Source organism: Adiantum capillus-veneris, chromosome 9 (assembly GCF_014529385.1).
Source record: "Adiantum capillus-veneris isolate H3 chromosome 9, ASM1452938v2, whole genome shotgun sequence".
Lineage (NCBI taxonomy): Eukaryota > Viridiplantae > Streptophyta > Polypodiopsida > Polypodiales > Pteridaceae > Adiantum > Adiantum capillus-veneris.
The window spans coordinates 164,112,027-164,184,115 of record NC_140939.1 but is presented as its reverse complement, the minus strand read 5'-3'; the positions used below and the strand labels follow the sequence as shown (position 1 = coordinate 164,184,115).

Below are 72,089 nucleotides of genomic sequence, written 5' to 3'. Positions count from 1 at the left end.
TTAGCATTAGTAGGCCTAGGTAGGTCTACTATGACTTTGCCTTTGTCTAGGTCAGGTTATGCCATTTCTTGAGACAATGTGTCCTAAGATGCGGCCCTGCCTAACCATAAAAATACACTTTTTCGGGTTAAGACAGATTCGATATGTCCTGCATTTTTCAAATACCTTTTGCAAATGGTCAATATGTTCCTCTCGTAGAAGAGAGTGTACACAAAGGTCATCCATGTATAGTTCTAAGAATATTCTCAGGTATTCTTTGAACGTGTGCATCATTAACCTTTGGAAGGTAGTTGGGGCATTAGTTAAGACAAATGGCATAACTCGATACGCATAAATTTCTCATTTTGTGGCAAACGTTGTTTTGTGTTGATCCTCCATTGCAATTGCCAGTTGGTTATATCCTGAAAACCCGTCTAGAAAGGAATAAGCCCGTTTTCCGGCCACCCACTCAACTACATGTTCTGTGATGGGCAAGGGATAATTATCCCATATGATGGCTGCATTTACCTTTTTGAGATTGACACACACTCGCAGTTTTTCATTCTTTTTGGGAACTACCACAATGGGTGACACCCAATCTGTATGTTCGATTTCATAGATGAATTAAGCTTCTATCAGCTTATCGATCTCTTCTTTGATTCGTTTAGCAAATGTATCATTATATGTATAAGGACGTTGTTTGCTAGGTTTTGCATCCGATTTCAAAGGAATTGTATGTTGGCATATCAATGGATCAACTCCTTTGAGGTCTTTATAGGACCATACAAACACATCTTTATATTTCTTGAGAAGTTGTGTTAGCCGTTCTTCTTCTTCAGGCTCTAAATCATTTGCTATATAGACCGGCTGAGGCTTTTCACCTGGTTCCGCGAGGTCTATCCTTTTTGCATTTTCAGGCCCATCGTAAGATTCTTGGTTGGTGCTTTCCCTGATTGGTGGCGTCATGATAATTTTTCTGTCCTAGATGGTAAATTTTTGATAGTGTGATGGTACATTCATGTTTACCTTCTCTGACTCCCCTTTACCATCACTCTCTTCTTCCGTAGTCCATATCTCACGTAAAGACCGTTTCAGTTCTTGGTATTTCTATTTACGCTCCAGTTTGGTCCACTCTTGGTCTTCTGTTGTTTCTTTTTTTGGTTTTTAAGATTTTTGTGATTTTGTTTTTGTTTTAGCTTTTTGTACTTGTTTTATTTCTTCTCGCGTTCTTTCCTGTCGATCTTTTGAGAATCTTCCTGATATTTGATCTTTTACACAATCCTCTGCTTTTACAAGCATCAAATAGTGAGTTTTATTTTTTATCCTGAGCATCAGGTTCTCTCTCGCTTTGTTTCCTGCTCGTTTCCTCCTATAGCGCTCCTGGCGTCTAGGGTGTTGATTAGCAAAATCATAAAACTTGCTATTCTCTGTTTCCCTTCCACGCTCACTTGAGGTGTCTGAACACTCATTATCTGCATCATTGTTCACTTCCAGATGCTCAGGGGAGTTACAAAACTCTTCTTGTTCTGGTGGTTCTATCGTCTCATCTTCTCCGTATATAATGCTTATCATGTAGTAGGATAGTACATCATAGCCATCTTGCCATCTCTATCGTAAAATTTTGTTGTTGGACTATCTGTAATGGTACAGATATCCAATGTTGCTAGTATGTGTTCCCATTCTAGAGGTTCCAAGGCATCTTCAGGGAAAGGTTCCGGAATATACTCCTTGTCCTCAATCTCTCTTTCTAAGACGCATTCCTCCCTTCTTAAGCTTCCACAATGTGAAGCTCCGCACATCCATAGCTCTTTTTGTTGCCCTAACCATGTTGGGAGTTCCGATCCTGCTACTGTAGCTGAATAAAACTCTTCGATAGGTATTTGGTTCACATCTTTGTAACTATGGTCTTTCAGGTGTATTTTAGTTGTTGTCTCGCCATGTCTGAGGTATATGTGGTCATAACCCCAATCTTGGACCATCTTCAATTGTCGCATGAATGGTCTTCCCAAGATGATCTCATAATTTTTCTTTTTGTCAAAATCGACTATCGCAAATGTATGCTCATACTCGATCCCGCACGAAGTGACAATCACTTTTTCTAAGAGTCCTAGAGGCTTCTCCATGAACCCATCTGCCAATTGCAATTTCATTCTGGTAGCTCTTAAAGCTGCTTTCCCCATTTCTTCCAGATTTCCTTGGTGGCGATAGAAACTCCCGCTCCGTTGTCAAGAATAGCTTTGGAAACTACTCCTTGGAATTCTACTGGTAGCGTGGTGTTTCCATCTTCTCCCTCGTAATACTCTCCAACCTTGTTTAATGGTACTAGCCTAGTGTTTAGTTGAGGCCTGTCCAACTCTCTGATCCCTTCCTGTAGCCTCAAGGTGGGGTCTTTCACTCCAAATTTTTCTAGGCATTTACCTACTGTGGTCCACATGTTTGGTCGTAACCTTAGGAGTTCGGCTAATGTGATTGTGCATGCCACCGGGGTGGACAATAACTCAATCAATCCTTGTGAATCCATCACTTTGTTAGAAGAAAGTCTTTGAGATGGGATTGCTCTTACTTCAGACTTGGCTTCATACTCTCCTAGGTAAGAGGGTAGACTTTTCAGCGAGTCTGGTTGGCTGTGCCCCGAACTAATTGATCCCTGGTCTCTCCCTTGTGAACGTATCTCAAAGTTCATTTGTGACCTTGCCTCAAATTCTTCAATAGGAGGTGCAGTCACATTCTTCTCTTTTCTCGTGCTATTCATGTGGTTACTCACCCTGTTAGCCTCGTTAGCCTCACGGATTTGCTTCCACAGATCGTCTAGACCATTACAGTCCTTACCCATTTCTGTCAATGTTTTAGGCTGGAACCAGTCACTTGCCTCATCTGTTGTATTTGGCACTATGATAGGCTCTCCTCTGGACTCATAGGCATTACTGAGTCTTTCCTTTGTTTCTACTTGTTCCTCTAAAGTTGGTTGGATAGGGGTTGGAGCTGGTGCCTCATGCCAATTTGTAGGTTTACCCAGCGGGTCTTCCATCAATGATTGAGCTGTTTCAATCATCTTTTTACACATTTCCAACCTTTGTTTTTCTATTTTCGCATATGGATAAGTCATCCACCTTTGCTCCTGGGTTTGGTTCTTTTTGAGTATGGCTTTATAAGCTTTTAGAAGCGCATCCAACTGCCCATTTACCTTGTCTGCCAGTACAGATCCTCCTGGTCTTGCACTTTTGGGGTCTGCTATTTCCTTGGGTGCTATGGTTGCCGTGGTGTGTGAGCTTAAACTAGCTAGATCCTCTAACTGCTCTAATCTATCCTTTGTATGTTTTAACTCCTCGGATAGAGCTATTTGCTCTCGTTCTTTCCTGGCGTTCATACGCGCCTTTCTAGCTTTCCAAGTGCTTCTCTGATTTTTCGTTTCTGAACTTTGGGCATCGAGTTTTGGCTCTTCAACTATGGGTTCGTTCGTCATTCTTTCAGCTCATGTCACCGCCTGAATAGGTATGATTGTTTCATTTTCCGACCCTCCATTGGAAGGTACTGTTTCTAGCATGTTCAAGGTGGTTTTTGCTCCTTTGCTCTGGTTTTTAGGGCAATCGGGAATCAAATGAGTAACTCCACACTCGGTGCAATATGCGTTGACTCTAATGATTTCATCATGAGGACAGTCTCTTAGCCAATGGTCTCCACCACACTTGTAGTAGGGTCCCTTGGGTTGTTGAGGTGCTTCGTGAGCTCCTCATTTTTGGTATGCATGTCTCTATCCGCCCATGCCTCCGTTGGCTATGAACAACAATGTTCGTTCATCTAAGCTATATCTTCCTTCTCCTGCTGCCTGTGCAGCTGTTGGTGGTCATGTACTTCCTATCATGCTCCATGGTTCTGGTGTCGAGGGTTCTTCCGATGGATAATAGACAGAGTTTGCCGCATATCTGTTGGGATCTTCATAATATGCATGCATAGGCACCAAAGCCTTATCTTCTGATTCGGTTACTGTTGGTGTGTATCTTATACCAACTGGGCGTAATCCTGGAAGGGGTGGCTATTGCCCCAACACCGGTTGTGGTCTTTCTACACCTACAGGTCCTGATAGGTTGCCTGCTTGATACCTAGGCATCGGTGGAACTTGAGGAGAAGCTACCTGAGCTTGGGGAGCGTAAGGTCTCTCTCTTACATATCCTTTGTTATAATAAGATTCCTCTGTCCCATGGTTCGTCCATTTTTGTTCAATAGCACACCACTTGGGCTGTTTAGCCTAGGGTTTGGCGTACAAGTTAATTTTTTTTAGCACTTCATCTACAAGCTGCTCTTGGTTTACAGCTACTTCTCCTTTCGGTGCTATCTTAGAAGAGTTGCTTCCACTTTGTTGTGAGGAGGAATCATCGTCGAGATTTTTGAACTCACCCTCTTTGTAGACCACACAATTGTCCACAAGGTAAAGAGCCTCCTTGGTCAATTCATTCAACGTCATGCTCCTCTTCATATGTAAGTCTTTCTAGAGATCCGCACTCCTTAGTCCTTGGATGAATATAAGCATAAGTCTGGACTGAGTTGGCAATTCTTCCACAGGACAGAACTTAACATATCTTTTTAGTCTTAGGGCTGCTGATAGCCGACTTTTGAAAATCAAAGAAAAAGAAGAAGAAAAAACTTATTTTTTCTCTATTGAAGCCTTGGCAACATTGTTGGAAGGCTCGGCACCTCCTGATCAATCCTCCCAACACCCCTACGGGCATGACACACACCCCCCCCCCTTCGGTTTGCCGGCCTTATCACCCTCAGCCCCGTTGGTCCATACCCCAGCCCAGCCGGCCGCCCTCGGTTTCAGATACCCTTTCTTACACCCCCCCCCCCCCCCCCCCGCCCCCGACGGGCATTGGATGAAATAACACCCCCCCCCCCCCTCTCTCTCTCTCTCTCTCTCTCTCTCTCTCTCTCTCTCTCTCTCTCATTTTCCCTACATACCTCTCTCTAATATCCTCTCTCCCAAATTTACCACCCCCCCCCCCCGGGGACAGGCGCAAGCTTTGAGCACTCACCCCCGACCCCTCTATCATGCTCCCTCTATGTGAGCCGCATGGAAACCCCCCCCCTCTGCTCTCCCGTATTCTTACACTCACCCTTTACACACACCCCCCCCACCCCCCTCACACTTTTTCCCCCCCACTCTCATTACCCCCCCCCCCCTTGGCCCGCTAATATTCTTTCCCTAACCCCTCCCCCCTCTTCCACCCGCTCGCCTCACCCTCCCCTCGGCCTCATTCCCTCCCTTGGCTTGCTAATATTCTCCCTCACTCCCACCCATTGACTTGCTCCCCTCCTCTCGTCTTTAAGCTACCATGCAAGACAGTAGATACTATTTCCTCTCTCTCTCACCCACACATTCCCCCTACCCCACTCCATTGCAAAACCCCCCCTTCCCTCACTCTCTTGTCCGGCGGCCCGTGAAGGTGCGGACCTCACCCTATCTCTCCCTCACACTCTCTCTCTCTCTCTCTCTCTCTCTCTCACGAGCCTGTGAAGACGCAGAAAATACTCTCTCTCTCTCTCTCTCTCTCTCTCTCTCTCTCTCTCTCTCTCTCTCTCTCTCATCCACACACACTCCCTCCCTTACACACCCTCTCTACCCACACACCACACACCCTATCCCTCCCTCTCCCTCACCCCATATCTCTCTCCTTTTTCTCAGCCCAAAAGCGCAGATCGTTTCCCTCTCTCTCTCTCTCTCTCTCTCTCTCTCTCTCTCTCTCTCTAGATGCACACACCCTCTATGCACACACACCCACAGCCCGCCATCTTCCCCCCCCCCATTCACCCCATCTCTCTCACTCTCTACTGCACAGGCGTAGGCCTCTCTCTCTCTCTCTCTCTCTCTCTCTCTCTCTCTCTCTCTCTCTCTCTCTCTCTCTCTCTCTCTCTCTCTCTCTCTCTCTCTCTCTCTCTCTCTCTCTCTCTCTAGATGCACACACCCTCTATGCACACACACCCACAGCCCGCCACCTTCTCACGGGCATGTACAGGCGTATAAACTCTCTCTCTCTCTCTCTCTCTCTCTCTCTCTCTCTCTCTCTCTCTCTCTCTCTCTCTCTCTCTCTCTCTCTCTCTCTCTCTCTCTCTCTCTCTCTAGATGCACACACCCTCTATGCACACACACCCACAGCCCGCCATCTTCCCCCCCCCCATTCACCCCATCTCTCTCACTCTCTACTGCACAGGCGTAGGCCTCTCTCTCTCTCTCTCCCTCTCGGGCGCTCAGGCCGCGTATAACTTCTCTCTCTCTCTCTCTCTCTCTCTCTCTCTCTCTCTCTCTCTCTCTCTCTCTCTCTCTCTCTCTCTACACACACCACACACACACACCGCCCACACTCACACTCTCTCGCTGACCCCATCTCCCCCCCATCCGCCTCGCGTAGTGTAGCAGGCAACGGGCCATGAACCAACAGAGAAAACAAAAAAATATATATATAATGTACATATTGATTACATAGTAATGTTAGGCCCCCCTTTCCACCCACGCTTACGTGCACACACATACATATACAAATACATACACACACACACACGCATGTACGCACCGCACCACAAATACAAAAAAACCCAAAGGTTTACGACTACGACATCGATGAAAAAGAAGAAGGGTCCAAAGCACACGCCGCCAACAACAAAAAGAGAAAATGCGTCAAAGGCATGCCTTGGCCGACCCCGAAAAGAAGTACGCTCGACACCGACGCACCGGCAACACGCAACCGCAACGCCATTCCAGTAATTTATAGGTTATTTTCATCATTATCTTCAGTTTTCACCCGAGCCATCATAAATTCCTATTTTTTTGTAAATATCCTCTCTCTAGGTGATGGTCACAAAGGCCCACCTAGAGATTCCCATCTTTTAATAAACCTCCCAAAACAAAGCAAGGGTCAACCACACCGGGCCCACCACTTGCTTTGTCTTCCCGATTAAGCTTACCCTAATGACACTGGGATTACCATAATCCAAGCAGCCAACACCTATAAATTGGCACTGAGAGGTCACTATCGGGGGGGGGGAATTCATGAGGAGCCAAGCATTTGGTAGAGTGTAGTGGGAAGGATTGACACTATCACCATCACGGGGAGGGGGCTTGTGTGTTGGGTTTGCCTTGGGAATTGCACCATGCGAAGGGAACCACATCCATCTCTCGACTCCAATGGTCGATGCACACACGTATACACGCTCTTGGTAGCAAGTATTCACAATCATTGAGTCGTCTTAGAGAACGCACCAAGTAGGTTGCACCACCTCCTCTCCCTACCTCTCTACCACCACGGCGTGCCACTTTGTAAATATTGGAGAAATAATTCCCCCTCACACCCCCGAGGGTTTTCATCATTTGCAAATCTCCCTCTCTCTCTCTCTCTCTCTCTCTCTCTCTCTCTCTCTCTCTCTCTCTCTCTCTCTCTCTCTCTCTCTCTCTCGGTGTGTAATTTTGCGGTGTTCATATCATCGTGGTTTGCGTCCTAGCCACTCAAAGCTAGGTGGTGCCCCTGTTCACTTTACCGTGGCAGGCTCAAGGCGCGCCATTCGACTTCCGGCGTTTTAGAGATCGTCAAGGTTCGGGGTTCGCTTCGCATCCATCACTGCCTTTTGTACAGATTCCCCATCTTTCTATTTGAATTTATGGATTTGTGAGACGGTATTATGAGCTATCCCCTGTGATAATTCCTCGATAAATTCGTCAAACACTTCCTCCATAAACTCAAAGTCTTTACGCTCTACAGAGTCGAACCAAGTAGCAGCGTCATCCTCTAGGGTTAGTCCAAACCCTGCAAATTGGGTAGGGAAGTCTAAAACCTCTTCAGCTCTAATTACACGCACAAAGGCTGCTACATGATCTCTTGGGTCTCCGTTTCCTGTGTATTTCTTGTTTACCCATTTTTAAACTTGAGAAGGTCTAATTCTACGATGATCTACAAACCTCATCATTGGATCTCCACATCCTAATCGAAATACCTCCTCAGGTCTTCTGTTATAGGCTGGTTCCTCTCTCAGGGGTGCTCCTAAGCCATAATTTCTAACAGTTTGTGCTAGAGATGGTTCATCTCTTCGAACTCGTTCTATGGGTAGCCCTCCAGGCTCTGTTGACCCTTGAGTCTCTTTGGCTTACTCTCTCCTTGATACCTTGAATAGAGTGGTGGTTCTTGCAAATCCCTTAGTCCTCGTGCGGCTTGATAACCATCTCGGTTTTGATCTTGCTCCATTGTTGCACTCTGTCGAATCCATGCCTGCAATGATGGATGGTTTGTTGGTTGGTTTTGGCTGTTGAATGCCTGCGGTCAGGTGGAATGTGAGGTAGCGTCATACTCCTCTGAAAAGGGATTCATTGACTTGCTTGGGGTGTAGGTGGCTCTTGGCACTTCCTAAGGGGCATATGCTGATGCTCTTGGAACTGTCGCCTTTTCTACCTCTTCTAGGAGAATACGTTGGTATTCTCGCCCGTATCTATCAACAAAAATTATACCCTTCCCCATAGCAGTTTCATAAGAGAATAAGTAAAGAACCTTGTCTTTGCTTAATTCGTAGAAGTATGGTTCCTTGCTGCGAAAGTAAGCGACTATACCCTCACTCTCATGCTTGTAGATTCCCACATTCTCATTATAAGTTGAAACCCTGGTTGTTTTCTTATCATACATGAAAATTGCTCCAGGTTTATCAATGTTTGGTGGTGGTTCTTGAGATTCTGAAACCATGTTCCCTTTCGCCACGTTATCTCCATATATGTTGTAATCTTCAGGGTTACTAACTATCAGATAGTGGTTTCCCTTTTCATCTTGGAGTCTATCTCCATCATCATAGACTCGAATTATCTCCAATCTCTGAGCCGGCCTTTCTTCAATACAAATGCACTTGCGTCCTCGATGGTCAGAATAGACTAGGGCTCCCCTTGAGTTTGTTCCCTCGAAGAAGATCACAGTGAGCCTGGAATCATTCAAAGGATTTAGGGAGGTGCTTCCTCCTGGCATTGGTCCATCATAGGTGAAACCTCCTGGTTGTTGACTACCCATCATGAAGAAAGATTTGTCTGACGAAGTGTCAGTATCACTACCTTCCTCAATAATCGGCGCTAGTGGATCTAGCCTTGCCTGAGTTACACTCTCCTCGGTGGACACTAAGCTACCTTGGTTACCTGCCACCTTCTGGTCTCTAAAAATGTATCTTCCTGATCTTAAATTCATCAAACTTATCAATGCAATTTATCACAAATCCAACCACTCACCTGGCAAAGGATCTATCTCCGCACAACTTCTTGCTTTGCTGCTGAATATACATGTACACAAGCGTTTAATTTCGGCAATCGAATCAAAGCATTTATCTGCTAGAGGTTATCTTAGTAATGATTGGTATAACTGGAGAGTTAATCTCAACCACTACTGTATTTTATATACTGCTGATGTTCTGGATTAGGTCTGCTATTTTGGAACTGTACTTCCCTCCGATGTTGGTCAATTTACGTGAAAAAGTCTGAATTCAATCTTTGCTCCATCAAATGGACAAACAAGGTTCAGATTCACTTCTGAAAGAAGTTCTGGAACCCTTAAGCCAAATGGAATCTCACTGTCTAAGCCCAGTCAAATTATTTCTTCAGTAGGCCCCAATAGACATCCTACGCGTAGGATGTCTCCTGCTCTGTTTTGCCTGGATTTTTGCACTATGGATTCCCCTTGATGTGCTGAGTCCACAGTTGTTTTTACTTTTTGATTTGGACACCTATAAGCTGGTCAATGGATCAGAAATCTGTTCCGACGGCCTGTTGCTGGTCTTGATCAGTCTAATCAACTCCAAATTGGACCAAAATTGACTAGGAGGCTTGTCTCAAGCTATACAACACCTTGCTATGCCCACAGTCAGTATCTGGCTTCAATTTCTTGCATTAGACATCCTACACGTAGGATGTCTTTTTCATCAGAATGGCTTCAAATTCAAAACACAGGTTCCCCTTGAGTTGCTGATCACTTTGATATGCTCAAAATTAGGTTTGGAGTGTAAAATCACATAGAAGACATCCTACGTGTAGGATGTCTTTTTTGGCCTGTTTGACTCCAGACTTGACCCACAGCTTCCCCTTGATGTCAGCAACCCAATGGTATGCTTAGATTTTGGTTTGGATTTCAAAAGTCCCCAATTTTAGCTGTTCTTGCCTTTTTCAGTCAAAAGTGCTAAAGTCTGCTTTGAACCCAATTTTCTCACCCAAATGAGGTGAAACCCCTCTCAGTCACTCAATATATCATGCAGGTCATCCTCATGCAGCCATCTTATGGTTTTGGTCTTAAAATAATGCTTTGGCACAATTTGGGTAGGATGTCTGGCAATTACAGTCTATCTGACCTTATCCTGTCAAGATATGGTCAAATTTTCACTTTCCAGTTGAAAAAAGGGTAAACCCCACCTTCTGAACACACTGGTCAACTCAAAATCCCAAAATTCCCACCAGATTATCCTGTAGACATCCTACGTGTAGGATGTCTCCTAGCTTGAAATTAATTTTTTTCCTGACAGAAATGATCCTGATGCTCTGCAGCTCTACCAGAAGCACTCACAGTAGCTTTTGGACTTCACTTAAGCTTTCAAACACCCTTTTGCGTCTTTTTGCATCTTTTACAAACTTGTGATGCATTTACCAAGCAAGTATACATGCATGAAGTGCTCTAGATCCTGAATCATGATGTCCTAGTTACTCTACTCCTACTCGTCATGTGAAATGGTGATAATGGTGTTTTGGTTGCTTTCTGGCCTCTCCGGACTCTCAAGCTCTCCTCTCACCGCTTCTCCCACTCCGACTCCTACTCAAGAACTCAACTAGTACCTAAAACTATCTTAGTCTACCTAAATCTACCTAAGTCGAAGGATCTAGGCCAGACACACGCTTCCTAGACTCCCTCTAAGACCTAGAGAGTCCTCCACCCTCTGATTCTATCTAAATGTAAAACAAGACTCTTGGCAAGCCAAAAATCCCTATCCTCAAGGACTACTCTCCGTCACCTACCTAAGGTTTTCGTCCCCGGCAGCGGCGCCAATGTTGGACGGATACGCCGCGACGGATGTCAGCACAGTGAGAACTCACCTAGCAAGATTTGTCAGCTAAGGACGAATCTCGACCTGCAGGCGCGTGGAAGCAAGCATAAGGTGTCAACCTACACTCGACCGACTCCTAACTAATTCCCACAGAGGTCTCTACCAATTGTCTAAGTCACAGTCTTCAAGAGTGCATAAGAGGAAACTTTCTACAACGCTGTCTAGAGTCGAACACCCATCAAACATTCTCGAAACACCACAGAACTTGTAGGAGACCCTACTAACACCAATAGGTCGCTCTCCCTAAGGTCTATGAACCAAAACCCCAACCCAAAACATCCGGTGCAAAATCACGTAGGATGTCTGGCAGAAATTTGCAAGTCTTCGTTTCCGAATTCTAAAGTGCCTAATGTGTAGCTCTACTCAATGTGAATGCGTGGATATGCTGCAATGCAAAATTGGATAACTTATGCTCACCAAATCACCAGATGAAGCTCGTAGAAGGAGCTCGCAAAACCGGACCGTACGCGCGCAATGTAGGTATCGGCGCGTAGCTCTCGTCGGGGGCAATATGTTGCACTTCTCCGCACTTGATTCCGACCACTGGTGCACACATAGCGTCAAGATGAAGCTCACACTCTCTCTCGTATGCAGTACGCTCACTCACAGACCTCAAAACTTGTTTTTTTTTTTAATGACAAAAGGTTTTTCATTAAGGTCAAAAAGTCGTATAAATACCTTACAATTCTCAAACCCTAAAGTTCCAAATTATAAAACTACTCAAAATAACTACCAAACTTGGGATATAATCTGGGAACTTCTGTAAGCCCCAATATTTATAAGGTGAAAAATCGGGTTTCCTCAATAAATGAATAATTACAAAAAAATGATAATCTTTCAGGTAGTCGGTTTCCATGGGGTGTGTCCAGCTTCTAACAGCTTGTGATTGTTACTCGCATCAACGGGCCACAAGATTAGTACAAGCAAGCTTCAAGACCCTGAATTATGCGGAAAGGGAGTTTGTTTCAAGGGATGTTTGTCAAGGACAAATGTCACAGTGTTTGTCAAGGACAAATGGCATGTAAGGAAAACATTATTAGGCAAGTCGATGCAAGTACTTTAGCAGATATGTATGCTACCTGAAATTTGCTTTTCCATGCTTGTACAATTTCAACCCTTACGGCATCAGCAAGGCTCATGAGCATTCCCAAAAGCATGCTATTTTTTTTTCTGAAGACATGATGAGCAACTACAACTCACACTCAAGCACGGCTTGAGTGAGCAATGTTCTCATTTAAACCCAATGCTTCTTCTCATGCATGGCAAAGGTCAAGGCATGGTCGTGCTTGAGAATCTCATGGAGATCGGCACGGCCTATTGCTAATCTTGATGAAGGAGGCAGCAGGTGCTTGACGGGACCACCATTCACGACCATTTCAAGAAGCGGTCTAGCAAATTGTTAGGGCTTGTTTTCTAGACATCACTGGAGCAAGGCTTCGTCTCCGTAATCAAGCCAAGCAGGTGTGAGGTACATATTTTGCAAGAAATTTTTATGTTTTGTTTTTCAATACATTGTACAATTCGACAAGGTCGATTGTTTGTGACTGCTCAACAAGGTCGACTTTCTTTTAGTAGGACATTTGTCTATGAGCAAGAGTATTTGTAGCTCTAAGACATGGTAGCATCCAAAGTGGGTCTACTGAAAAGTATCATGCAAAGACAAGACTTCCATGTTTGGCCTCTGCTATCAGCATACAAACTTGGGACGGACTCGACAATATGCCAGCGGGTTATTTCATGAGAAACAGACGGGCGTATCTGATACACGGGACATATCTGTGCATACGACAGACCCCACACTCGTGCAACAGGTATGGCTATGCGCCATTTTTTAAGTGAGTTTTCTTCCATGGAATATCGGGCCTACTGGTTACAGCAACAACCAGGTTAGCCAAGTTTAAGTTTTTCTTGTTTTCCCCTGTTTACACCTTACTTGGCACTTACTATCATTGTGCAAAGCAAAGTGCTTTGGCAATTTTATAGGAAGCAAGGCTTCGAGTAAATGGAAAAATAGGGAATATCATCTCACCGAATCCCTACCAGCCTAAACTGTGCAAGGCACTTATGGTTTTGGTTCTCACGGTTGAGGCCATCACTCTCCGCAAGGGCTTACAATTCTGCATGCAAGGCATGCTAGTGCGGTGGATTCACTTCTACCGCTTCATGCATTATGCTTCCGCTATCACACTTGCAACTCTGTCTCACGGACAGAATAACACAGGAATTGTTTTAATATGATTGTTGGTTGCTATCAAAACACAAAAACATTAGAAGGAACCTACTTTACGGGCAAAGTCCCGATGCTAAGTCCTCCTCATACAATCACGACCCCTGCATGGTAGGTGGGTTAAAATAAGTTTTTTGTTTTTCTGTTACCTCTCTCGATGAGAGCGTCATACCTGAAAACTATGGACTGCTCATACGATAGGCTGCAATTTAGACATAAGATGCGTAAGAGCACACAGCTTGCATACACCCTCTAAAACCTTAAGGAAAGTTCCTTAGCCCAGCATGCTCTTGTTCTCTCTCTCTCTTTACGGGAATAATGAAAATCATCGATGAAACTTTTGAACATGTTTTGCTGGTGAGTCAGCCTGAGCCAAGGTGCTCTACCTCTCAGCTAACATCTGACTAAGATGTTATTCAAATTAGTATTCATCGATTTGTTTGAACACTAATTTGCATCATGGCTATGAGCTACATTGGCTAAGAGCCATTGTCAAGCCAAGGGTAAGACAAAACTACTGGCATTCTTTGGGTGACTATTTTCAAGATCAAACAGCTCTACCCAGGGAAGTACACATTGACATTATTGGACAAGTAAGATTCTTGACAGTAAGGAGGTCTAGGGTGTCATTTTTGCACTTTATGTTTCTAGTGCGACGCTCAAGTTGAATTCTTAATACTCTTTCACTCTATATCATGGGGTCTAGAGTCAGCAAACAGTTGAGACAGCATGGCTGTTGATACGAGGTTTGGCATCTCACTTGTGTGGATTTCTTGCTCTCTCTGTCGCACTACGAGTGTCTATGGCATCCCACTTTTGGGGTACAACCCTGTGGGTGCTTACTAAATCATCACATGGTCATGGAGGATTACAATTTGATCTAGTCCCGTTATAATTTCAAGGAAAGACTTCCGCAATCTACCACGTGGTAGCAAAACAATTCAACTTTTCATATTGACTCTCATATTCTGCACACGGTTAACTATGTTGGTTACGGTTACCTACTAATCGAGCAGTCTCTACAAAGGGTCTTACCGAACGGTTTGACTACGTAGAGCCTAATCGAAGGGTTTGGATGGCAAAGGCAACACCCAGGGTTTCCAGTGCAATGTTGCTTGTTTTTTCACAGATGGACAACGTGTACCTCTGTATTTGAATATGGGGTAAGTGAACAATCAGTTCAATATCCAGGTACGCATGATTTGGTGTTATCCAGTTTTTAGTATGCATTGCTTAGGTGTTTCAAGTCGTTTAAATACACTTGAATATTTTAGGGCCTTGCCAAGGGCAGGTCGGAACAAGTATTTTTGGGCCGTAGTTTCAATATAAATATGATGATGAATCCACTTGTCGGATCCGATTTGGCACATGTTGTCACATGGGATACAACATGGTCTAGGGACTCAAGGAGTTCAGTTTAGCCAATGTGGAGCAAGGATAATGAGGGTCCCTCTCACTCCCATCGTAGAGTGTTTATGTTAACCTTCACACACAAGTACATCTTGTACTTGAAGAATGTTCTTTTTTCATACATTCTTACAAAAGACATATTCCACATGTGGAGGATATGAGTCTCTGGGACCGACACTGGCGCCCACTATATCAAGTATGTGTTACGACAAAGTCCCTAAGTGCTGGTCCGATCAGTTTTCTAGACCATTTGTACCACGACTTATCAGGAGCAATTTCAGTGGCTAGAAATTGTCGAATACTTAGCATGACTTGTTCACGTACAAGTACTACTAAACAACATTACAGATGGTTGTTTATACATATAGCAAGGCTCTAAGTTGTTACTGAAAAAGTTTCATTGTTTGAACCTAGAAGTGATCAATGTTTCACCTTCTATTATGGTTCAAATGTTTCAACAAGGCTTGCACAAGATTGCAACTGAAAGTATTTATTTTATTTTTAGAACTATGTACATTCCTTTTTAATATGTGCTAGACGCATCACATTTGCCATAAGTATTGGCAAGGATCACCATGGATATCCAGGTTCGGATCTGTTTTCTGCTAAATGAACGCACACTAGGTGTTATGGGCCCTAATGTTTAGCAAAGGCTAATTTGCAACGGCAGGCATATTCCTCAAGTTGTTGCTTATGAAGCATTTTTTGCACTCTATGTGCACTATCTCCATGAGTTTACTTTTCGGTCTACCAATCACCAATAGAGGTCATGGCTCGGTTTGGATGCTGGTAGATCTTTCAAGTTAACCACAATGGTTATGCATCCAATTGTTGATTCCTTAGCAATGTGGTATGATATTGTCATTCCCGTTTACCAGCCATCTCGAAAGACTGGCTGTAAACCGTGGGGGAAACGCACCGCAATACTGTCACTTATCCAAGGGGATATGCAGGTTACAAAGTGTAATCTTGTGCTAAAGGATATGCAAGTGCGTACGTTAACACCACACGATCCAATTAGTAAGCATTTATTGCTTTACTTGGAGTTTTCTTACCATAAGTTAAAGCATGTTAGCAAGTTACTTTCATGGAAAGTGAAAAGAGGTACTCTTTCGGGTACATCTTTGTGTGATAACTCGTTTTGAATACTCATGTGTGTTCTAAATGGAGTCTACACACAATGATAGGATAGGAATCAATAACACAAGCTGGTTGCAAATGGACAACAATGCAGAAAATCAAGATGTTACTCTTGGTTTCATTGAACCTCCTGCAGAACCGTGTTCCGGTCAACCAAACAGTTGGATCCATGAAGGATGCCACTTGGGAAAACGTTAGTGTTCTTAAGAAGAAATTCCCCACTTTTATTTTCGAGGACAAAAACTCTTCTTTAAGGGGGGAATAATGTCAGGACACCGGCAAGGCCAGACTAGACAAGGGCAGCGCCCGGGCTAGGCGGTGTGGAACGGGGAGTCCAACTAGGGCAAAGGGCCAAGGGCTTGCCCATATAAAGGGTGGTTGGGTGGTGGACTCTCAGGCTCTAGCTTCCCTTGTCTTACATTCAATTGAGTACCAATTGAATCATCCAAAGTCAATCAATCTCATATACACTGATCTTTTAGGTCAAATTAATCATCATAATTGGTAAAAAATTACCAATTATTCATTCATCCATTGAATTGCGCATGCCATTGATTAGGCACACACTCAAATTTAGGCCAAAATTTTATGCAACTATTCCATCAATTTCACATTGCAATGCTCAATTTTCAAACTCAATCAAGCATAAATAATGCATGCATGCTTAATTTTCAAAAAATTAGCACTATTCTTACCCAATCAAGCAATGCACACACTCAAAAATTAAGCACAAATGATCAAATTTGGCTCAATTGGCAACGCATTTAAGCTTAGATCTAATGATTGCACACTTTTTTTATGAACATTTCACAATCAAAAAGCATTTTGGTGCTCCAATTGACCATCAATCATTGAAAATCAAGTGGCCTTGGATGGGCACACACACTCAATTTTCGCCCAAATTTTTGTCAATTAGACTTATCCAATGATTGAATTAGCCTAGCATACATATCAATTACATGATTGCATACTCATGTACCATCAATTCCATCACTTTCTATGCATGCACACACTCAAGATTAGGTGCACACGCACTTGAATTTTATGAAAGTTTTTCCCCTCTTTGGTGCATTACACACACAATGATTTATGCACACACATGAAATCTTGATGAGAATTAAGCATTATTTGGATACACACAAAGTTCATTAGTCACAATTTGACCATCAATTTCATTCCAAGTGTATCAAATTAGGTGCAAAGTGTAGGTCAATTTGTGTTACACACCTAATTTTAGCAAATAATTAGCAACATTGAACCTCATTAATCAATCAAGATAACACATGAGTGCACTTACATCATAATTACACTCCAAGCTATTCTTTTGCTCCTTGCGAAGACGCATCATTGCACACACGTGTGTGCACCATCAAATTGGCTCCAAAATTGACTATTGTAGGTCAAAAAATCAAACACTCAAATCATCAAATTAGGCATACATTAGCACAATTAACTTGATTAGAGTGATGATTCCACCTCTTAAAAGGGGATTTAACATACTTTACACTTCAAATGTTAGTGGTTAGGTTAGCAAGGTTAGTCAAAATTAGTAGAAATTAGCATGAAATTAGTACAATTAGCATGGAAATGAAGTGAAATTAGCAAGGGTTAGTATGAAATTAGGGAAATTGGGGATGGAATTGGGGGTTTGGGGTATTCATAACTCAACATTAGCATCAATTTCTTGCACAAACATCATCAAATCACACCAAAAATTGAGTTACACACACTCAAAAACCAACAAAATTAGTAGTGAAATTACTCTGTTCTACACATCCTAAACTCACTAGCTTAGGTTATCGATCCCCGACAATGGCGCCAAATGTAGGGCACGTGTCTAACCTCACCATCCTATCTTATTGCAGTATTGGCGAGAACCGTGATTAAATTGTCAATCCATGGGATGAAGCTAACTGACTAGTGCATAGAGGCTACAAGAGGTTGCAATCTCTTAGAAAACAATTAACAACTCGCATCTAACTCAAGCTACACTCAAGTGACTGAAATCACCAAAAGCCAATCGCTCATCGGCAAACAAATCACATCCGTTACAGCATCAAATGACATCCAAACGTAACGAAACTTCTAGGACATGTTTATAAAACCTAAGCACACATGCTTATGGTCTCAACCCCCACTTTAGGTCAATTCCAAAATCGTGATTATTAACAGTAGTGGATTTTTGACCTAGTTGTTTTCGGTCCAGAATGCATCTGAATGCTTAGCAATGATGTCCCAATACCCCTCCTATGCTTAGTTTTTTTTTGAAAGTGTAAATTCCTAGTTACGATGAAATTAGGCCACGGGTTGGCGACGCAAAAATCTATGAAATACTATGATGTGTTTACGTCAATGCGTAGAGCTCTTACCTGAGGTTGCAATGCAACAAACGCGACTGCGTTTTTCCTGTTTTCTTCACCTGTTTCTGTTACTGATACATAGGGGAGTGGGAATAACAATTAAATTAACCATAAAAGCAAGTGTCTGTGGACTATGTGTGGTCATCATTATAGGATCCTAGCCATGCCATGGCGAATATGGAAATCCAATTATCAAGGAATATTGGGTGTTATATGTGTCCCTATAAATCCTATTGTGAGGATCTCCAACAAGATATACCATAATTCATGTGGCTGGCTCAAAATGTCTTGTGTTTGCTTTGGTCAATTTCTACATCCACACTCATTAACATAGGTCAATGTATGCTCTAATATATGTAACTACACTATCCTACAATGTACCTGGGTGTCTAAACAATCATCAGGATGTGCTCTGTCCAGAACATCATATAGGTTGATAGGCAGGGACATGTACGTGCCTGTGAGCTCATTAATAAAGAACTCAATTAAACCAAGGTGGTGTCTCTGAACTCTGACTACATGTCATATTGAAGGGTCAATGTCATTTGAGAAGGTGCCTTTGGTGTAGGAATGTCCATCAAGGTCAACAAACCAAGGCATGACTCCTCTGAAGCCTAAGAAATGCAGCACAAGCTCAGTATGGTGCTCTCTGCTCATCATGGAAACTCTATCATCAAATGGTACCTGCATGGTGTTGTAGGTGGTGATTTATGATGCATCATTGTATCCGATGCATGTGATCTAGTAAGCTCAATGTCTGGTGTTCTTGTGGTCTTAGGTGTGGTCTGTACAGCCTCTCTAGCATGTGTACTAGTCATAGTGGCAATCAAAACATATGATGTGGCTATCTCTACACATGATAACTCTAGTTGTATTAGATGGTATGGATTATTTGAATCTTAAAGTTGATCTAAGTCGTGTTGGTTGTGTAGGTGGTGTGGTCATAGGGTCTATTGTGGACTCAACTACACTACACAGAGAACAAAAATAGAGTTGTCCACATAACAACGCATATGTAGCCCCATCAAAAATTATCATATAGATACCTCGTGAGGAACTTAGTGGGATAGAACTAACTGTATCATAGGGTGTGTACTCTCCAAATCTAGCTCTATTACTCGTGTACATCCTTCAATGCTTATCAACATAAAAGTGTCCACTATTAAACAATTATAAAGATATAGTATGTGGTAGCTCAAGGGTGTCTAGACAGTCCTCACCAAGGGCTGGCATGAAACTTGTTGGAATATCCTCCATCATATGTGTGGTGGATACAGTGGATACATGCGTATGCACACCAAACCCTGTAAACACTACTTCACTTTTTGAAGAAAGCCATGTAATTCAGCCTATGATGATTTGTAATTATGATGTAATCTGACAATACCCTCTCAACCTCTCTGAGTCTACACCCTTGTAAGTGGTCAGATGGCCGTGGAAAGCTTCCTTGACTTTTAAGTCAAAACCCTTAGTTTGGACTAAAGAGATATCATTAGCTTGGAAGATTTGAAAATGTGCACTAGAGCCTCTTACTACTACAAATTGTAATCCTCTTTTCTCCTCGACTGGTAATCAGAATTCATTTTCAAATAGCACATTGTGTTCCTTGTCTCTTGCTCTACAATCTTCTTTTCTCCTGGACTGGTAATCAGAATTCATTTCCAAATAGCACATTGTGTTTCTTGTCTCTTGCTCTACAATCTAAGTGTAATCATCTTCAATTCTGATGTGGTTTGTGACACTTTGCTTGTGAGCTAAATACATTGATTTGGAGGTTAAAATGGTTGTTTTTTGATGTTTTGACCATGGATAAGTGTTTCTATGCTTAAGGAGGACCTTTTTGAGTACTTCTATTTCAGTTTTCTACACATTTTTTGTGATGGATCGTGATTTATGTGCCTTCCCAAATGGTGACAAAACTTGGTAGGATTGTGCCCTTGGTGTTGTGATACCTCTCCTTAAGTTTCGTGGATTCTAGACTCTATTTGGTATTTTTCCCACAAAAAATGCATGTCGAGGGTCACAACTAGCAAAAACTGGCCCTAAAAAGGTCAAAATTAGTGTGAAATGGCTAAAAATTGCCACATCACTCCCTGTTGCGTGAGTGTTCAAGTTGAGGGAGAGTGTGTGGAGTTCATAATCAACACTTTCCCCTCTCTGTGTGAAGGAGGAAGCAGGGTTTCTATAGGTGGTTCTATGTAATCCTTGTTCATTCGCGTCCTGTTTTTGAGTGTGTGGAGGAGTGAATGAGAGTTTATTCTCTTCAATTTTGCACGTAGGAGAGTCTATATAAGTTCTAAGGTTTTCGTGGATGTGTGTGCGCAAGGAATTGAAGGAAGAAGGTGTGGCTTTCTGCAAGACTATGTGAGGTGCCATTAGGGTTAAAGCTACACCAAAGAGCCCAATAGAGTGGAGTTTGGTAAAGATTTTGCAATGGTTTAAGAGAGGCCTTTTGTGTTGGAGTTTTTGAGTTTTTGAGTTTTTGATAATTTTTCTTGTGTCTTTTGGTCACCATCGTGGGATTTCAAGCATCAATCAGCTCGCCTCACCTCATAGTGTCTGCAAGCAGGCAAGGGCTTGTAGTTCGAGATGATTGGAGCTTGAATTGAGCTTGTGGGGAGGATTTTCATTGATCTCTTGAGTGGTTGTGTGTGAGGTGATGGGATTAAGTGAATTTCTCGTGTTGTGTTAGGGTGTGAGGGCATGTGAGTGTGCACACGCTGTCTTTTGCTCCATCAATGTCACTTTTGCCCTACAATGCCAAAGACTTTGTTGGCACTATCGTTAATGCAGGGTCTATGGGGAGTAATTTTTCTAGCATGGCCATAGGGTCTTTGGCCAATTGAGATTTGTAGTGCAAGCGTGTTTTGTTTGAGGTGGATTACATGCACTACATTGCTATTTTTGTTGGTCCCATTGGGTAGATTTTGAGCTTGTAAACTTCGAAGTGTGTTTGCATACTTAAGGTCTTTTTCTATGTGGCAATGTTCCGGGTGACAGGGAGAGTAGGGAGAGTAATTGCACTAAAGAAAATATGTGGAGGTTGTTGATAGTGAGGATGTGTAATCTCTCTCTCTCTCTCTCTCATCATCTGCGCTGAAAGAGAGAAACTTACAATGATCAAAGCAAATTATTTTTTTAATGTTCCTAACTTTTATGAAGTGGGGGAGGAGGTTTAAGCAATTCACCCAAAAACATTCGTAGGAAAAAGTGATGCAATGGGAGTAGTACCTCCAATCCAAGTTAGTGATCCTCCAATCAATAACAGCTCAAGGCATTAGCCAAGGAGGAGGAGGATCTAGGTTGGGAGGTTCATGAAGATGTGGAAGAATCCAACAGTAACGATGGAAAAATGTCATCAAACAGTAAGGCAAGCTAGCAGGTGCCTAATGTTCCTACTAGAGAGGAGATAAGAAAAAGGCTTGTCTCACAAGATGATGAGGAGGACGTTCTTGGTTGGGATGTCAATGGTTAATGACACAAAGTGAGAGTAATGCAGGAATCAAGGCTTGCTTGCTTTATTTTTGAAAATACTTTAGCAATGATTGTTGATGACCCCCCTCGTTCAAACAAGATAACTCATTTCATACCTTTGAATCGTCAGTGTATTGAATTTTTGTTGTAGTGTGCATAATGTATTTGTGGTGTGCCTTGTAACAAGCTGCCCTACTGTTTTTCTCTTTTGTATTTTATGTGAGTGGAGTAAGCATCCAACATCAACACTTTATTTATTGTGATAGTTTCCATGAACAACTGTTTGAACATGCCTAATAGAGAGTTCTGAGCAGGTATTGAAAATAGATGGGGTGATTATGCATCATTGAAGGGATCTTTTCCATCACTTTTTAAACGCATGCCCTATTGCTCAATAACAATGGTGAAGTCTACACTTTTTGACATTAATCTTCTCAATCTTATAGCTATGTACTTTGTGCTTCATGAAGATTAGGATTTACTTGGGTAGCAATGTCTCAACATCCAATGTATGAGGCCAAGTGTAGGCCTTGGCAGGTTATGAAAGTCTATGTGAGGGAAGGTGTAAGCCATGTCAGGTTCTTAAGTCTTATGGGTTTTGAATTTGTGTGGCTAGGTACGTGTTGGCAATGCTATGGGAAGCCTTATCTGCTCCATGAAGATTGTGATGTACTTTCTAGAAAGGTACAAAGCGTCAAGTGTAAGGACAAGTGTATGCCATGTTTTGAATTTTAATGTCTTCATGGAATTTTGGGAATTGAGAATGCTGAGTTGAAGCTAGTTAGTTGACAACCAAATGGTTATTGTCACAATGTAGCATGTGTGACTTGTTGATTATTATTATGAATAACTTACCTTGCATTGAAGTTTCTATTTGGATGGATATAGTCGTTCTTGGGTGCGTAATGATTAATAAACAAGCTAAGGGATGATTTTTTTTCCAAATTCCGTCCCTATCACTGAAGCTTGATATTTTGAAATCCAGTTTGAGATGGAATCACTTTGTGCTTGAAGAAATGGAATATTTTCTCTCAATTGACTATTTTGGGCATCTATATGGATGTCATCATTGGAAAGGGATTATGCAAGAAACCTTCGTAAGAATTCCTCAAAAAAAAGGAAAGTTCAGTTGAGTGTGTAAGAAACCCATGCAATGTGAACATTATAAAGGAGTGAATATTCACAGTTTTAAAGGGGCAATAAACAATAACTCAAAGTAATTCATTTAAAATATAAATCATAGCATATTTTCTTTAATATTATGAGAAATTTGTCATACTATATATCCGTATATTTTTTACTATGTTATGAGTTTTATTTTTGACTAATATAAACTTAATATAAAAATTTAATAAAAACCAAGTTATTATATTTTAGAATATATACTTCTTTACAAAAATATGCATAAGACATGACTTTTTTGAATATTATTTATACATAATTATTGTGCATACCTGGTAAAAAAAAAAAAAAACTCTAGCACACAAATATTATATTCAGTGACACACTTTAAAAAATAGTAAGATTCACTCATACTCACTATAGTCAAAAGAACAAATGCATTACATTTATATATATAAATATAATTTGTTTTTTACATTAAAAATTAGTAACTACTTCATTCTTCACTTTTGTACAGTTTTAAATCAACATCCACTAGTACATGTTTTTCTCCTTGTTCTAATTCACTTGTAGATGTCTCAAAAAAAATTGTTTTGTTGCAAATCATAATCAAACTATGAACAACCATGCATATGAGTTTACTTGATCACATACAACATCCCTGTGAGAACAAGAGATCCTAATACATACCAAACTGACAAACTTACAACAATATGTACTGCAACACATTATCACAAAAAAGAAAGCAGGATCTTAAACCATCTCACCAACGAATAAACTTACAGTAATACAACGTCCGTGTGAGAACAAGAGATCCTAATACATACCATAATTACAAACTTACAACAATATGTACTGCAACACATTATAAAAAAAAAGAAAGCAAGATCTTAAAACATCTCACCAGTGAATAAACTTACAAGAACTTATGAACAAAAATAAATTGCAAATCTCAAATAAACTACCAACGATCACGTACATGAGTTTACTTGATCACATATGGACTAAAAAAACACAAAGAATACGCGAAACAAATAACTACCTTGTATATTGGTTAGATCATGATGATGTTGTTGGAATTAGGGTTGAAGAGAAACACACACAGCTTGGAGAAGACGAAGGAAGCTCAAGGCACACAATAGAGAGTGTATTACCTAGTGTGCAATGGAAAGATAGATATCCCTAGAGTGATGGGCGTATATACATTGCACGGGGGACAAAACCTCCTAAAGAGGGAAAAAATGCCCTGGTGGTCCTAGTGTGTTCACACACATCACTACCACATGTATATGGTAACAAACCCCCCTGGAGTGATGCGGTGAACGAGAGCTGGCACATGAGTAAAGGGAAGTTCCATGCCCTGAGGACATGATTAGTCCACAAAGGGGAGTAAGCCCAAAGATTTGTGGAAAGCTTCAAGCTTCTCACGAGACAATGCCTTTGTGAAAAAATTTGCAAGGTTGTCCTGTGTTGGCACATAAGCCAAGCTGATCTCTCCTGTTGAAAGCCTCTCCCTGACATAGTGGTAATGCACCTCAATGTGCTTTGTGCGAGCAAGAAAAACTGGGTTCCTTGCAACTGCCAATGCGCTTTGACTGTCATTATAGATAGTGTTGGCAGTGTCCCGTCCAACACCCAAATCAGCCATAAGGCGTCTCAGCCATACACACTCAATTGTAGCTGTGAAGACTGTCCTGTACTCAGCCTCACAACTCGAAGCGGCCACAGTAGGTTGCTTCTTGCTCAACCATGATATACATGAACTACCAAGCATGAAACAAAAACCACTTGTGGACACTCGCGTGTCAAAACAACCAGCCCAATCTGGGTCCGAAAAAAACATGTAAGTCTGGTGGAAATGATCCCCCCCTTGGGATAAAACAAGCCAAGATGTAAAGTGCCACTAAGGTAGCGGAAAATCCTCTTGACAGCCTACCAATGCTTAGACCCTGGGCTATGCATAAATCTGTTGACCTGTGAGACTGCAAACTGAATATCCAACCTTGTCTTGCGTACATAAATGAGGCAGCCAATAGCAGTTTGGTAAAGAGTGACATCAGCAGGATCGCCAGCATCACGTAGACTCGACTTCAAACCTGTTTCCATGGGAGTGGCAATAGTTTTGCAATCTTCAAGTCCAAACTTACATAGCAATGTCTCTATGTAGCTTTTTTGACACAAGGCAATACCACCATCACACTGCTTAAACTGTATACCCAAGTAATGATGCAGCATCCCCAAATCTTTCATCTTGAAAGTAGCATTCAAATCAGCCTTAAATTCAGCAATATGTCTCTCATTTGGTCCAGTGATCAGCAAATCATCTACATAAAGAACCACAATGAGAAGTATATCACCCTCATGCTTTACATACAATGTGCTTTCTGTTGGACTATTACAAAAGCCTCGTTTGACCAAATGAGTGTCAGCTTTCTAATACCAAGCACAAGGAGATTGCTTCAACCCATACAAAGCCTTCTTACATCTGCACACTTTGTCCTCTTGTCCTTTTATGACAAAATCGTGAGGCTGCGTTACATAAACTTCCTCAAATATGTCACCATTCAAGAAAGCAGTAACAATGTCACATCCCAACCAAAATGAGCTGCCAATGCACATAGAAAACGCACAGTAGTCATACGACAAGTGGGAGAAAAAGTCTCTTCATAATCTATGCCTTTTTGCTGTGCATAACCCTTTGCAACAAGTCGAGCCTTATGGCGATCGATCTCACCATCCGGCTTGTGTTTCAACTTGTAAACCCACTTTGTACCAATGGCCTTTTTGCCAGGAGACAATTCACATAAAGTCCATGTGTCATTTTCTATAAGTGCATCATATTTTGATTGCATGGTAGCCATCCAATTTTTTGAATTCTGTGCTTCATCAAAAGATAGGGGTTCCTCAACATCATGTACACTAGACACAGCCAAATCATAACAATCTGATGCATAAGATGCATGGCCAGAGCCTGAACGAGTACAACTAGACAAAGGTGCATCCAATTTACTGTCATGCAATGTATGCACCAGTCATTTTGGCATACCTCTAGCTTGCTCATTTTCAGCCCTTTCCTCATCAAGTACATGTACATCTGCATCAGTAATAGGATGATCTGTAACATTTTTGGAAACCCCCATAGGCTGTACATTTGCCTCATTGGAATTTACATTCGGACTTCCACCACTAAAAAGAGGCAACAAAGTGTCATAAATATCTTGTGAGCTTACATTACTATCTCTAGTACATGACAACAAGGGCTGAACAGAATCTTCCACAAACACTACATACTATGAAACCAGAATACACTTTGTTTGCGGATGATACAACATGTAGCCTTTACTTTCAGCACTATAACCAACAAAAATACATTTGATAGCCTTATCATCCAATTTTCTGCGCTGTGTTTGTGGCACCAAAGCATATGCCAAATAGCCAAAAACATGCATGTGCTCAATAGAAGGCTTTCTATCATGCCATGCTCATATGGAGTAATAGACTACAAAGCTTTTGTAGGACACCTGTTTAGTACATAAGTGGCACACATGATGGCCTCAAGCCAAAAAGAATGCGACAAAGCTTAACTTTTGACCATACATGTGCCATTTCCGTAAGTGACCTGTTTTTCCTCTCAGCAACACCATTTCGATGAGGTGTATAAGGCACTGTACGTTGGTGTTTTATCCCACGACTAGCTAGAAATGCATTAAATTCATGAGACATAAACTCCCCCCCTCGATCGGAACGGAGGGTGCCCATAGTACATTTTGAGACATTTTCGGCCATAGACAAAAATTGTTTGAAGCACATAAAAAACTTCGGACTTCGCTTTAAGCGGAAATACCCATGCATGCCTAGAGTAATCATCAATGAAAGTCATGAAGTACAGGTAATTGCCCAAGGACGGAGTTTGCATGGGCCCACAAACATCAATATGCACAAGCTGCAACCTGCATGTGGCCCTAACTGAACCATCCTTTGGAAACTTTGAACGCTGCATCTTACCCAAAATACAGCCTTTACAAACATGTTTGATAGGTGCTTCAAGAGACGACAAAGAAGCAACCATATCAAATTTCTGCAAACGCAGCAAACTGGCAAAATTCAGATGCTCAAAACGTGCATGCCACAATTTTGCATCTGAAACAACCCTTGAATCTGCAACTGCATTTGCAAAATTTTGTCCACACTTGTCATACAAAGTGAGCTTATAAAGCCCACGACACAAAAGGCCAGATGCAAAAATTTCATCACCAAAACTGAGATCATAAACTGTACATCTGTTATCCACAAATTTGACTACAAGTCCAAGTCTAGCAAGTGCAGATACTGACAAAAGATTCTTCTTGATCCCAGGTACATAAAGTGGATCAACAAGTGTGAAAGAACTGCCATTTGCAGCAGTCAGCACAATCTTTCCAACTCCCTGAACCGGATAAGAGGCATTGTTGGCACAAGTGACAGAATTCCCATGAGGGACAGACTCGAGAGAGGTGAACAATTCACGATGTGAGGTAATGTGCTTTGTAGCATCACTGTCAAAATACCAACATGTGAATCTGCAGCAACTGACATGCATGCATCATGGACAACAGGATTATAGGTACACTCTGCACTAAAAGCCCATTTTACATCAATATCAGCATCACAATCTCCTTTCACAGAAGACTCAACAATGGCTGCATTCGTAGTGGAACCAGCATTTGCAGTGGAACCACCCTCTTTCTTCTTAGCCTCTTTGGCCTTCAACTTAGGACACTGCTTGATCAAGTGAGACCCTAATAAATACCTAAATCACAAACTTACAACAATGCACATTGCAACCCATAATTATAAAAAAGAAGAAAGTAGGATCTTGCCCAATTCAAACAAAGTTTGTTCTTTGAGTATCCAAAGCAAAAGCTTCTACTATATACCTTACTTTCTTAACTAATCATGTCACAACTAGTAATATATTTTATTTAACCTTTTCTAAAACAATATAATAGTAATACACATTTATTTGATCGTGTAAACATGTGAAGCCTTCAAAAGACTTTAAACAAGTCTTCCAAATATAATGTGAATTAAGGCAAGCAACAATAATATTCTTATGGACTACTCTACAACAAACTTCTTGGAGCAAGCACATCATTACTATTTAAAGAAGATACTTATGAATGAGCTAGCATGAAAAATAAACTAGTTTAAAACAAGCTGCAATAAAATATCAAGTGTTATTTCAATCCCCTAAATATGCTGGGGTAAGCAACCTTTCCATAAACAAAAAACAAAGAAAGTACACATATCACTTTGTTCATTAGTACAATACGTACGACCATTATTAAGGTGCTATCCTTATTTGTCTTACTGGTTCTATCTCCATGCAAAATTATTAAGTGTCCTATTTAATACCTCAACTCTAATGAATAGACATTAAAATATTTTTCTATATTTTATCCCTTTGCTTTACTTTCAAATGTTCTAACTCTTCAATATTCACTATCATGTTCTTCTTGTTTCAAAAACCTTGCAGATGGATTCTTCTCAACTATGCAAGTTCACATAGACAAATTCAAATAAAGCTATGCAAAGCTTGAAATGTACATTGCCCCCGAGCATACAAATAAAAATTCTCAAAGCATACATGTGGAAGTGGCCACAGAAACAACTTCATCGTCTGAATGAGGATGATTTGCTAACAACTTATAATAATACCTACAATTTTTGGATACCTTAGTATGCAAAACTGGAACAAAACAACAAGAAAACTTGACATTGACATGAAAGTTTTAAGTGCCTGTCATTTGAAGAATCATCTTATGATATTCATTTAAATCTTAGATAAACTCAATCTCCTTTGTGTAATCAATTTCAGCTTCATAAACATTCATTCCTTTTTTATTTCCCAACCTAAAGCTTTTGCAAAAAGTACTTTAATGATTCTTTTAACAAACCTATAGCCACTCTATAGTTCCTCTATAGATAAAATTAGGATAGACACATAAAGAAAATTGTATATTCCTATAGATAAGCTTATGATAGAAGCATTAAACAAATTGTATATTCCTGATTGAAATACACTGGCACTAATGCCCTCCAATTGGGTTAATTTCTATCGTCACAATTTATTGTTTTTCTTTACTATAATTTATATGGTTCAATACTATTTGTTTCTTGGGATAGAAGCATAAAAATTGTTACATATTCTTGCTTAAAATACACAACTACCAATATTCTCTAATTCAAGTCTTTCAATGGTCAAAGTTTAGTATTTTTCCTGACCACAACTTATATTATTTGCTACCGCCAAGCACAAATTACGTCCATATGATTTCTCTCACATAGAGTTAAATAACATTTCTAACCAGCAAGTCCAAATATTAATAGAGGTAGTGCCCTCGACCTTGTTTTAGAAAGCCAAAAAGGCCCTGGTCGACTTCCCGGTAGGTCCCGTTCGAACTCTGGGCGGCTTCAAAAATTGTTGTCGTCTTTGAACGAGAGGGACGTTTCCGCGTGAATCTTTCAAAGTTCAATCAACTGAAAACTCTGCTAGAATCTAGCTGATCGGTTTATTTGCGCGATCGTCGTTCAAGCCCTCACAACAGCTTCCTCTTTCCTCCATCCTGTTCGGCTTTGCTGTTGTCAGAAGGAAACTATCAAAGGTGAGGTAATGTCAAGTTGGTGTGTGTGTGTGTGTGTGTGTGTGTGTGTGTAAGAGAGAGAGAGAGAGAGGCAGGCACGAATTCAACTCACTTTAATGATGATGAAGCATTGCTTTCATGCTATTTCAGATTTTACATAATGAGGTATTACCAGGACCCAGAGTTTATCCTAGAAATGCGAATACCCGATTACGTTTTTGGGGATTGCCCTCTTGATGCTACCAAAGCATCTGATATCAGGGCCCCTCTTTGTCCTCTCTTGGCATTCGTTAACTCAAAAAGTGGTGGACAACTTGGCTCAGAGCTTCTCAAATCATATCGAGTTCTTCTATCTCCACAGCAGGTACCACGCCTTTGAACATCAAAACATTGATCGAGCTACGCACTTGCAACGTCGAATCCCTCAGAACAATTGTCAAACTAGAGTCCCCTAGGCTTTACTAGACTTACCTTGGCTCAGAAGTTGGGATAGTGTGTCCACATGACACACAAAGCTAGTGTGCATTTGATGATTGCACTTATCTATCAACCCTAGTCACTAGTCAACTCATTCAAGAGGGTTGGAGTTCAGGGATTAAGCAAATTCAAGCTCTTGACTCCTGTTTTGCCACCCAAGTATCTTAGTGTTACAATGATTGAAGCAATGTGAAGTAAATTGATAATGAACATGGTTGTCCCTTCACAAGTTTACAACCTTAAAGATTGAGATATGTCATTTTCAAGGAATGTATTTCATACACATCTACAATGAGAAGAAAAACTTAGCTTATGCTTATTTTTGTTTACACGAAAGATTGATTATTCCTTTTGATGCAATTGAAAGACTGGTATTGATTTTTTTTTTGGTGCTACTTGTGATTCTTGTGTTTTTCCTTTAAGATATTTGACTTGACCAAGGAGAAACCAGACAAGGTACTTCGAGTTTTCTACAATAGGTTAGAGAAGCTCAAAGGAAGCGGTGACAAAATTGCTGAGAGCATTCTCAGCAGCTTGAGGATCATTGTAAGCTTGCGAAGGTGAATTTGCATATGTTCGGGCCAATGTAAGTAGGTAGAAATGATTCATACTCTCTCTCTCAGGTTGCTGGAGGAGATGGTACTGCTGGGTGGCTCTTGAGTGTGATCGGAGACTTGAAGCTTTCTCATCCTCCTCCTGTAGCTACAGTTCCACTTGGTACAGGAAACAATCTTCCTTTTTCATTTGGATGGGTGAGTGTTTTTTTCTTTTGTTACCTCAAGGTGTTACATAGTGTGGGTGTTTATGTGAGGAGTTTACTGGCAGGGGAAAAAAAACCCAGGTACAGATTTGGAATCTGCAAAGAAGTTTCTGTTTGAAGTTTATAGAGCAAAGCCCATGAATATTGACAGGTGCGTTCTCTGAGCGGCCTCTACTTGTCATATTGGCTGATTCAATGCTTTATTGCAGTTTATAATTATGCATAGAAAAATTAAACATACTGATGTTATTCAACAAGTGGTGAATCTGATACAATTGGGGGTTACAAAATCTAAAACAGAGCACATGGGCTCTGTATTATGTGAGATAATGGGAGTGGGACTTGAGATTGACCGCCTTTCCCCGCCGAAAAAGGACACTTCCTTTTCTGTCATAGGAGGTCCTCATCTTACTGTCTGAACTCTTGGCCAACAGTCATTGTGTATACAAATCGATTTGTACTTTGTCTTGTAGACCCACTTGACACCAATGATCTTCCGCTTTTCTGGCTCCAGATGCAACTCCCATGTGTCATTCCTCTCGATAGAATAAGCTCTGCTTGCATGGCCTCCTTCCATTTTGATTGTGAAAAGGCCTCCTCAAGTAAGAGGTACTTTGTCCTTTGCTACGGAGGACGTCAAGGCATAATTTATCGGCGATAAAGCTCCATGTGTCTCAACTTGCTGCAACCATTGAGACCGCCTCATAGTACTTGGAGCATGCGACTCCGGTGGAAAGTCTGTAGTCGTAGCATCTCGCTATCCAACAACAACTTTGGTAGCATGACGGGCTCGTCCCAATTCTTGGAAACTACTGGTACCTCCTCCTCCTTATCTGTGATGTGATGAGAACCGTCATCCATTATATCGTCTTGAAACTGTGCATCACCTTTTGAAGCCTGAGGGACCCCAAAGAAGAGGGTTCATCACCCATAGGAGAGGAATCATCATCACATGTAATGGGACAGCACCACATGCCAACTGAAAAGAATTTTTGCACCAAACAACTGAACTGAAAGAGAGAGAATCTACATAAGACACGGATGGCGGAGTTCCACTCCCAGATTCCAATGGCCCCCTTTCGGTATTTCTTTATATTGCTTCAACAAGGTACAACTCTGGGACTGTAATGTGCTTCTCCACACGGTACAATGCGAGAGAGAGTGCCCATAACACGTATTTAAAGGCCCAAGCCTCACCCAAAAGCTGTTACATGAAAATCATGTCTCCTAAAAGCTCCGTGTCCAAAAGCATTCGTCCGATAGGGCTGTCTGTACAACATGCCACATCAGCAAGAACTTCCGCAAATCACGGGCTGGTCCATACAGCATGCTCACATCATGAGCAATACACAATTTTGAGTTTGTGTGTGTGTCTTTGCTTTATTTTAAGGTTAGGCCCCTTGGCGAAGGTTTTGCAAGTTGGGTTGGGTTAGGATTCTTAATTCTAACCCTCTTTAGTCTTTTAGGCCTCTCGGCCATCTTTAGTAAGTTTGAAAAGTCTTCTTCTGCTCCTTCTGTTAGTGTTTAGGCCCCTTGGTTGAAATGTGTAGGTTGACTGGGTTAGGCTCAGAGAGTCCTAACCCCCTTCGTCATTAGTGGTCGACATGTTAGCAGTTTGTGACATACCCCCCTCTTGAAAGAAAAGTAATTGCCCGCATTTATGTCTGCAAAACAACTCAAGTTAGATCAAAATATCCGAGGGTCAATCGATTTTCTCATTTCATATCGGAGCTTTTGATATTTTGGCGTAGCAAAATTAGCCATCACACCTAGACCGCGCTGATCTTAAAAGGGGTGTCTCGATGCAGTAAAGTCACATACCCAGGCAACCTCGCCTAATTAGGAATATATTGAGTGGTTGACACATCATAATGCAACATAGATGATTACAGATGCATGTTACAGGACATAAAAGCATACAACCGTCGATGAACCGCCGCCAATAACCAAAAAATCCGGGCCATGACATATTTAATGACTCCCTTATCGCTCTCCCCGCAAATAACCTAAAAAGGCCCTGACCATGAGATAAAGAGGCTTGCTACAACCAAAGCGTGAGCCAAAAGATATTCAGACATTATCAAGCACCATTTTTCTTGTTCAATACTTCTCCTAGGAAAGCTTGTGCCGCAAGTAATTCAACAACTTTTAAAACTAGAATCAAGCAATCTCAAATTAGAATCAAAATAGATAAAATCCATTTCAAACAAAAGCATATAAATACGAATCAAACTTAAAATCATTCGGCCCTAACTGCATGATGTGAAAGTCGGCCTTGCTATGGTACCCTTGTATAGTTAGTGGAAGAGCACCAATGAGTGGTACCACCTTTTGAGTTTGCTCTGGACAATTCTTTAGTACCATCTAGAGAGATGCCATAAATGTCGGGAACAAGTCGCGATCGTCGCAGTTCTTGCAGTTGTGTTCTGTTTGGAAACATTCAAAGCATTTGCCTTCTTGCACTAGAGCTTCTCGCTGGCGAGCTGTCATACGAGGCTTTTAAGTTGAAAGTCGACCTTGTTATGGTACCCTTGTATAGTTAGTGGAAGAGCACCAATGAGTGGTACCACTTTTTGAGTTTGCCTTGTGGCTAACTCAGCAAATTGATCGTATTCAAAGTCCATATGCTTGAGGAACTCTGGATGGATGAAATTTTTGGTGGCTTCTTGGTCGAAGAAGATAAGTGCTTTGAAGCCCTTGATCTGTCTAAATGCTCTGCACAATTCTTTAGTACCATCTAGAGAGATGCCATAAATATCGGGAACAATTCGCGATCGTCGCAGTTGTGTCTTGTTTGGAAACATTCAAAGCATCTGCCTTCTTGTAGTAAAGCTTCTCGCTAGCGAGGTGTCAGACAAGGCTTTTGAGTTGAAAGGTTGCGAGAATCCCGAGAATTTATTTGTGGTGGTCGAGGATTCTGAGTGTTTGTCGGTTGATTGTCCGTGACAAATTCTAACCTTGCTTTTATAAGTTTGTAACCAACTGCAATATGGTCCGTAAGTTCTTGCATTGCAGAAACTTGTTTAGATAAACAATATTCCTGTAAAGATGATGGTAGTCAAATGATATAGTGCTCGCACCAGTCCTCCAAGGTGATCAGCTTGAAGAAAGATAGTGGAAGGTAAACATCAAGGAACCTTTGGTTGTAGTCTTCCATGGTTTGTGTTTCAGGTTACCCCATTCTGCGAGAAACTGTACTTGAAAGAGGGATGTCATACGGCTCTGGGAAAAATTATTCTTGAAATCTTGCCAAGTCCTTGGAGCATGCGGCTTGGTAGCTATAGAACTTGCAATAGACTTGGACACTTCAAGCCGAAAATCTACAACAACACACGTGAGAGAACTGGAAATAACTGAACACAACTTGAAAAGAGAGGGAGAGAGAAGAGGAGGGTCTACACGGCACGACTTATTTCTGCACCCAGACACACTAGCCCCAAAGATTGGCGTCCCTTCTCAGTATTTCCTTATTATTATGCTTTGCAAAGTACAATGTGTGAGGGTTCTCCTTCTCTCAGTGCTCGCAAGCTAATCTGAGCAGAGAGGCCTTGGGCACACTTATAAAGGCCCTTGGTGTCACAAAATAATGACTGGCATGTCCGTCCGAAATCTAACAAGACTTTGAAGTTATAAGCTGTTCCAACTTATAGGGTCCCGTCCGATGGGGCCTTGGGGACACTAGACTAATAAAAAGAGAGAGGGATCGCGTAGAAGATGCTGACGTGGCAGCTGTACAGACGCTCTACGTTTTGCGTTGACTAATAATGTGGCAGCTGTATGAAATTCCGCGATGTGTGCTGCCAGCTTTTGGCGCCAGTTTTTGTACCAGATGCTTTGGAACTTGAAGCTTTTGAATTGATTGCTTTGGGCTCTGCTTTTGGCATCCCTTGTACTATTTAAAAGATCCCTTGGGCCCTCACTCTATACAGCATTTGGGCGCAGAGTCTCAGAGCAGAGGTCCCTCGGGAGTTGTACTTGGCAATGATTAATGATAAAGAAATACCGAAAGGGGTGCCAGACTTTGGGGCCAATACCTCTGGGTACGGAACTAAGTCTGGCCGTGTCTACTCTCTTACTCTCTCTCTCTCTCTCTATTAAAGTTCAGTGGATTTGAAGTTTCTGTTCGTGTGTTGCTATTGATTTCTTGCTTGGAGTGTCCAAGCCTGTTATAGTGGTTCAGAAAGATTCTTCTTCTATGGAGGATCCGGTCCTTTTTGAGCACACGCAGGTTTTTGTGAAAGAATCTTCGTGTCCCGATCCCGGACTTATTAGCCACTCCCACCCTTCGTCATCGCGCATCGGGCACGCTCCCGTCTTCATCGCTCTGTCTTACAGGGCATAATCCATAAAGAACCCCCTATTACACATGGGGTCTCACGGAGAATCTGACAGAGATAACACTTCTCGGTGGGTAGGTAGAAGAAAGTTGAAATCGCGCGTGGGAGTTGAAGAAAAGAATGAAGATTTGGACAAATTTTTGGCAGAAAAATCTGCCAGATCGGAGTACACACGTCAACTGCGAGTTGGCATTTGTGTGAAAAGATCGATCAAGTACTCCAGAGACCTGAGATTTGCCTGAAGGATTACCCGATTGATGAGATTTACTCGAGATGGCGTGAGGCCATTGATTCTCCTCGGGTCAGGAGGAAAGCTGAAAGGCAGACGAGTGTAGACAAGCGGAACCTGTACTCGCAGACAGAGCTAGTGAAACCGGCCCGTAGGGCGGTAGGCATTGGCTTTCACCCGAAATTCTTTACTTTAAACACACACACAGAGCACTTTGCAAAGAGAACCTGCGACGGGAGTTAACACTTAATCACACACACAGCTCGGAAGCTAGAATGCTCCGAGCAGACGCCGACAACCTGTAGGTCCCAAAATTGGCGCCCCTTTCGGTATTTCTTTATTCTTTAGGAGGGTAAATTACAAGGTAAGGTCCTGGGAATCCGTCACGTGTATCCACCTAGATACCATTTGATTTGGCCAAATTTCGGCAGCATAACAGCCCCAAAACTTGCGCGAAACCAATTCCCCTGCTGGAACTCGCTTGCACTGTCGTATACCCTCTGATTCCTGTCCAAAAACAGTAAATTCAGCACGCTGTATTTACTGGTTTTTGCCCTGTTTTCAGCCCCAAACAGTCCCCTAACTGTCCTCTGCCAGTGGGGCACGATTCCCAATGGTCCTGGCGTCCGTATGGCTGAAAAACAGTGAAATTACAGCGCATACACAGCGCTGATTTTGCACCTGTACGGTGAGGTTATGACCCTCACCAGTGCCTGCTTTGGAGCAGCAGTTAGCTACCCCTGTTCCTGCTCAAGGAGGCTCTTGCCTCAGCACAAAACCATGAACCCACACAACTGTACATCAGTCAAATGAGGAGCCCTCTTGTGGGGCATCACATAACTGCACGTAGGGGAGAGAGAGAGCAGTGTGTAGTGTGCAGGGCATCACTCCTAGCACCACACTGTACATGAGAGGGAAAGAAAGCACTCCATAGCTCTTAACCTGTGACAGGTTGCAAATGAGGCCTCTCCCAGCATAAAAATCAGCGCCCATTTTTCTGCAAGAGGAAAGTTCACCAAAATGTGACACTCGGCGCATTTTCAAGCATTTTCCCGTTTCGGGTTCGCCGCTTAAAAATATCCCAACCGACGCGTCAGTTGACTTCGCGGCAGAGTTATAAAGTGTTCCCCTAGTCATACCGGAGGTAATGACGCGAACACATTTCACGGCCCAAAATAGCAGTTCCCTAAATTTTAGGAGATGCTTCCGTTGGGCTCCCACTAGTCTTCTGACCATCTATCCTCATTGGGACCGCATCCAAAAGTGCAATGTGGCCCAACTGTCGGATACTTTTTGTTGGCAGTCCCACCTTGACTTTACGCCTTAATTGAGTTCTCTTCCTAGTATCCACCAACTTGCTAAGTGCGACGGGGGGACCTATATGATCTTGCTCTGAGCCTAGACATCCTCTTACCATACGAATTCCAGTGCCGACCACTACAGGGATAAAATGGGCTTGCTTGCTGAACTTGCAGATAATGGTCCATATATCATCATTCCCTGTTGGCGTCCTTGGAAGATCAAAGATAAAGTCCATAGCAATGCTTTTCCATGGCTTATCCGGAATCGGCAGTGGTTGTAACAACCCCGGTGCCTTTTGCCTGTCAAACTTGACCTTTTGGCAAACTATGCATGCTCGCACAAAGGCATCCACATCTCTCCTCAAGGTAGGCCAATAGAAGAACGTCTCTACCGCTTTAACTGTTGCATCAATGCCACGATGCCCTGCATACGGTGGGACATGACTCTCTTCCATGACCTTATGTCGCAGTGGCCTAGTGACACAAAGTCTGCCATGCATCATCATAAAACCATCTCTGAGGAGGTAGTGCTCATGATGTTGCCCCTCTTGTAACTGTTCAAAGATCCTTGCAAAATCTTCATCAACAGTATACTGTTCCTTCATGTCATCTAACTCATGATGATAAGGAATTGACACAACTGAAATTTGTGGCTTTCTTGATAACGCATCAGCCACAACATTCTTCTTGCCTTCCACATGCATAATCTGGAAGTGGAACATGGAAAGAATGTTCGCCCATCGCATATGCTTTTCGGATAACTTTGACTGTGTCAAGAAGTATCGCAAGGTCTGATGATCTGTTTGGACAACAAAATCAGCACCTAAGAGGTAGTGCTTCCAGCTAGAAAGCGCATGAATCACGGCCAAGAACTCTTTCTCATAGACTTGCATAGTCCTCTCTGGCCCTTGCAAAATTCGGCTTTCATAGGCTACTACCCGTCCATCTTGCATTAGCACTGCTCCGATGCTACTGCCACACGCGTCACACTGGACCACAAATGACTTCCTGAGATCTGGCAGAACAATAACTGGATCTGAAGTCAACTTTTCTTTTAAGAGACTAAAAGCTGAAATCTCTTTTTGGGTCCATCTGAAAGTGACCTCTTTCTTTTGCAATGCGTGAAGAGGCGATGCTATCTCTGCAAAATTTCTGATAAACCTTCTATAGTAGGAACACAATCCCAAGAAGCTTCTGACATCGTGCACAGTCTTCAAGTCTGGCCATGTCTTGATAGCTTCGACCTTTGCGGGATCCATTCTAACACCATCCTTTGAGACTATGTGGCCCAGAAAGTGGATCTCTTCGAGGAAGAATTCACTTTTCTTAGGATTGACAAGTAACCTGTGACTGCGCAGCTCTTCGAACACAATGGTCAAGTGACGCCTATGCTCCTCTTCATTCTTCGAATACACAATCATATCATCGAAGAATGTTCCAACAAACTGTTGATGCGAGCGGAAAATCCGGTCCATCATTCTGTTGAACGTGGCAGGAGCATTTGTTAGCCCAAACGGCATCACTAGAAACTCATAAAGACCAAATGTCGTTCTAAACGCAGTCTTGTGCACATCCTCTGGGCTTATACGAATCTGATGGTACCCACTCTTCAGGTCTATCCTGCTGAAAATTGCAGCACCCTCTAAACGATCGAGAATATCATCAATGCGAGGAATAGGAAACCTATTCTTGATGGTATTCTTATTCAACGCTCGATAATCAATACACATGCGCCATGAGCCATCCTTCTTCTGCACTAGGAGCACTGGGGAGCAAAAGGGTGAAGAACTAGGCTGAATCAGCCCCTTCTCTAATAACTCCTCAACCTGGCCCATAATCTCTTTCTGCTGCGCCGCACTAACCCTGTAGGGAGGTCTATTTGGTGGGCTACACCCTGGCACCAAATCTATCCGATGGTCCTCAGGTCTCTCTGGCGGCAATTGCGACGGTAATGAATCAGAAAAACAGTCACTAAACTTTTGCAAAAATGCTGACCTTTCTTTATCTAACACAGATAAATTTGACTGATCCTTATCTGAGACATCACGTGCAAAAATCAAGTACACAGAAAGATGATTCTTTATTACAGAAGTGATAGCAGAAGCAGATACAATAGGGACTGACTCTCCTTTAAGCTTTACATCCAAGATGTGAGTTTTGCCCCTATGCTGTACAGTGATCTTTTTGTTGTAGGCATCCAAGACTCCATGCACTTGGAACATCCACGGGATCCCCAACAAGGCGTCACAACCTTCCAGCGGCATGATGTAAAACTCTTCAGTGTCCACATACGACTGAATATGCAGACGCAGTTTTCCAATGATGGGAGTAACACACTCTGAGTGGCCAGGACATGCCAACCCTGCCTCTGCTGTGTACCCCATCTCTTCAACTTTGATGCCGAGCTTCATAGCTAACTCTGGTGAGATAAAGTTGGCTTTGGCACCTGGATCAAAGAAGATGAGTGCCGTCTGATCCCTAACTTTACCCCATGCCCTGCATAACTCACTGGCATCTGTGCTGGGCCTGTCACCCACCATGTCTGGCACTAAACCTGCCGTGGGTTTAGGCTTCTTGCCTTTCTGGTCTTCTTTATCCTCTGAGTCAGCTGGCCTTTTCCTTTGTGGACAATTGATAGAAATATGACCAGGCTGCTTGCATATAAAGCATTTGTTCTCAGCCATTAGGACCTTCTTTTCCTCGAGCGACTTGCGCACAAAAGACTTCCTTTTCTGTTTCTTTGCCTGCGCTCCAAAAGTCCCAGCTGAATCCTTGTCTTTGGTGGCCTGTTCTGACCCCTGTGACGCATCAGGAGCCGTTTTCACAAAGGGCTTCTTCGCTGAATTTTTCTTTTGCTGCCCTCCTTTATCACTGCTCAGAAATCCACTGTCCTCTCCTTTCAACAGGGCAAGACCAGTGTTCGCAACTTCCATAAGCTGAGTAAGGGTAGCCACTCTGTTCTTTGTACAGTAATCGCGAAGCCCTTTAGGTAGCCCACAACAATACTTCTCTATCTGCTCTGTCAATGGCACAAATCTGTAGGAGGTCACTGAGAGTAATGCTTTACAAAACCTCCTATTGTACTCCAGCAAGCTCTTGCACGAAGCTGCCGTAAGCTGGTGCCAATCTGTCAGGACATCGGCTTCAAATTCATTTGATAGCCAAGCAGATGCAAACATTTGCTTGAAGTAAACCCAAGTGGCGGGTGCCTGTCCTTGCATTAACAATGTCGTCCACCATGTAAGCGCATTGTCCTTTAAGAAAGTGGCAGCTTTCCTGACCTTCGAGGTCTCTGTAAAATTCCCTCCCGCATAAGCTGTATCAAACTGCTGGAGGAAAGTGAGTGCCTTTGTCTTATCCTTGAAACCACTGAAGGTACTGAACTTTACCGCTGCACCACCTTCTTTGTAAGCCTTCGGCTTCTCTAGTGCCCCCAAGTTGTCATACGGTATGGTCTGCAACATGGGCACTGTACTAGGCATGATCGGCACGTGTTGGCCATTCACATTTTGCGTCAGAGGTGCGATATCTGGCTGCTGTCCAGAAAAACCAGCCATGCCAAAATGACCCTGTGGCACCCCAAACTGACCCTGGTTGCAGTGGAAACCTTGCTGCATGCCGATAGTACCATACATGGGGTTTGGCATGATGCCTTGCATACCCCCGAACATTGTTCCTGGCATGTACGGCTGACTTCCAGACGCATAACCAGCCATACTTTGGAACACTGATCCACCCCCGAAATACCCAGGATGTACCGTGGGTGGTGGAAAAACTGAGTGCATAGCCTGGTATCCAGCTCCCTGTCCATTCAAGACAGCATGCTGGCTCTGAAAGGTGGCGGGCTGAACTGGCATAACCTGTGGAATAGGCGTTCTAGCCACCTGTTCAAGCACGGGAGGAACCTGCTTTGGAGCCCCCGACTCCGCAACATGCGAGTGTTCCCTTTCCTCCTGCGCCTCATGAAGTACCTGGGCTTGAGCTTCAACAAGCTCCGTACGTGGCGTAGGTTGCCTATTTTGCTGTTGCACTGGTGGCGCTTGCAAGAATTCCATAAACCTCGGATTCTGCACCAGCTGCGAAAAGACATTCACCGCGGCAACTAACTGAGTCTTAAACGCATCATCCTCAAGTTGCCCTGTCATAAAGCCCTGTACTACTGGAGGGACATTCACGTTGACAGGAGGTACAGACTGACGTGGCCGTGAGCTCTCGCCAATCTCAAAAACCATAGGAATCTCTTGCCTGTCCTTTGAAGAGGAACCCTCTTCGATAATTCCCTTCCCCTTGTCGGCCATAGTGTAATCCCCACGTTCTTGCACTGTGTGTCTTTACCCTGAACAATCCAGGCTCACTCTTTGAGGAAAAAGTGATTGATATCCCGGCAATGGAACCATGAAACCGGCCCGTAGGGCGGCAGGCGTTGGCTTTCACCCGAAATTCTTTACTTTAAACACACACACAGAGCACTTTGCAAAGAGAACCTGCGACGGGAGTTAACACTTAATCACACACACAGCTCGGAAGCTAGAATGCTCCGAGCAGACGCCGACAACCTGTAGGCCCCAAAATTGGCGCCCCTTTCGGTATTTCTTTATTCTTTAGGAGGGTAAATTACAAGGTAAGGTCCTGGGAATCCTTCATGTGTATCCACCTAGATACCATTTGATTTTGCCAAATTTCGGCAGCATAACAGCCCCAAAACTTGCACGAAACCAATTCCCCTGCTGGAACTCGCTTGCACTGTCGTATACCCTCTGATTCCTGTCCAAAAACAGTAAATTCAGCACGCTGTATTTACTGGTTTTTGCCCTGTTTTCAGCCCCAAACAGTCCCCTAACTGTCCTTTGCCAGTGGGGCACGATTCCCAATGGTCCTGGCGTCCGTATGGCTGAAAAACAGTGAAATTACAGCGCATACACAACGCTGATTTTGCACCTGTACGGTGAGTTTATGACCCTCACCAGTGCCTGCTTTGGAGCAGCAGTTAGCTACCCCTGTTCCTGCTCAAGGAGGCTCTTGCCTCAGCACAAAACCATGAACCCACACAACTATACATCAGTCGAATGAGGAGCCCTCTTGTGGGGCATCACATAACTGCACGTAGGGGAGAGAGAGAGCAGTGTGTAGTGTGCAGGGCATCACTCCTAGCACCACACTGTACATGAGAGGGAAAGAAAGCACTCCATAGCTCTTAACCTGTGACAGGTTGCAAATGAGGCCTCTCCCAGCATAAAAATCAGCGCCCATTTTTCTGCAAGAGGAAAGTTCACCAAAATGTGACACTCGGCGCATTTTCAAGCATTTTCCCGTTTCGGGTTCGCCGCTTAAAAATATCCCAACCGACGTGTCAGTTGACTTCGCGGCAGAGTTATAAAGTGTTCCCCTAGTCATACCGGAGGTAATGACGTGAACACATTTCACGGCCCAAAATAGCAGTTCCCTAAATTTTAGGAGATGCTTCCGTTGGGCTCCCACTGGTCTTCTGACCATCTATCCTCATTGGGACCGCATCCAAAAGTGCAATGTGGCCCAACTGTCGGATACTTTTTGTTGGTAGTCCCACCTTGACTTTACGCCTTAATTGAGTTCACTTCCTAGTATCCACCAACTTGCTAAGTGCGACGGGGGGACCTATATGATCTTGCTCTGAGCCTAGACATCCTCTTACCATACGAATTCCAGTGCCGACCACTTCCGTCTGCGGGTGAATCTACCGTTCACATTGGCCATACAATGTCCGACCGTTTGCTACTTCAAAAAGAGGGTCTCAAAACAAATAAAATAAACCCCATTGGAAAGAAACCAACAACCAAGGTTAGCAGTTGCCACATCTCTGTGACATGGTTAATAACTGCCACGTCCTCGTGACAGCTAGACAGAACTTTTGAAAAGAAGATGAACCAAAGGATCACCAGAAGATAAGCCAGAGAGTTACAGAGCAGCAGCCGAGCGCGGAAGAAAAGGAAAGACAAAACCAGGATTGGTACCAGATTTTGTGGGGACCGCTGACCTTAATCAGATGAACAAGAATACCGAACTTTGCACAGCATGGGGCAAAGTGCGAGACCAGGAAACCCTTATCTTCTTTGATGGAGAAGCCAATGCCAACTTCAACCGAATTAGTGGCTCAATTTGGAATTACGCCCAAGGAAATGGGGCCACATGCCGAGGCTGTTCTAGAGGCACCCGGATGGGATGTTGCCATTATACTTGTCACTGGCAAACTACGTTTGCATTATTAGGGGTATTTAGGGCACGAGATTTTTACAGCATGCCTTTGGAATGGTGTGACGTCCTCCGAGGAATCCCTTGGTTCCCCAAGAACAGTGCTGTGATCAATTATAGGGCAAGGAAGGCCATCTTGAAGAATGAGAAGGGCAAAGAGAGTGTACTTGATGTAAAACTGAAAGGCGAATCCGTCCCATTTGATGAAATCCAGTCTTTTTATTTATTCGATCTTCTTGAAAGAAATTTATGATGAACAACTGTCAAATATGTCTGACCTCGAAAAGGAACAACAAGAAATTCTGCAAGCTCAGGCTAACTGCTTACTAGGAGAGTTACCTGGAGAGTTACCTTCTGCACGTCCAAAAGATCACAACGATTGATTCGATTCCCGGTAGAACACCACCTAATCGGCCACCTTACCGAGTTAGCAGAGCCCAAAATGAAGAAATAATTAACTAGAGCAGATTCCCCATTTTGAGGAGATGATAAACTCGATAGACTTCAAGGTTCTGCTTGCTTTAGCCGAATTGATCCGAAGAGTGTTTATCAACAGATCCAAATTGCTCCTAGAGACGTCTACAAGACAGCTTTCAGGACGACCTGGCTTGTCCTCGGCCTAATCATTGGGCGCTTTGTTCAGCTCTCTGCTCCGCTAACAATCTAGGGATGGTCTGTTTCTTCTTTTGTTGCTTTCCCTTCTTCCTGTTACCATTTGACTGGTTTGGCTCCCGTTGAGGGGCGCGTTCGTTCGATACGTCAGTGTGCCGGCGTGCACACCGAATCCCTCCTTGGCGTGACCCATGAGTCGTTGAATGATTCTTTTGCAAATAGTATCGCCGTGTTTGCACTCAGCTTGGATTTTTGTTTCATCGCCGTCTTGAGAGGTGAATGAACGGCCGCTGCCATCCTGAATGAATCTCCGCAAGTGGGTGGTTCTTCAGAAATTTCGCATACTGCAGATCCTCGGCATATTTGAGCATCTGGTTGGCACAGATGTCAACTTGAAGTTATCATTGGGTTTCCATCATTATGAGGTCGCTTGGCGGAAGAGGGCTGTACTCGGCTCCTAAATCCTCGGAGGAAGTCTGACTCCCGCCAGAACCTCCATTGATTTTCTCACTCGTGTGAGTAGATAGAACCTGTCGCGAAGTTCGTCGAGGGGGAGGACCGGTGGAGTTTCACTCCCAGATTGTATTGGCTCCTAACTGTGTCGTCCCTTCTGGCATTTCTTTATTACTTCAACAAGGTACAACTCTAGGACTATGCTCTGCTTCTCCATGTGGTAGAATGCTAGAGAGAGAGGCCACAACACGTATTTAAATGCCCTTGGCCTTACACAAAAGCTGTTACATGAAAAGCATGGCTTCTTAAAGCTCCAGCTCAAAAGTATGCGCCTAATAGGGCTGTCCGTATAGCATGCCACGTCAATTGGAACTTTCGCAAATCACGGGCTGGTCCATACGGCAGAGAGTGTGTGCGCTTTATTTTAAGGTTAGGCCCCTCAGCCAAGGTTCTGCAAGTTGGGTTGAGTTAGATTAAAACTATAGTCTTTTAGGCCTCTCGGCCATCTTCAGTAAGTTTGGAAAGTCTTCTTCTGCTCCTTATGTTAGGGTTTAGCCCCTAGGCCGGGATTTGTAGATTGCCTAGGGTTAGGCTCAGGGAGTCCTAGCCCCCTGTCTTTAGTGGTCGACACGTCAACAGTTTGATGTTAGGCAAATTTAGGATCACCACAAAGAGGCAATTATGGGGATAATGTGGAAGACTTTGGAGCGGAAGCCCCCTCTGAAGGAATATGATCTTCGGAGGCCACATCTCAGCTCACCACGATTTCCTTCCTATTTGGATCATAGAGTCGATAGCCCTTGTAAAGAATATTGCAGCTGACAAAAATCGACTTGAAATCAAGCTTTTTTTGTTGCTTCTTCAGAACAAGGATGTACGCACCGCTCCGAAAAATTCGAAGATGGGAGACATGAGGCTTTCTACCGAAATAAGCCTCAAATGGAGTCTGTCGAGGGAGCATAGTTGTACAAGACCGGTTGAGGGTATGAACTGCTGTTGCAGATGCCTCAATCCATAAGGTCTTCGGCAAGTGTCGATGCTCAAGCATTGTCCCTGCCGTCTTCAACACAATCCTATCCTTCCGCTCCACTACTACATTCATTGAGAGCGATCCAGTATTTGTAAGCTCTTGCTTGATGCCATGATCAACACAAAACTGTGAGCTCTTGCTTGATGCCATGATCAATTTAAGAGACGCTTCTGGGTATCGTATCTCAAAAATATTAGAAAATTCAGATAATAAGCAGATTTTCTTCAGGGCTAGCATGACTGAGCTGGCTGGAGTTTTAATTGTGTCAAGCTTTGGCTTACTGCCATATCAAATTTGTCGATGTGAATTTCTGATGGCTGCAGATATCCTTGAAAAGAGCTATCAAGTGAACTACATTCTGCTTTTGAAGAGAACTCTCGTATGCATATTATTCCAACTGAGGGGAGGTGCTTCGCCCATGCGGAAGTCTTTCCTCGTAGCTCTGCCAAAAACGATGGCCAATTAGTACATAGATACATCTTGTTTACCTGAATTAGTTGGGTCAACTTAAGAGCATTCATGCTGAGCCATAAAGAAAAAGGAAATGATTGTCTTGATAGGGTGGAAGGCTTGCTTATTAGATAGAATAGCACGTGAGGCATTCTTATAGTTTCTAGCCTCTTAGGTTTTTAATGATGTTTCGAGTGAAGCTTCTTTCTCTTTCCACTTACATGACTTAATGTTTTTGTTTACAGTTGGCATGTTGTTATGAAGATGACAACTCCTTTACAATCGTTAGATCCTGTCCAAGTGCCTCACTCGTTACATCCTTTTGAAAGAGTTTCAGAATCAGATGCATTGCATGAGGTATTTGAAACTTTCTTGAAGGCAGTGCTCCTTTAATGAACTTGCTAGCAATTTCAAAAATCGTTTCCAAAGTACGTGTCTACGTCATGTAATTTCTAAAGTTCTCTCTTTTGACACAGGCTGATACACAGGTGTTCAGGGGGGGATTCTGGAATTACTTCAGCATCGGTATAGTAGAAAATCCACTATATATCATTTGTATACTGCTACTAGAATCTACATATAGTGTAAATCAAGGTCTGAATACCAAGCTTTCAGCAAGTAGAAAAATCTGCATTTTTACAATGTCATAATCATTTTTAGTTGGACATGATCATGGCATGGAATTCCTTGACAAGAGTCTGGACTGCTAGATTTACGGGGTTTGTCTATTTTCTTTGCACATATGGTGCTCATTACTACCCTTGTTTTGCATTGTATTGTGTTATGTAAAAGGCTATAGTATATTATGGATACTGTATTGTGGCCACCCCGATTCTCTCTCTTTTAGCACATGGAGTAGACATGGATAGATTACTGCTCTTTCAGTATGACTGGACTCACCCTTCATCCAGCTCTCACACAACGAGAGGAACACAGAACTCAGACTGGATCTATTGCAGCTCTACATCAGAGAGACATGGATCGCACCTAGACAGCCTCTTCCCCTGAAGATGCTGTATTAGCACTTCTCGACCATGCTAGACAAGGGGTTCATACAGAGACCATGCCACATGGACACATACTTGCCCTACAGGTTACGAGCGGCAATTCATCAGCTCGGGGTATCTAGAGATAGAGAAAGGAAGAGCTACTCACACCCCCCGAGTTGAGAGTCTCAGCTAGCTTTGCGCAGATATGGTGACTGAGGACGAGCAGCACTTTGTGTGCAAATGTAGAGCATATGAGAGTATTAGAGACGATTATGAGGCTCTTTTCAGAGGACAACCCACCCTACGATATATTGTGGAGTTGAGAGATCGGTGCCAACTTGGCCATTTTCTGCTGGCGCTTGTAGAGGCACCAGAGGGTGGCAGACAGTTATAGCTTACAAACTTCTTCCAGAGGACCACCACCCGTCACATAGACACGACGACAGGTCATCCTACAACAGACCGAGACGGTCAGAGCTAGGAAACGTTCCCAAGCTCTAGGACATAGAGCTCCATTGCATACAGATCCAAGAGAGCGAGACTTGCTGCCACCAGGCAACCCAAGAGAGATTTTTTCAGATGCCGGTAGACTTAGCTGTGATTGTACGTCAGCCCTTACACCGCACCCACCCATGTACCATATCTTACACCCCCAGTTTGACATAGGATGGAGCTATCCATCTTGATGCACTTCATGAGTGTGTACCTCCCTCAGGGTATAGATTTGCATCCATAACCCCTAGAGATAGCCCCCCCTCCCCTCCCCCCCCATATATCATGTATCTTGTATCCTAGCCTCTCATGGATCCACCCCTCCCCCTCTACCACAGGACCACATTTTGTTACTTTGTACGTCTATCCTTTCCCAATAGATGGAGGACATGCACCCACATATATTTGATTTGTCTCATAAGTTGATTTCGCCCTGTGATAGACGTAAAAAGATCTTTCTTCTTCATGTTTGGACAAGCAGCGAAGTTGAGGTCGCAAACATTCAAGTTTTGAACTTTGTACTACTTTGGTAATCTTTCGCCTTTTCTAGGTAGGTTCAGAGTAGTATTCGATTCTAGTATTTAGCTAACATTAGGATTTAAGAATTTGATCCTTTAGAAGTTGTCGTGTGGAATCTGATTTATAGGATTAATTCTTTCTGATGTCTTATTCTTGTTAGTTGTAAGTTGATTACTTGTTTCAAGTTTTAGTCAAGTAAGTTTCTTTATCTTATTTTGCTTATCCCTTGTCTAAAAGCATTTCTAAGTGAATAATGGTTTGTTTAGTAACAAATAAAGTGATATAGTTTTTCCTTTTTATGTTTTCATGTGTCCGTTGCTTTTGTATTTTGGTGAGTGTTTTACTAGGCTCTTCACCTACTCATGTGCAGAGATTTAGCTTTGGCATGGCGTCGATTACAAGGGCCCTGCCCACCACACCCCATCGAGAACCCGAAAGATGGCACGACTATGCACTAAGACCCTACCATGCTCCCGGACAGCCGCCGATACCCACGTCCTACCGCATTGACATTCTTCACAACTGCAACGGCAGAGGGGCCATTAGTGGCTTATAGCATGGCCGACGATCTACAGATTCCACAGGTATATAGAGTGAGAACCTCATATATGCAGCTAGCACCCTGGCTCCTTTCATTCATGCCATTCACCAATTTGGCCCATATGGAAGAGAACTGGAGGAGGGACTACCAACGGGGTGGATTATGCACAGCATCGCGCCTATCCACAAGTTTGGAGACACAGTACCGGACTATGAGTGGCCATACTCTGACCAAGCTATATGGAGCAATGCTGGAGATTGAGTTTAATTCATATGTAGAGAGTAAGGGACTTAGAGCACCGAGATAGGCCGTCTTCAGATGGGCCTACTCCACTATTGATACGTTTTCACTCTATGTTGCCTGATTGACAAAGTCAAAAAGCGGAAGAGGAGATTACATTGCTGCTTTATGGATTTTACGCAAAGTCTTTGAAGTGACAGGCACTTCCAAAGCTTTCAAACACTTGGTGTGTGGTCATATGTAATGGGGGATTTAGTCTCTCTGTGACTAGGGGATGGGCCAGGTGGTACTTAAGGTGGTACTTAAGAGTCCATTTCTAGAACCATTGGTGTGAAGCAAGGGTGCCCACTCTTTGAGACCTTATTTGATCTCTACATCGATGAGACATCAAAGTATACTCTTTGTGTTGGAGGTGAGGGCGTGGATCTTGAAGGTACTCTTGCTATATCTTGGTGATAATGTCTTGGTATCTAAGCCACAGTGTCATTTGCACATCTAACCCTATGCTACTTTGGAATTGGAGCTGATCTCTTGAGACAGCTAATTCCAGTGTTGGAAGATTTCAGCTACTAGTGTGGGAAGATTTCAGACAGCAGATTGGACAGGAATCAGAGACTAGACTGAAATGTGGATATTGAAATAAGAATCAGACTTATGTACTGGAATTAAGGTTCAGATTCAGATTCAGAAGACTGGACGAGAAGTAAGTATAACTGAAATATATGCCATGATTAGGATTACAGATCAAGATTACAACGAATATGATTACAGAGAGAAAGTACATCCGACAATACTGCCAATAGTGCTCAAGTACAATTATAGCCAAAGCGCTAACCCAAGTGATAACAATTGCCAACCCGATAACAATGTAATGGGCCCTATTTATACACTTCGGGTTTACTGTAGTAATTACTCTAGTAATTACTTAGTAATTTGCTGCCCACCTTCTAAGAAGACGTTCCCACATAGTGACTATCCAGCCGTCTACATCCTTCCCTTCTTTCTTGAATTTTGGCAAGATTCCAAAATTTCTGAAAAATTCCCCTGTCTGATTCTGATGTGAGACTGAAAATTCCATCGTTTGGTTCTGATGTTGGGATGCCAGCTTGACCACTGAGAGAATGGTCATTCAAAGATTACAAGTAGGAGTTCAAGAAGGACCAGGGATTGCGAGAGGTAGCTGAAAAGGCCAAGGTGGAGCTCTCACCAGGCCAAGGTGGAGCTGTCATCAGGCTAAGGTAGAGCTGTCATCTCTCCTTGCCTGCTGAGAAGAAAAGTCGCCACTGAATTCTGAGATGGAACTACCCAGTATCCTTCCATTGGACCGTCTTCCTTTTGCCTTTGCTCTTTGACCGGGACGGTGCTTGAGAAGTCCCAGCACCAGCATTCTCCTTCTGAATCGGTCGGTAAATGGCCTCCTGCTCGAGCTGATCCCGCCGGTCGGTGGTCATCTCTACTTCATAAGGCGTGAGAGAATGATAGGTTTTGGTGTCAGGATCATAGAGTGTACGCCTGCCCTTGCTCAGTCTGGTTCTGGCCAGCTTATGACAATGCGAAGCAGTATGGATCTATCCTTCTGGAAGAGGCTGATTAGTTTTGACTCGAGCTTCGAAAAGAATCTCAGCCATCTCCCTGTACTGTGGTGCTAGACCCGCCTTTGCTGCAATGTCTTTTTCAGGCAATTTGGAAGATTCGACCGTAAGTTGTAGCAGTTGATTAGTAATCTTGGTCAGTCCTCTGACTTGAATCTTCCACTGGCCCATACACAGCTGAATCCTATGCATCTCCTCCCTAAGTGCCCGAATGTCATTGATTTGGAGAGCATCATTGAACAATGTCTGCCAAGTTTTCCATTCCACAGTTGACCGCTCATACCAATCCCGAAGCTCATCAGTAATTTTGAGGTATGTGAGACGATCAACTGGTTCTTGATGTTGAGGATACAGCGCTGGAAAGAATCTTGGCAGCTCAGTTTCTCTTGCTGGAACAGCATACAAGAGAACTGGAGAATCAGGCACAAACTCTAAGAAATTGAGAACAGCCTGGTTCTCCTACTGCATCATCTTTCTGGTAATTCTCACTAGCTAGAACAGTGTTCGAAGAGCAGGTGCCTGTGCTCCTACTGACATTCGCGTTTGAGGTCCTCTGCTAGTGGCTATTTGGTCCTTAAGAATGGCTTTGACTTTCTGATCCAAAACACCTATGGCAGTTTGCATTTGCACCAAAACTTCCTTGAGTTGTACCCTAACATCCTTCATACAGCGGTAAGTTGGTTTGTTACCCAACAGAAGTTCCAGTTTCAGGGCTAGGGGGCGACAATCTGCAGTACATTGCCTTTGCCAGTGCGGGTTTACCACTCTCTCATCAGCATTGAGTATCCATTCAGGAACTCGTTCCAGCAGCTAAATTGTACTGGGATGTGCAGGTAGTCGGTAAGCTTCTTTATCATGGAAAGCTGCTGATTTCCAACGTTCTACCATTTCCCTGGCTCCCACATATAGTCTTTGAAATCTTTCCAAATCAGTCCAAAGATCATCATCCTCCAGATACTGTTTGGTAATGGAGGCCTGTTGATGTCTCAGTTGCCTATTCAAGGTAATGAGCTGCAGTGAATGTTGATGATCAGCAACTGGTCCCTCATCCTGTACTTTCATTTTCCCTTTAACATTTTTGCTGAGATGGGACTGATCAGTTGGCTGATTCCCAGTGTTACTGGGCTGCTGCTCTTCAGTCTGCTGATTACCCGACTGGTGCTCTTTGTCCCGTCCTTCCCGCTGGCCCTCATTCTGGTCTTGCTGGTCTGGCTGTGATTGGCCTCCTTCATTTGGCCTTGTCCCACCAGTACCAGGTCTTGGAGGTGGAGATGGTGGTGGGGCATCATCATCATCCTTTGTATGCCCAGCGTCTTGATCATCCTCCTCCTGATCAGCTTCATCTTCTTCGTCTTCTTCATCCTCATCCGGGGAAGTCTGCTGCTCAATATAATCCATTATAGCTTGGTTCATCAGAGCATTATTGAACTCACCCACCTTGTCCTGCAAATCGCTCTGCTTACTTTCCATCAAGGACTTTAATTTTTCTAAGTTGAAAACAGCATTGCCTGAGGGGTTTAAAATTTCAAACAAGCTATTGTAGATGTATCTTTCAGTCAGCGAAGCCTTCAGAGCTGTATGGTGCAGTAGCAACTTTCTGAATTCCGCCCGCTTCATCCTGAGCATTGTTTCAGCTCGCTCGGCAGCTCTCAGTGCTTCATTCCTTTGACTCTTGATGATCATGATTTCAAATTCAGCCTTAGTTATCTTTTTGTTCAACAACTCATGAGTCCTTTCTGATTGAGCTTCCAGTACCCTGTGTTGTATGTTCTGCACTTCGTGGGCTTTCTGGAGCGTTTCAATCTGATGCTGTGCTTCTGCCAAGTCAACTTTGAGCTTTTTGACGACTTCTTTTGATCCAGCAACCTCCACCAGTTGTCCCATACAACTGACAATGGTATTCCAAAAAGACTGTATAAGGACTGAACATCTGTCTTTGACCGTGGTTGGATCAGAATCATAGGCTCATATATTGCCACTGGAGCCACGTAGGGTAAAGTTGCATAATCAGCTTTGCTGAGCAGAAGATGCCCTCTCAATTTCTGAGTCTGCATTTGCTGCAACTTATCCTGTTTTACCAGTTGCAGAGGGTTTCCAGTAATGGCAAGAACTCCACCAGACAGTCGAGAACGCTGGACCTTTCCCTTTGTCCAGTTGACTCTTGCCTTTGTCCCCTGACTGGTCTAGCATCTTCTCAACAGTGACTGGCTTGAGATGATCTTTTCCAGACCCAGTAGCAACTGTATTCTTTACAACTGACTGGTCAGGCACAGTCTTCTGAGCAGATTGCTGCTCAGTCTGATTCACTTCAGCTTTCTCAGTGGTTACTGCCTTGACCTGGCTTTCTATCTGTTTCAAAAACTCATTGCTTTAAGTCAGTGTAATTTTTGGCTTCTTTGAACTGCCAACCTCTTCTGCAGTTGCTTTCCTTTTCAGGTCGGTTGAAATGGTTTGACTGTCTGTTTCCTCGTCGTCTGAGGACAGTTCAATTTTCTTTGGTTCAGAAATGGGATTTTCACTCCAAGCCTGCTTTACCTGCTCATTAACATCTGCAGCAGTAGCCCAATACAGGAATTGCCAAACATACCACGCCTTGAAAACAGTTTAAGATTTTAGCTTGGCCGCCTGTTGGAGTACATTATGCGAGAGAATTTGACAAAGGTTGATATGGACTTGTGGATCCAGTATCTTGGCTAACAACATAGCAAACAATTTTTCTGACACATACGTTGGGTTGTTCTTAAGGCTTACTGCTTCAGCTACAAACCTGTAAGCAGCGGAGGCTTCCAGTCCTGCTACTGGAACTCCTTGAGCACTGGCCTTGCGCTTTCGTCTAGCCGTTTCATCCTCCTTCAGAGCGATACTTATTTGCTGCGCAGTTGCCACAGAAGGTTTGGGCTCATTGGGCATCTGGAATGCAAATGCAATGGCTTCTGGTGTCACTGACACCTTCCTACTATTTACCATAGCACTGCCAGTTTCAGCGTCAAAGGAATCAAGAACTTGCTTGATGATATCTGAATCAAAAGCAATCCTTGTAGCTTGCAACACAACTCGAAGATCCTAGAGTTGTAGCGGAGTCATTGCTTGATCAGTAAATACATAACGCTGGATTTTGCTGTATGGAAGAACGGGAAGGCTTGCCTTTGCCTCAGCAACTATAGCCCGAGTTTCCTCAAGAGTCTCCTGCATCTTCTCTGAGCGTTTCCTTCTACCCATACACTGTGAGGTCGATGGCGATGAAACAGACGAAGGAGAAGATGACTTACTTGTCGTGTCGAAGCCGTTTCCTGGTGTCGCTGGCAAGACTATCTAACAGTCAATTGTCTCGTCAAAGGTCGAAGTTTGCGGCTATAGCGAAGAAACCTCGGAGCTTGGCGATGGCGAATGGTTAACAGGAGGAAAGCGTCGCGCAGGGGATTTATGAGGAAAAATGCTCACTCGCCTGACTGTTATACGTGTTCGCGCCATAAAAGCTCCACCACTCGCCGCTCCTAGACTTGTGTGCGTCGTTGCTGTCGTGGCAGACATGCATTGGACAAGACTACGACCCATCCTTGTAATAATTACCATTGGAGTGCCATTTGATCGTTGGGCGCTTAAAAATTGGAAAGTGTGTCCGTACTGGTACTGAACTGATTTCCAGTCTAGCTTGACCATACTGGTACTGACTCTAAGGTCAGCCTGATCTGGTCCTTCTGGTACTGATTCTGAAACTGGAACTGGTTGCACATGAAAAAGTCCAAAAATGTCTGATTCCAGTATCTCTTGATCAGCAACCTTCAGTTCCTTAGTACCTTGTTCCGGCCTAGTTTCTCTGGTCTCTGAATAATAAAGCTTGATCTTTGCTCCATTATATACTCCCGGCAACATCAGTCCAGATAAATCTTTCAATCTGATTGTGCCATTGGAGAAGATCCAATCTACCTCAAAAGGTCCTGCCCAGGCAATCTTCAAGTTCGGCTTCTTTGGACCCAGTGTAGACTGATATAGAAGCACTAAGTCTCCTTTTTGGAATTCTCAAACTTTAATTCGGCGATCATGCCAGTGCTTCCTGCGTTGTTGAACAATTTCTTGTTCCAATATAGCCCTTTGCTTGAGTTCATCTAATTGCATCAGTTCATGCAGCCTTTTCTTAAGATTATGGTTGAAGTCTAATCCATACTTCACAGCCCTTCTCAGACTGGGGATTACAAACTCCATAGGAACCATAGCTTCAGTACCATACACCATTCTGAATGGTGTCATTCCAGTAGTTACTTTATAAGCTGTCCTATAAGCCCATAGAGCAGTCTGAAGTTTCAAATCCCACTGGTCTGGTTTCTTTTGCACCACCTTAGTGAGAATAGTCTTTATTGTCTTATTGCTACTTTCAGCCTACCCATTGCATCTGTGATAGTAAGGAGTAGATTTCCGATGCTTGACTGAAAGCATATCCAATAGGATTTCCATAGTGTCATTGAGAAAATATGTTCCTTGATCGGTCACAATCTCTACTGGACATCCATATCGGCAGACAATATTCTCAAACAGAAATCTTGCAATTGACTTGGTTGTGTTGTCAGGAAGAGCCTTAGCTTCAACCCATTTGGTAACATAACAAGTAGCCATCACTATGTACTTGTTCTTCTTGGGAGTCACCTTCTTGAAAGGTCCCATAAAATCCAGTCCCCATTTCATGAATACTCCCAATGGTTGTATTGGCATTAAGGGAGTCATATCTGCAGCTGTTGGTCGGTCCATTCTTTGGCATATGTCACAAGTTTTACAAAAACTTCTGACATCAGCAATTAGTGTTTGCCACCACAGACTAGCTTGCAGAATCTTCTTGTAGGTTACTTCGTTGGAAAAGTGTCCACCAGATTCACCATTATGCGCTTCTCAAATTACTTGCATTCTTCCTTCCATAGGGACACATCTTCGAAGTACACCATCCACACCCAGTCGATAAAGTAATCCTCCTATGATAGTAAATTTCAGGCTTTTTATGATCAGAGCTTTCTTCTGATTTTGCTTCCAATCCTCTGGAAAGGCACCTTGGGAAAGGAATTGATAAATATCATCCCATTCAGGATCCACTGATTCTTCTGCTTCTAACTGAAATAAATCAGCATCCACTGGCTCATCTCTCAAGGGTGATTCTGAATATCCTTTCGTACTTCTTGAAAGAAAATCAGCTCCACAATGGTTTCAGCCAGGCTTATGGAAAATTCTGAATTCAAATTCCATAAGGAACATCATCCATCTTATCAGCCTGCCTTGAATAATGACTTTGTTAATCAGAAACAGAAGAGCCTGATGGTCCACATAAAAATGAAATAACTTTCCCAACAGGTAATGCCTGAACTTCGTGGCGCTAAAAACCATTCCGAGGGCTTCTCTCTCAGTAGTCGTATAGCCTTGTTCAGCCTGACTGAATCTGCGACTAGCAAAATAGACTGGATAGTCTGTTCTGCCATCTGGCTGAGCTAATATTGCCCCCATTGCCAATCCTGAAGCATCTACATGTACGTGAAAAATAATATCCCAATTCGGTTGCCTAAGGACTCGTTTACTGGTAATGGCTTTTTTCAACCTATGGAAACTCTCCTCACACTCAGCAGTCCAGTTGAACATACTGGTCTTCTTTGTAAGCTCATATAGTGGTACTGCTTGAGAAGGAAACTTGTGTACAAATCTTCTATAGAAATTCACATAACCCAAGAAAGAACTCAACTCTGAAGCAGTTCTGGGTGCTTTAGCTTGCTGGACACACTGTATTTTGTCATTGGCCATCTCTATTCCATTGCGGGAAACCACATGTCCCAGTAGCTATCCCTTTCAGACTAGAAACACAGATTTGAATGGATTCAAACAAATCCTCTTCTCCTGACAGCGTTTAAAAACCATCTCTAGGAATAGAAGGTGTTGTTCCTCATCTGAATATACAGTGAAGTCATCCATGAAAATGGCGAGGAACCGATGAAGAAATTCATTAAACATCTCCATCATACACCGCTGAAAAGTAGCTGGTGCATTGCACAGCCCAAAAGGCATCATTAGATACATGAATGCTCCCCACTCAGTGATGAAAGTGGTCTTGGGCTCTATCTTCAGGAGCAATCTGTAACTGGTTATAGCCGCTATAACTATCCATGAAGCTATACATCTCATATCCTGCGATCTCATCAAGCAACATATTAGTAAAAGGTAAGGGAAATGGATCCTTAATAGTCTGGGCATATAGTTTCCTATAGTCGACACAAACTCTTAATTTCCCATTCTTCTTAGGAACAACGACTATGGGAAATAGCCAATCACTGCTTGCTACTTCCGTAATGAACCCAGCCTTGAGAAGATTATCAATCTCCTCCTTGACCTTCTTTGCATAGTTGGGGTTCATCCGGTATCTTTGCAATCTTACTGGCCTAGCATCCGGTTTCAGTGGTATTCGGTGCTGACAGACTTCAGGATCTACTCCCTTCAAATCTGTATGTTCCCAGGCAAACACATCTTTATAGTTCTGGAACATTTTCCGTGCCTTTTCCTTCATTGCCGGGTTGAGATGCTTGTTAACCTTGATCATTCTGGGATTTTCCTCTGATCCCAGGTTCCACTCTTCTACTTCCTGATCGTCTGGAAGCAACCAATTTGGTCCGTTCATTTCTGAATTATCATTTTGATCCAGTGGGTACTCTTCAGAACATACTGGTTCCTCTACTATACCAGTATCAGTTGGTTCCTCCATCCTTCCAGTTAGCTGAATTGTTCTTTCCCCTGCATTGACTTCGGTAAACTGATCAGGGAATTGTCTCTTCTGCTTTTCAGCTTGCTCTTTGTTCAGCAAGACTGCATTCAAATCGATTTCTGCCAAAGGGAATATGTTCATAGCCGCTAGCATTCGCTCGATTTTCTTGGCTCTGTACTTCTGACACAACTCCTTCGGCCTCAGTTCCTTTTTCCAACTCCTGGTGTTGTTGGTATGGATTTGGATTCTGCCACTGGCCCCTTCTATGGTCAAAGTTTGGTTTGCATAGTCATGAACAACATGTGCTGTCCTTAACCATGGGCGCCCTAGTAGCATTCCATATGCTCCCTGCACATCTAGGACTAGGAAACTGGTTTTGAATTTCTCCCTCCCAACTCTCATCTGCATGTTTTCAATCATACCCATCGCCTGTACGACTCTATGATCTACTATTCTTACTTTGAATGGTGCTGGTTTCATATTAGTGATACCCATTCTTTGCTGAAGATGGCCTCCCATTATGTTGACTCCTGCCCCTCCATCCAGAATAACGCTTGAGAGAGGTTCCCACTGCTTCCTGACCTTGTAGTCTACCTGAATAAGTCGAACTTCATCATCTCGGACAGCCGTCAGGTCCACTGTTCTGGCCTCTGCTTCAGTCTTCCTGCGCTGTCTGATAAAGTTGGCCACCTCAGGCAAGGTCTTTCTTATATCCTCCAGCTCTACAGTTAGCTTCTGGATTCTATCACAAATTTTCACATGAATTTCTTCTCGCTCTTGGTCAGACTGATTTTCAGAGCTTGAAGAATTGGTGTCTTCACACTGCCATTCTTCTTTTGTAGTGTTTCTATTCTTTCCATCCACTCCCATTTCATCAGCTAGTCCATGTACCACAGCCAGCATGGTCTCTGTCATGGCCAGTACTGACTGATCTTTATCAGTCGATTGGGCTGGTATCCTTTGAATGACTCTAGCTTCGGAACTTTCTGGCTTCTCTGGCAGCTTCTTAGCTAAATCCTCCGTGATTTTAGCTGCTAGTTCCCGCTGCTCTTGCCACTCATCTACCACCTTTTCTTTACCTTTTGCCTTCCAAACTTCCCTTTGTTGAGCCCTCTTGCTGCTATTAGGATTGACTGGTACTTCTGAAATGTTTGGGATTTCTTCAATGACTACTCCCTTGCTCCTGGTAACCACCCTGACTGGGACTGGCTCTGGTGCCTTAGCCTCAGTAGTAGTCGTTACAGGTGCATCTGGACATTGGGCTGCAAAATGACCATACTTCCCACAAGTATAGCAATTCATGCTCCTGTTCTGGAAATTGTCTCTTCCTCTTCCTCTGCCCATTCCTGGTTGGTATCTGCCACGTCCTTGACCAGTACCACTGATACCTGGTCTCTCCTCTTGAGCTACTTTGACTGGTTCTACCTTCACTGGTTCAGTGTAGGCAACCACTGACAGATCCTTTCCTTTCTTAAAATAGTGAATTCTGATGCCACAATTATTCCATAGGTGACCAAAGGCCTTGCAGTAGGTACATTGTGGACATTCAGTGGAGATGTGGTCCTTGGATTTGCATCTTGAACACCAAGTCTCCATCTTTCGGACTGGCTGTCTTGTGTGGCTAATTTCTGCAATCTGCCTAGCCATCTCTTCAATTTTCTTGGTCCATGATCCCTTCTTTGATTTCTCCTTTGCTCGTTCATTGGAGCCGCTCTTGGAGCTACTGGACGTTTCACTGGAATCAGAAGTTTCAGTAGCAGAACTACTGCTACTGGTCCTTCGCTTCTTGTGGCTCTTCTCTTTCTTAGCCTGCTGTTCCAGCTTTAATGTCCTTTGGACCAGATCATTGAATTTTTTTGTAGGGGCTGGTACTTCTTGTTCCCTAAGCTTCTTGCTTCTGAACCCATTCAGGAACCATGCCCTCAATCTCTTCTCAGACGGCGGTTCTTGCAACTGCCTGGTTAGCTCTTTTATCTTTTCTACATAGCTGCGGACTGACAAATTCCTCTGTTTGATCTTATCTAATTCACAGAGAATATCTTCGTCCCCTCGATTGTCGGAATATTCCAACCTGAAGGCCTTAAGCAATTTGTTATATGATCTCAGCTGGCATGCAGGGTAATGGTAATACCATTTCCTCGCTGCCTCCTTCAAGGTTTGTGGAAAATATTCCCCCCAATCATCTTCATCAATGTTTTTTAGTTCAGCATACTGCTCGAAAGGTTGTATGTGAACATCTGGATCATCCTTTTTCCCTCCTTTGAATATTGGAAAGGAAATCTTCAGGGAAGCTGTGTAATCATTTCGATTACTGCTGATCCCGCCACTTCTCTTCTTGGCTTCAGAATGACGCTTGGGAGCCTTCTTGCAATTGTCAATGTCAGCATCCCAATCAATCTCTATCTCCGTCTCAGTATTAGTGTCTTCTCTGTTTTGTCTGCTAGAAGTACGGTGACTTCCCTTATTGCCCTTGGTATGCTCATCTCTCTGGCGAGACTAAGAACTCTTGGAACTCTTTGCCTTTCGTGCTTCCCGTTCTGCCCGTCGGCGTCGAGAATGACTGGAGTGCTGTGAGTCCTGCGCCTTATCAGCCTGACTATGCTCCTCCTGAGCCTCAGTGTCAGTCATTTTCTCTTGCTTGGGGTCAGACTCTCTTTCTGACTCCTCAGGAATGGGGTCCACACGAATGGTAGATTTCCGGCCATGATTGGATTTTGGTGCCATTGCTAAAAACTTCAAACTTGGAGAAGAGTCTTTTAGTCAACGAGCTTCAGCTCGAGCCATCGTGATTGCCAAAATGGAATTGGAGCTGATCTCTTGAGACAGCTAATTCCAGTGTTGGAAGATTTCAGCTACTAGTGTGGGAAGATTTCAGACAGCAAACTGGACAAGAATCAAAGACTAGACTGAAATGTGGATATTGAAATAAGAATGAGACTTATGTACTGGAATTAAGGTTCAGATTCAGATTCAGATTCAGAAGACCGGACGAGAAGTAAGTATAACTGAAATATATGCCAAGATTAAGATTACATGTCAAGATTACAGCGAATATGATTACAGAGAGAGTACAGCCGACAATACTGTCAATAGTGCTCAAGTACAAGTATAGCCAAAGCGCTAACCCAAGTGATAACAATTGCCAACCCGATAACAATGTAATGGGTCCTATTTATACACTTCGGGTTTACTGTAGTAATTACTCTAGTAATTACTAAGTAATTCGCTGCCCACCTTCTAAGAAGACGTTCTCACATAGTGACTATCCAGCCGTCTACATACTTCATGACAAGGGTTCAGTTAACTTAGGAAGTGTTCTGACACCTTTGTGAGTCTGTTCGCAGGCCATGCATGTCCAGGCACTTAGAGTAGTTGCATATCCTTTGGTTGCACACAGCGTAATCAACATTACCATAAGAATCCATCATGAGCATTTTACAGTGCATAGAACCTATTTTCCCTATTTTAGCCATTTTTCACTTATTATTAATAAGTGACTATTGGGAAACTGGGTAGGGCAACTTTGGCAAGTTAATATATAAGAAAGCTAGCGCTAGCACTTTCTGGCAGAAGAGACAGCATGGAACCAAGTTCTGGCAGTGCATTTTCTTAGCAAGACCGGTAGGAGGACTTAGCGTTTTTCAGCCATCAAGATCAGCCTAGCGTTTTCAGCAACTACAGATCAGCCCCAGCGTTTTGCAGGTTGCAGATCAGCCTGGCGTTAGAAGATTCCCTAGCGTTTTTGCAGTAGATACCCCCTCAAGCCTAGCGTTTGCAGTTTCTTGGCGACAGAACCCATTTTTGCATCAGCGTTTTCAGTTTTCAGCAGTTAGACTCCGCACCGCAGCCTCCAAACCTTGTAGATCTCACCTTCCCGCAACAGATCCTCGCTACACGGTCAGATCAGCCAGTGTTTGCAGGTGCAGCCCGCTATTCGCAAATTTCAGCATCTGCGTTTTCAGCGCATCGTCGTCGCGTCGTCGTCACCTCCGTCGTAACTGACATAGAGTCAGAATTGAGCAGATACGTCGTCATCATCGTCGGCAAGTCCATTGCATTTAGACCATTGTACGAGGATTGTGCAATCGATAGCATAGACCTCTCTCGCTATTGAGAGTGGGGCCCTTGGACGAGGGTTTGACAACATTCTGTGTCGTATTCTCTTCTCTCTCTATCTCTCAGTCTCAGCACCTTCATTCACAGTGTCTTTCACTTTGTTTGTGATCATTGCGCGGTTGAAAGAAGATTGGCGCAATCTCAAGCAAAATGGTATGCCAGTCATGTCTTTTTCTAACCGTGTTTTGCAGCTCGGCACCCAATTACGCAAATTGGATGATGAGCGCAAAGAGGCTTTCCTTTTTGGGTTGGACGAATGTATCAAGTTTGATGTAGAAGTCTTCGACCCCGTGGATCTCAACAAGGCGGTACCAATTGCTCTCTCTTAAGAGATGAAGCACAACAAGGGAAAACTTAAGGTGAACAAGTCTTCTCAAAGTACCTCTCAGATATCTCAGAACCCTCAGAATGGTAAGAATGGTAACTCTCCTAGTCAATCTTCCTCTAATCCTTCGGAAAAGAACTCACAAAATGAATCTAAAGCTAAAACACCTGCTAAACTTAAGCTAACCCCTGATGAAAAAGCCACAAAAGGAATTTTAGGAGGATGCCACAAGCACTTTAATGAACCAAATTGAATCTTCTCATGTCTTTGACACACACACATTGATGAGTCTCTCATGAAATGTCATGGTCATGTGAAGGGTCAACGTCTTGTCATATTGTTTGATCCAAGCAGTATGCATGATGTGATTAGTGCCTCTCTTGTAGAGAGAGCCCGCCTAGAGGTTAGTCAGACATCTCCTCTCGAGGTGTCTGGCTTCGCTCCCGGTATGGACTCTCTCATCACACAAGAGTGCCTTGATGTGTTGTTTACAGTTCAACAAGCTGCCTTCCGTAGGAAATATGTGGTGTCTCATCTCTTAGGATGTGATATGCTTTTGAGCATTGGATGGTTTCGTGAGCATGACCCTCTCATTGATTGGGAGAACAACACTCTCATATTAAATGCCAAAAATGACTCTCCCAAGATCATTCGTGCTGAGGAGGGTTTGCATTCTTTGTCTCTCATTTCTCATGTGCAGACAAAGCGTGAATTACGACGAGGAGCACAAGCGGCATTCATCTATGCCTCTTCAGTTACCTAGAGCATGCAGGCTCCAGACAGGTATTCAACTTTGTTTACCAAGTTTAAGCATCTCTTTTTGCAGAATGATCTTCCACCTCGTCTCCCACCCGAGCTTACGGAGGGGTCACAGCTTGTTAGTAAGGCTCCCTACAGTTTGAACAGGACACAAGAAGAAGAGTTAGAGCGGCAACTCACGGAGTTGGTGGCTAGAGGATTCGTATGTCCTAGTGTAAGTCCTGTTGCTGTTTCTATTTTGTTTGTCCATAAGAAGGATGGTTCGTCTCCTTTGTGTGTTGATTACAGGGCATTGAACAAGATAACCGTCAAGAACAAGTTTCTGATGCCTCGCATTGAGTATATCCTTGATAGGTTCAATGGGGCAAAGGTTTTCAGTAAGGTCGATCTCAGAAGCGGTTATGCCTTTTGGATTGACAGGTGCCGTGGGTACATTTAACCGTCTCATGGTAGGCCGTTTTGGCGATATGGTAGGTGTATGTGTGTTCATCTTTTTTGATGATATTCTCATTTTTTCTGCATTATGGGAACAACATGAAAAGGATGTAGAAAGGGTGTTAACCCGTTTGGATGAGTGTCAGCTGTACATTGCAGCTAAGAAATCTGAGTTTTTTCTCACTGAAGTTACTTATTTGGGTTATATCATTTTTGCAGAAGGCATCATGCTAGACCCCGCAAAGGTGGAACAGGTACGTAATTGGGATTTGCCCAAAACTGCTTATGATGTCCGTTCTTTTCTTGGGTTATGTCAAGCATATAGTTTGTACATAGAGAATTTTGCACGCATTGCCGCACCTATGACAGATGTTTTGAAAGGGGTAAAGACTCGCCGACAGCGCATGGATGTGTCCGAGGCAGCCGTTGAGGCTTTCGCAGCTGTCACAAACTAGTGACGTGGCATGGCTAGTAGTACAGACACACACACACCCAGGTAGTCTCGGATTTCATGCTGAAAAGGCTGATGTGGCACTACCGTACGGACCCCCGCAAATTGCGGCGAAAAAATCGGATGCTGACGTGGCAAGCTGTACGAAAATTCCTACGCAATTTTTTGGCAGCTTTTTGCGTGGGTTGAATTCTACGCAAGTTAGAATAGCTTTTGGGAATGAATTGCTTTATTTTACCAAGCAAGGCTTGTGAGATGATTTGCTTTATCTATGGCAGCTTTTGGGGCTTTGCTTTTAGCATCCCTTGTAAACCTTTATAAGCGTGGGCAGGGCTCCCACTCTGCAGAGCATCTGGACGCAGAGTCTGGACGCAGAGTCTGAGAGCGAGAACCCTCCCACTCCCTTGTACTTTGAACTTAGATTAATACAAAAAAGAAATACCGAAAGGGGCGCCAGTCTTTGGGGCCAATATCTCTAGGCCGGGCCGTGTTGAATCAATCGTGAACTGTGAACTGTTTTGAAGTGAACCTCTGCTGTGTCGCGGTAGAATCTTGAGTTGGAGTGTCCAAGTTTGTTACAGTGGTATCAGAGCGCGGCCGATTTCTCTTCTACTAGGAAATCGGATCCTTTTTCTAGCGATACTTATGGATTCAAATAGAGATCAGTCGACTTCCTCTGCCTCGGGGATGCGGGAAGCGATCACGAAGAAGATTCTCATGAGGAGTACGGCCCGCCTCGGCCTACTCAGGCGGAGATTGAAGAGATGGAGCGTCAGCAATTGGTTGACGATGCGACAAAGATGATGATCAATCTTGCGAAGGACCCGAAATTTGCCAAATTTTTGACTCAGACATCCTTCGACGAAGTTCACTCTCAGTGGCATAAGGCCACAGGATCACCCCTCAAATAGGCACTCAAGAAACCTCCTACTCTGAGGATGTTTACAAAACAAGAATTGGAAGAGGTGGTAGCTTTTTGAGGCAAACAACAAAGCCAAAAAGCTCGACAAAAAGCAGAAGAAAGGAACTGACTTCCCGGGTTTACTTGGGTCGTCAATTTGCTTTTGCCTCGGCAAGAAAGCAAAAGAAGCGTGTCAAATTTGAAGGAGTATCCAGTTCTTTTTCTTCTTCTTTTGACAGTTCTTCTAGCTCTTCTGACTCAAGCGAAGAAGATAGGAAAGGGAAAAAGCGAAGCAAAAAGCAAAGCTGCGGAAAGGGAAAGAAAAAGTCCGCGATGCTTCGAGGGCTTTGGCCTTCATACAACAGTTTGATATATCTTTCTCTGGAGGACATTACTCAAAGCACTCCAAGATTCGGAGGGCTACCTCTTACTTCAAGGGAAATGCTCGAACATGGTGGTCCACTCTTCTATTGACAAGAAAGCGCCAGTTAAATGGCTGAAATTTAAAGGCTTTTTATTTCTCCTTGGTTGACTCGGGAGTACGAACGCGACATCGAACTGCTTGGAACCATCTTCGGATGACCAAGAAAGATACCTTGGACGCATATTGAGAGAGATTTGGAGCTCTTTTCTACCCGCTTCTTCATTTAAGAACATCTCGTTTAAGGAACAGATTGAGCGGTTTCCCTTGGGACTTCCTACGGAGATCCGAGATCACTGCTTAGAGCAAAAGTCAGATTCAATTCAAAAATTGATGAGTCATGTGAAACGGGGCTTTGCCATACACTCAGGCAATTTGACTTACCCCACAGATGAGATCATGACGCAAGAAACAGAACAGACTTCTAAAAATGAAAGTAGAAAGAGGAAGAGCCCCCAAGATCAGAAAGATAAGGATGCACGACCCTGGCTCACTCCTTGGGAGAGAGCCAACTACATCAAAGAGGGGAAGTGTTTTGGATGCGGGGAACAAGGACACATCTCCGCGAAGTGCCTAAAAAGGCACAGAAGATCAAGATGAAGAAAGGCCAGAGAATTCAAAGTAGCTGAGGAACCTGGACAGAAAGGCAAGATGAAAGCAAGACCGGTTCCAGATTGCATGGTTACTTACCCAAGCACTATTGATGAGAGTACAAAACTTTGCCGAGCTTGGGGCAAAGTGAAAGATCAAGAAGCCTTGATTTTCTTTGATGGAGGAGCAAGGCCAACTTCATTTCACGTGAATTGGCGACGCGGCTCGAGATTACACCCGATCGGATGGGACCACTAGCAGAGGTAGTTCTAGCCGCACTCGACAGGGACGTAACCATTACACTTGTCATTGGCAAACTTCGGTTGCATTATCAGGGGTATTTGGGACATGAGGACTTCTACATAATGCCCTTGGAACTTTGGAAGGTTGTGATGTCCTTATGGGAATTCCTTGGTACCATAAGAACAACGCCGTGGTCAACTATCGAGCGAGAAAAGCGACTTTGACTCCAGAAAAGGGCTGAACCATTGTACTTGATGTGAAACTTAAGGGCGAGTCTGTCCCTATTGTATCAACTTCGGCCGTTTCAAAATTAATGAAATCCAACCTGTTTGTTTATTTGATCTTTTTGAAAGAGTTGAACGACGATCATAGGACAAATATGTCTGATCTAGAAAAAGAACGCCAAGATTTTCTCCACACTCATGCCGATTGCTTTTTTGAGGACCTGCCAGGCGAGTTGCCAACCAGCTCTTCCTGAGGATCATACCATTGATTTGATACTTGGAAGCACACCACCGAACTGGCCACCTACCGTGTGAGCCGAGCCCAGAATGAAGAGATTAGGAACCAAGTGAAAGACCTCTTCGAAAAGGGTCTTGTCCAGCCGAGTACTTCACCTTACTGCTCTCTGGTGTTGTTGGTTTTGAAGAATGACGGATCTTGGAGAATGTGCATTGTCTATAGAGCTCTCAACAAAATCACCTTCAAGAACAGATTTCCGATTCCTAGGATCGATGATATTTTAGACCGACTACAGGATCCTCTTGTTTCAGCAGGATTGATTTGAAGAGCGGATATCATCAGATCCGAAAAATCGCGCCCGGAGATGTCTACAAGACAACTTTGCGGACGACCTCCGGTTTATTCGAGTTTTTGGTGATGCCTTTTGGGCTTACCAATGCTCCAGCGACCTTTAACTGAATGATGGACAGGGTTTTCAGAGCGTACAGATCTTTTGTGGGCACTTTCTTTGATGACATTATTGTCTTCTCCAAGGATGAGGCACAACATAGAGAACATTTGCTACAGGTTTTTCAAGCATTACGAGATCACAAGTTGGTGTTTAATGCAAAGAAAAGTGAATTTTTCCTACCCGAGATACACTTTTTGGGACACATCGTCTTAGCACCAGGAGTGCAAATGGACCCGGCCAAGATAGAGACTATCCGTGATTGGCCAGATTTAAAGAATGTCCATGAAGTTAGAAGCTTCTTGGTCTTATGTTCTTACTACCGGCGGTTCATCAGAAATTTTGCAGAGGTTGCTTCCTCTTTGCATATCTTGACACAGAAAGGAGTCCCTTTCTCGTGGGAGGGACCCACAGAGGTGACTGTCTTTCAGACATTGAAAGAGAAATTGACTACAGGACCAGTTTTGTCTTTGCTAGATTTGCAAAATTCATTTGAAGCATATTGTGATGCTTGTGGTCGTAGTCTGGGTGCGGTCTTAATGCAAGAAGGCCATGTCATTGCCTACGAGAGCCGATTGTTCTCAAGGCCGGAATTGACACACAGATTTATGAGAAAGAGCTTTTGGAGGTTATCCATGCTCTTACTCAATGGCGACATTACCTACTCGGAGCCGATTTTACGATCTTCACAGATCACCAGAGTTTACGCTACTTCTTGTCACAGAAGCAGCTATCGAAAAAGCAGATGCGGGGGGCGAACATCTTGTCACAGTTTCACTTCTAGATTGTCCATGTGCAAGGACAAAAGAATTTGGTGGCGGATGCTTTGTCCCAGAAGCCGTTGGTTATGGCTTTCCGTGATACATCATAGGAGTTTCGAGGATATGGTCAATCAGTACGCCACAGATACAGATTTGCAGATATTTCACTCAGATATGGAATGGGGAGGTAGTAGCGCGATATTCCATTCGGGATAGCTACTTGATGAAGAAAACGATGTTGTGCATTACACAACCGTTGAGGGAAAAGGTTTTAACCGAATGACACTGTCCACCATTTACAGGTCACCGCGACATTGCTACCACCTTGAAAGGTGTGGAGATCTAGATACTTCTTTTGGCCGAGACTCAAGAAGGACGTGGACGATTTTGTACGCAGTTGCTTGGTATGCCAGAAGGTCAAGTTTGATAGGCATAAAGCACAGGGATTGTTACAACCTTTACCCATTACCACCCGCCCTTGGATTAGCTCAGTCGCACCGCCAATTCAGGTGAAATGAAGCTGGCCTTGGCTTCTCCATAAAAAAAATAAGGGCTTCTTGATCTTTCACTTTGCCCCAAGCTCCGCAAAGTTCTGTACTTTCATCTATTAGGCTTGGGTCTGTTCCCATGCAATCCAATACCAGTCTTGCTTTCATCTTGCCTTTTTTTGCCATGTTCCTCTGTTGCTCTAGAACTCTCTGGCCTGTGTTCAGTCTGTCCTTGTTGTGCCTTTTTGGGGCATTTTGCGGAGATGTGCCCTTGTTCCCCGCAACCAAGACACTTCCCCTCTTTGAAATAGTTAGCCCTTTCTCTAAGAGTCAATTGGGGTCGTGTATCCTTCTTTTCCTGGGGATTCTTTTTCTTTCTATTTTCATTGTTCGAAGTCTGTCTGGTCCTGTGAGTCAAGATTTCATCAATGGGGTAAGTCAAATTCCTCGAATGTATCAAGAACCCTCGTTTCGCATGACTCATTAATTCTTGAATAGAGTTAGCAGACTTTTGTTCAAGGCAGTAATCTCGGATCTCTGTAGGGAGTCCGCAGTGAAACTGCTCAATCTGTTCCTTAAAGTTGACCTTCTTAAACGAAGAGGTTGGTAGACAAGAATCCCAAAACCTCTTGCAATATGCATCCGAAGAATGTCCCTTGGTTATCCGAAGATCGTTCCAAGCGGTTCTTACATCTCGTTCGTACTCCCGGGTCAACCAAGAAGAAATAAAGAGCCGTTTGAATTTCAACCACTTGAATGGGGCTTCTTTTCTCAAAAGAAGAGTGGACCACCATGTTTGAGCATTTCCTTTTAAAAATGATGCAGCCCTCTTGATCTTGGAGTGCTCTGAGTAATGCCCTCCAGAGAAGGCTATGTCAAACTGCTGGATGAAGGCCAAAGCCCTCGGAGCATCCGGAATCTAGAAAAGATTCAAATTTTATTGACTGTCCATCCTTTTTAAACTCCTTTGTCTTCTTGCTCTTAGCTTCGAGGAAGTCGTATCGGTTGGCTTTTTAGAAATGCTTCTTCTTCGCATAAAACATGTGGTCGTTGGAGTCCGAACTGTCAGAGGATGACTTCTCCGTAGAGTTATCAAAAACTGGTCGGAATTTGAGCTTCTTTGCCTTTTTCTTGTTCTTTCCAAAGCTTTGCTTTTGGCTTCGCTTCTTGCCCTTTCTGTCCTCCTCACTCGAGTCGGAAGAGCTAGAAGAACTGTCAGAAGAAGAGGAAGATGAACTGGGGTAGTCCTTCAAAACGCACATGCTTCTTTTTCTTTCTTGCAAAAGCAAAAGAAGATTGACGGCCCAAGTAACCAAGGTAGTCAGTCCCCTTGCGCTTCTTCAATTGCTTTTTTGATCGATTCTTCGTGTCCAAAAGCTGATTGATTTGGTTTGAACCACCTCTTGAAGTTTTTCTTTTGTAAACATCCTCGGAGCAGGAGGTTCTTGATTGCCGGTTTGATTGGTGGTTCGGTGGCTTTCTGCCATTGAGTATGCACTTCAACCATGGACTGCTGGGTCAAAAATTTTGCAAACCGGGGATCTTTAGCAAATTGAAGCATCTGCTTTGTGCACTCGTCAACCTGTTGTCGACGTTGCATCTCCAAAAGTTCATACTGTGTAGGCCGAGGTGGCCCGTACTCATCTTCTTTTAAGCTGTTTGAATTTTTTGCATTGCCTTCTCTCCCCTCAACGGTTGTAGAAGAGGTTGATTGGTTCTTTTCGGAATCCATAAGTGTCGCGAGAAAAAGGATCGGATTTCCCGGTAGAAGAGAACTCGGCCGTGCTTTGATACTACTGTAACAAACTAAGACACCCCAAGTCAAGATTCTATTGCAACACAGCAGAGAATGACTTCAAAACACTTCACAAATTTAAGAGTCGACATGGCCCGGCGTAGTTCCATGTCAAGAGAGATAGGCCCCAAAGATTGGCGCCTCTTTCGGTACTTCTTTTATATTAATCTTTGAGTAAAGTACAACTTCCCGCTGGTGCTCGCTCTCAGACTCTGCGTCCAGATGCTCTAAGAAGTGAGCTCCCTTGGGTCACTTATAAAGGTTTACAAGGGTTTCTAAAAGGAGAGCCCCCAAAAGCATTAAAACTCAAAAGCAACTTATCCCAAAAGCTGCCAGCCAAAAACAGTCAGCGTTAATTGCAGAAATCCGTACAGTCAGGCCACGTCAGTAGCCAGCGCGTTTTGCGGTAGTCCGTACAGCTGTCAGCGTAAATCACGGCCGTTCGTACAACAACCACGTTAGCAGATTCTTACGCTCTTTTTTTAAAAGTCTAGTGTCCCTTTTGGCCCCCTCAGCAATTGTCCATATGTTGGAACAACTTAATAGTCATGCCACGTCATCAGTTTGTGAAACCCCCCCCCCCCAAGTGCTGTCCCGCGGTCCCCGTGGGGCAGGAGAGAGAGGGAAAAAAGAATTGCTATCAGATTAACTATTTGTGGGTGACAGCAGAAAAGCTCGCGCAACCATAATGGGTCAAGCAACAATCACTTAACTTGTTGCGGCATTGGCGCACATACCCCGAAGTTAGAATGCTTAGAGCTGGTCATTTAACAGCAGCTTTTTTCAGCTAGGTGTATACTTGTTTGCAGCTATAGTATCTTGTCTGCTGTAAGAGTTGTTTTGAAATTGAATGAGAATTCAGAGAAGTAGTAACTTTTGAGCATCTAGAATACAATTTACTGTGAAGGGTATTAATGAGCATCGATGTTTCCAGGAATGGATGCACAAGTAGCCTATGAATTTCATAAAAAAAGGCAGGAGCACCCAGAATTTTTCAAACATCAGCTCATGAACCAGGTTTGACAAGTTTTATCCTCAGTTGGAAGTTAGTACGTGCATAGTTGTAGCAGCCATTAATGGTAATGATGCTTTTCTGCATCAGGGATATGACATTGTCAATTCGTTTTCAAACTCTATTGATATATGACATATGTAGGGTTTGTCATGCAGGGAGCCTATGCGATGATTGTTGTTACACAGGGTTGGTTTTTGGCTAATGTCATTCACCCATCGTCGAGGTAAAGAACTCTGCAAAATTTTTCGGGATGTATTAGAGTTGGCTGTCGATGATCATTTTTCTTTCAGTACTAAGGTAAGTTTATGAGAACGCTATTAATTTTGCATATACTTAGCACAAAGCTCTTTTCAATCTTCAGGAATATCAACCAAATGGGTGATATTTACATACAGAGGCAGAATGACCAAGTTTGGAAGAAATTGAAGATTTCAAAGAGGTACTAATCTTCTAATTCACTTTTATGTTAGCTGTGTTGACCTTTTTGATGATATAGTGATTGTGGGCAATGTGATGAGACAGTATCCGGTCTATTGTAATGTTAAATCTTCCGAGTTTTTCTGGAGGTCTTAATCCATGGGGGGCTCCGCACAATGACAAGTCTTCCAAGGTATGTCAGCTCTTTTCAATAACACTAAGGCAACAACAATTGGTGCTGGTTGGGATGCCTGCAGCACTGCCATCTGTAGTTCTAGTTAGATATTTTGATCTACTTTTGACAAAACACATTGCTATCTCATCTTTTGATTTCGGGTTTTTTTGTAATACTTTTGTGCAAGGCAGAGGAAGCTTACAGCTGCTTTTGTGAATGATGGACGTATTGAACTTGTTGGCTTCAGAGATGGATGGCACGGGCTTGCATTGCTGACTCCTAAAGGTCATGGTACAAGGCTTGCTCAGGTACCTAGAGCATCCAGTCTTAAAAACAATAAATTGCAGAATTTGGGTTTGTATAGCCATTTTTTATGGTCTTTTGCATTGAAATGGTTAGGCTCACAAGGTTCGGATAGAGTTTCATAAGGGCTTTGCATCAGAGACTTACATGCGCATGGACGGAGAGCCTTGGATGCAACCATTACCGGCGGATGATGATTCTGTGACTACAGTTGAGATAACAAGCCTGGGCCAGGCTGCAATGTTGACGACAAAGAAGTGCATAGCCCAATGCGTTCCTGACGATACAGGAGGCAAGGTCGATTTGAATGGGTTGACAACTCCATCAAGAATTGATGAGATGCAAGCTACAGGGGGTGATGATATTGAAATTCAGTCAGTGTTGAGTAGTTCGGCAGGGGACAATAGCGAGGTGAGGCGAAAATTTGGTGCAGCTGAGACATTCAAGAGATTAACTGTGCAGGAACAAGATGTTGGTTTTTTGTAAATATTTCTGTCATCCACTCACCATGTATAATACTTTCAGCTAAAGCTTGGCCCTTTTTGAGGTCAATTAGCCAGGAATGCTTTGGTTACCTTGTGCTACTTTCTTGTGTATAGGCTAGCCCCTTTTGTGATTGTGACATCTTCAGCCTATGTATGGCACTGAAGGCTTGTTATGCATTTGAACCAGTGTGTGTCCGCTTCAAAATGTTGGTAGGTTGTTACCAGCACCTCTCATACTCACCAACATACATACATCCAAATATAAATGGCGGACCAAAAGGCAGTTCTTCTGTTCTGCCTCCCTCTTATCTCTCTCACACTTGCCACATGGCACCTTGCATCCTCCATTGATTACATGGTTAAAAGACGAGAAAAGGCCGGTGTGTTTGGGGGTTCCACTGCAGTTTCTCCAAGGCAGGGGTCATCCTCAGCCCCACGTCAGCTTACCACCCACCCTTAAATTGTAACTCTGCAGAATTCTGCAGAGGTATCCTCTTTTTTGCCTTGGAGAGCGAAGGAATTTGCCCCTCTCACTACCCAAATCCCCTCACCAAATTATTATATATATATATATATATATATATATATATATATATATATATATATATATATATATATATATATATATATTTTGGGGGGGGGGGGGGGAATATACTTCGAAAATCAGTTTAAACCCGTTTTACCCCAAGTGGAAAAAAAAATGGAGACGGTTAATATGTTTAAAAGCGATCCTATATTGCACACTACATTGTTGGAAGGTTATGGTGGATATAGTAATGTATCATTTATGATGGAATCATAATGATTAGAGAGAAAGAGATTTAACTAAAAAGTTAACTCAATGTACAATAGGCTAGAGTATAGACAAACATAGTTTGATTATTCAATAGAAAAGCGATTAAATGCTTATTATATAAGCATAGCATATAATGCTTATACCTCTCCAAAGATCTTCTTGATAGGGCAAAATGTTACTTGGTGCTTCACACGATTGTAAAGGCATCATATGCCAACACATGGGTTGTCACATGGTTTTACACACATGGAATCTTACATGGTAGTTTACATGGATAGGAGAAGAAGTTA

General features: G+C 43.2%; 1 protein-coding gene across 1 annotated transcript; it reads left to right on the top strand.

The window, feature by feature from the left end:
- Nucleotides 1–29,250: 29,250 nt before the first annotated feature.
- On the top strand, nt 29,251–71,189 carry LOC147451518 (diacylglycerol kinase 1-like). The gene is made up of 13 exons (XM_086520408.1): nt 29,251–29,456; nt 29,586–29,799; nt 30,336–30,458; nt 30,536–30,664; nt 30,738–30,823; nt 45,558–45,669; nt 45,789–45,837; nt 69,543–69,625; nt 69,779–69,846; nt 69,985–70,062; nt 70,146–70,233; nt 70,407–70,523; nt 70,615–71,189. The coding sequence occupies exons 2-13, from the start codon at nt 29,596–29,598 to the stop codon at nt 71,002–71,004; spliced, it is 1,527 nt and encodes a 508-aa protein (XP_086376534.1). The 5' UTR covers nt 29,251–29,456; nt 29,586–29,595; the 3' UTR covers nt 71,005–71,189.
- The last annotated feature ends 900 nt before the right edge of the window (nt 71,190–72,089 follow it).

Coding starts and splice junctions, on each gene's coding strand:
- LOC147451518 (XM_086520408.1), top strand. CDS start 29,596: ATGAGGTATTACCAGGACCCAGAGTTTATCCTAGAAATGCGAATACCC. Junction 69,626..69,778: donor AACATCAGCTCATGAACCAG/GTTTGACAAGTT, acceptor TTTGTCATGCAG/GGAGCCTATGCGATGATTGT. Junction 70,234..70,406: donor ACAATGACAAGTCTTCCAAG/GTATGTCAGCTC, acceptor TGTGCAAGGCAG/AGGAAGCTTACAGCTGCTTT.